General features: G+C 48.6%; 2 protein-coding genes across 2 annotated transcripts; both read right to left on the bottom strand.

Moving 5' to 3' along the window:
- Window positions 1-2,643: 2,643 nt before the first annotated feature.
- LOC140721784 (uncharacterized) lies at window positions 2,644-4,315 on the bottom strand. The gene is made up of 2 exons (XM_073036585.1): window positions 4,028-4,315; window positions 2,644-3,048 (listed from the first exon to the last, which is right to left on the bottom strand). Exons 1-2 carry the CDS (start codon window positions 4,313-4,315, stop codon window positions 2,644-2,646), a joined length of 693 nt encoding a protein of 230 aa, XP_072892686.1.
- Window positions 4,316-14,543: 10,228 nt separating this feature from the next.
- Window positions 14,544-60,111, bottom strand: cyp21a2 (cytochrome P450, family 21, subfamily A, polypeptide 2). The gene is made up of 10 exons (XM_073036575.1): window positions 59,886-60,111; window positions 56,963-57,052; window positions 51,183-51,337; window positions 44,012-44,107; window positions 42,183-42,293; window positions 33,414-33,500; window positions 31,471-31,674; window positions 18,139-18,308; window positions 17,211-17,314; window positions 14,544-14,803 (listed from the first exon to the last, which is right to left on the bottom strand). The coding sequence occupies exons 1-10, from the start codon at window positions 60,109-60,111 to the stop codon at window positions 14,544-14,546; spliced, it is 1,503 nt and encodes a 500-aa protein (XP_072892676.1).
- Between the last annotated feature and the right edge of the window lie 11,978 nt (window positions 60,112-72,089).

Genomic DNA, 72,089 nt, shown 5'->3' with positions numbered 1-72,089 from the left:
TCATTCTCCTGTGCATCTTCCACCTTCTCCAAAGGGATTCTGCCACTAAACATATCTTTACCTCCCCTCACTCTCCACTTCCAAAGGGAATTCTGCTTCTGGGTTTGCCTTGTCCATTTGTCCCTCCCCATTAATCTCCCCCCAGGTTCTTATCCCCTGCAGGCGGTCTAAGCGCCATACCTGCCCATACACTACGTCCCTCCACTCCATTCATGGCTACGAACTGTCCTTCCAGGCGAGGTAACACTTTATCTGTGAATCTGTTGGGGTTGTGTATTGCGAGCTGTGCTCCCGGTGTTCCCAGCATAAATTGGGAGACTGTTTCGTCCAGCCTCTCCACAACATCAGCCGCAAGCGGGACTTCTTGGTGGTCAAACATTTTAATCCCTGGACTCCTCCAGTGCAAAGAGGAGGCAATCATCATTATGGAGGAGCTCCACCGTACATTCCGCCTGGGAAGCCTGATGGCACTTACATCGATTTCTGCCCCGCCCCGCTTCCTCTATTCCCCACTTTTACTTCTTTTCACCTATTTCCCTCTCCACCCCCCCCCCCCCCCCCACTTCTCCTGTGGTCCACTCCCCACCTATCAGATTCTTCCTTCTCCGGCCATTACCACGTGGGTTTCCTCCCGCATAGCGAGCGCGCGCTTGAACTGGCCATTGGAGGTTTCCGTTGAGTTAAAGGGATGTGAGCGTGATTGGGTTACAAGGCTAAATGGGGGGGGGGGGTATATTGAAAGTCATCCTCCCTCCCGTGAGGGGGCACCACACTGACAGGTGAAAGATCACGCACTGACGAAGGGGCAGTAATGAGGGGTCGCCACACAGATGGAGGGTGAGTACCCAGGGACTGTCGCAGTGTCTCAGGAGCCACAGTGAGGGATCTCCTCGCTGTCCAAAGAGCGGCAATGAGGGATCTCCACGCTGTCAGGGGGCAGCGGTGAGGGATCTCCACGCTGTCAGGGGGCAGCGGTGAGGGATCTCCACGCTGTCAGGGGGCAGCGGTGAGGGATCTCCACGCTGTCAGGGGGCAGCGGTGAGGGATCTCCACGCTGTCAGGGGGGCAGCGGTGAGGGATCTCCACGCTGTCAGGGGGCAGCGGTGAGGGATCTCCACGCTGTCAGGGGGCAGCGGTGAGGGATCTCCACGCTGTCAGGGGGCAGCGGTGAGGGATCTCCACGCTGTCAGGGGGCAGCGGTGAGGGATCTCCACGCTGTCAGGGGGCAGCGGTGAGGGATCTCCACGCTGTCAGGGGGCAGCGGTGAGGGATCTCCACGCTGTCAGGGGGCAGCGGTGAGGGATCTCCACGCTGTCAGGGGACAGCGGTGAGGGATCTCCACGCTGTCAGGGGACAGCGGTGAGGGATCTCCACGCTGTCAGGGGACAGCGGTGAGGGATCTCCACGCTGTCAGGGGACAGCGGTGAGGGATCTCCACGCTGTCAGGGGACAGCGGTGAGGGATCTCCACGCTGTCAGGGGACAGCGGTGAGGGATCTCCACGCTGTCAGGGGACAGCGGTGAGGGATCTCCACGCTGTCAGGGGACACCGGTGAGGGATCTTCGCATGGCATTAGCGGCGGCAGTGAGGGATCTCCAAGCTGTCAGGGGGCAGCGGTGAGGGATCTCCACGCTGTCAGGGGCAGCGGTGAGGGATCTCCACGCTGTCAGGGGCAGCGGTGAGGGATCTCCACGCTGTCAGGGGCAGCGGTGAGGGATCTCCACGCTGTCAGGGGCAGCGGTGAGGGATCTCCACGCTGTCAGGGGCAGCGGTGAGGGATCTCCACGCTGTCAGGGGCAGCGGTGAGGGATCTCCACGCTGTCAGGGGACACCAGTGAGGGATCTTCGCCTGGCATTAGCGGCGGCAGTGAGGGATCTCCACGCTGTCAGGGGGCAGCGGTGAGGGATCTCAACATTGTTTTTCTGAAGTTGCGAGGGATCGCTGCACTCTCTGACAGACAGCACTAAGGATTTTCGTGCTGTCTTTGGGACACCAGTGAGGGATCTTCGCATGGCATTAGCGGCGGCAGTGAGGGATCTCCACACTACCTGCTTGAGCCGAATCCACGGGAGATGTCGCTACTTGCTCAGCTTCAGATTACTCAAGTTTCGATTTATTTATCGGGATATTACACCATTCCTTATATTTCCTTAACGTGAATACACTTAAAAGATGTATTAAAAGACCGAATGAGGGAAGGAGAGCCAAAAGAGAGAGAGGAGGGCAAGAGAGTAACGGTGGGAGAGAGGTAGTGACGGAGTGAGGGACGGAGGAAATAAGAGATTTGGAGAGAAGGTGTGGTGGGAGAGAGAGGGAGCGGGAGAAGGTAACGGAGGGTGGTAAAGAGAGGGGGAGGGGAGAGCGTGAGGAAGGAGACGGGGAGGGAGAGGAGGAAGTGAGTACATGGGAGAAAGGGTGCTGAACCGAGACGGGATGAGAGGGATGGAGAAGGGGTAAGAGAGAGGCGGGGAGAGTGAGACAGAAGAAGAGGGGAGATGGAGAAATTGGAGACAAGGTGAATGGGGACTGTGCGAGAGGGGAGAGAATGAGGAGGTAGATAGGGGAGGAAGAGGGAGAGTGAGGGGGGAGGCAGAGGGAAAGGGAGAGTGGGGAGAGAGAGGGGGATGGAGGAGGGTGACATTTCATTTTCCAAATCGAAACCTAAAACCTCCATGCTTGCGATAAGACTCCAGGCCGGTGACGAGGGAGGCGAGGACCTCTTCGTCAAAGCGTCTCGGACCCAGGACATCGGTGCAGGGATCCGCCTCGTCGTCCAGGGCTCTGTCGAGCAACACTGCCGCTGCGCCAGCCTCCCGACCTACGGCTGACCGGGCCAGGATCCACTGCCGGCCCGCTGTCCGGAGCTGCAGGCCCGCTCCCTCGTCTTCCGGTGAGGCCACCCCGGTCTGATCCCGGAAGTAGCACGGTTCTTCAGTGAGCTCGGGCGAGAAGCGGCGGGGTCTGGCGGAGGACGGGGTGGACAGCAGGGCGAGGCAGCAGAGCACTGCGATGGACACAGGGGTTGTCGGCAGCGGCCGCATCTCCATCTGAAAGGTGGAGGGACAAAGGCTGACAGAGAGACCCCGGGAGAGAACACCGCCCGACCTCGCCAACATCCCGGCAAACGGAAATGACCTCCTCTTGGAATCGCCCAATTAAACCCCAACCTCTTAACTCTTCCAAGGATCTATACATAAACCCTCCCGCAGCCTTCAGTTAGACCCCACCCTGTCCCCTACCCCTGGAGTCACTGTCTACTATCAAACTTCTAGACGAGATCCTAACCTGTAACCCATTCACATCCGCAAGGCCATGAGACATTCGACCCGCCGAGTCTGCTCCGCAATTCCATCAGGGCTGAACTATTTCCCTTCTTAACCCCAAAATCCTGCCTTCCCCCGGTAACCTTTGACGCCCTGATTAATCAAGGACATGTGGAGCTCCGTTTTAAATACGCCCAATGACTTGGCCCTGCACGATGAATTCAGTATGCTCTAGTTAAATAAATGTTTCCGCGACTCCGTTGCAAATGGACGGCACTCTGTCTCAGGCCCAGTCTACAGGAAACTTCCACTCCACTTACCAGGTTGTGTGCGGGATCTTTGGAACAGGATAACTTCTCCCGAGCTCCTGCGACCTTCTGCCCGGCGCCGATGCGTTTCCCACCTTATATACCACCAACTGGGTATTTAGTTGCATCCCAGGGATCTCCTGCAGAGACGTCAGGAATCTCCGGGCAATTTGAACCCTCACTGAATGAACATTCTTTCCCTAGGATACCTGACTGAAGGAGTCTCCCTCGCCCGGCACAGCGGTCATTATAATTAGCTTGAAATGAAGGCAACTGACTCACCCTTTGTGTCAATAGTGAATCATTTGGTAATAATGCATCACTGTGCAGTCCCTTCGGCCCTTTAACCTATTATAAGATCAATCTAACCCTTCCCTCCTACACAGCTCCGTCCTTCTCTCGTCCATGTGCCAAACTGTCTTAAATGTGCCCAATGTACGTGGAAGCGCGCTCACCACTCTGTTGAAAAGAACATCCACCTCCGTCATCTCCATATGCTGCTTTCCTCCGACCACGTTAGAATTATGGCCCCACATCTCCGCCCTGGGGATAAATCTCCGGCTGTCCTCTTGCCATCTTGTGCACCCGTCTCGGATGAAGGAGTGGAGACACGCCTCCATGAAAGGAGATGTAAGGCTATTTCTCCCTCCACTGGGCTGCAGGTCGGCCTTGGGCTGGGTGTAACCCCCGATCAGGGTCACGTGGGAGCAGGCGGTGGATGATCGCATGGGCATCTGATACATTTCACAAGGCCTGGTTATGCAACCGGGCAGACATGCCTGGCAAGAGTATTGATAATGGCTGGGGTCATCCGCCATGTAAAGACGCTGCCCAGAAGAAAGCAATGGAAAATTTGCCAAGAACAGTCATAGTCGTGGAAAGACCAGGTGATATGACGTGTAATAATGATGATCACCTTTGAACCTTCTAAGAAACGATGGCACACGTGCTGAAAGCTGCGGTTGTAATTGGTGTATTTCTCAATATGTCTGCATGACCAGGTTTGTAGGCAGGGGAGACCAGGCAGGTTTCTGGGAGCGGAGAGAGGATAGTTTCCCTGATCGGTCACGGAGTAACGAGCACCGGTGGCAAGACCAGCTTTTACCATACATTCCTATCTGTCCTGAGAAGGAGCTGGTGAACCCGTGAGAATGGTGTATGGTCGGAGCGACAGTACCGGGGAAGTGCTACACCATGGGAGGGGCAGTACCGTGGGAGCGCTGCACCCTGAGAGGGGCAGTACCGGGGAAGTGCTACACCATGGGAGCGCTGCACCCTGAGAGGGGCAGTGCTGAAGGGGTGCCGCTTTATGGAGGGGCAATACCAAAGAGCTGTTACACTGTGGGGACGGCCGGTATTGAGCGAGCTTCACACTATCGGGTGAGGGTGGGGGAGCGGTACCGAGGGAGTGTCTCACTTTTGGGGACTGTACGGTATCATGGACTGTGAGGCCGGAGCGCGTCCACAGTATGGTGAAAAGGGAGGGTGAGCAGACAGAAGTCGTGGTACCAACGACACGGGTAGAAAAGGGAGGAGCTCCTGAAAGCAGAATACAGGGAGTTAGGAAGGAAGCTGAGAAGCAGAACCTCAAGGGTAGTAATCTCGGGATTGCTGCCTGCGCCATGAGGATGGGAATAGATTGGGGGGGGGGGGGGCAGATAAATACGTGGCTGAAGAAATAGAACAGGGGCCAGGGATTCAGATTTTGGACCTTTGGGAATTCTTCTGGGGCAGGTGTGACCGGTTGCAGTTGAATCCGAGAGGGACAGATATCCTTGCGGGCAGGTTTGCCAGAGCTGTTGGGAGTGGCTTAAACTAACATGGCAGGGGGATGGGAACGAGTATTATGGCGCTGAGGATGAGCCGGCGGGTTTACAAGTAGATGATGGGTGTAACATGAATGCAAGGAAGAACAAGCCAATGACTGGGGATAAATGCAGACAGAGCAAAGAGTTAAATTGTACCGTAGAGGCAGAATTCAAAAGGTCTAAGAATGCAGGACTGAAGGTGCTGTATTTAAATGTGCTTACCATTAATAAGGTGGACGAACCCGTGGCGCAATGAGAATTTGGTCGATATGACGTTGTGGGCATCATTGAGTCATGGCTGGAAGAAGGCCACACTTGGGAGCTTAACATCAAAGGATATACTTTGTATCGAAAGGACAGGCCGGAAGGCAGGGGCGGTGGTGTGACTCTGGTGGAGTTATATCTTCAGAAAGAGGTGACGTAGGGTCAGAGAATGGTGAATCTTTGTGAGTGGAGTTAAGAAATTGCAAGGGAAAAAAAAACATTGTAGGAATCACATATAGACCTCCAAATTGTAGCCGAGGAGTGGGGCTGAGATTGCAAAGGGAGCTGAAAAGGGCATGTAGTTAGGGTAGTGACACAATTGTAATGGGGGACTTCAATATGCAGGGGTATTGGGAAAATCAGTTTGGTGTCGGAGAACAAGAGAGGGCATTTGTTGAATGCCTACGAGAAGACTTTTTAGAGCAGCTTCTGCTTGAGCCTACTCGGGAAAAGGCCATCTGAGACTGGGTGTTGTGTAATAATCCAGATCTTGTTAGGGAGCTTAATGTAAAGGAACCCTTAGGAGGCAGTGATCATAATATGATCGAATTCATACTGCAATTTGAGAGGGAGAAGCATAACACACATGTATCCGTATCACAATGGAATAAAGGGAATTACAGAGGCATGAGAGAGGAGCTTGCCCAGGTGGATTGGAGGAGGATACCGATGGGGATGTCGGCAGAGCAGAAATGGCTGAAGTTTCAAGAGATAGTTCACAAGGCACAGGAAGATATGTCCCATAGAGGAAAAAAAATCTCAAATTGCAGGGGTAGGCAACCATGGCTGACAAGGGAAGTTCATAAAACCAAGGAAAGGGCATATAAGGTCGCAAAAGTGAGTGGGAACTTGGATGTTTGGGAAGCTTTTAAAATCCAACAAAAGGCAAATAAAAAACTATAAGAAGGGAAAAGGCGAAATCTGAGGGCAAACTAGCCAATAATATAAAACAGAATACCAAGAGTTTTTTCCAGTTATATAAAGGGTAAAAGAGAAGAGAGAGTTAATGTTGATGCAGGAGAGGTAGTAATGAGGGACAAAGGTTTGCAGATGAACATATGGAACACACCAGCAGTGTGCCAGAGGTCCGTGAGTGTCCAAGAGCGAGTGCCATTGTGATTAGAAGGGGAAAAAGTGCTAGGCAAACTCAAAGACCTCGAAGCGGGTAAGTTACCTGGGCCAGGTGGACTACATGCCAGAGTCCTGAGAGAGGTTGCTGAGGAGTTAGCGGATGCATTGGTTATAAGCTTTCAGGAATCACTTGATTCTGGCATGGTTTTGGAGGACTGGAAGATTGCAAATGTTACTCCACTCTTTAACAAGTGAGGAAGGCAAAAGAATGGAAATGAAACGCCAGTCAGCATAACGTCCGTCGGTGGTTGGGAAAGTGTAGGAGTCTATTATGAAGGATGAGGTTTCGGGTTATTGGAGACTAATGGTAAAATAAGTCAAAGTCTCCGTGGTTTCTGTGAAGGGAACTCTTGCCTGACAAACCTTTTAGAACAGAGGTAAGAAGGTTTCTTTCAGCCAGAGTGTGGTGAAACTGGGGAATGCCCTGCTACAGACTGTAGCGTTGGCCAAGTCCGTGGGTTTACTTAAGGCGGAAGATGATTGTTCTCTGATTGGTCAGGGCATCAAAGGATATGGCGAGTACATGAGGCAGGTGTACGGGGTTGAATGGAATCCAGGATCAGACTCGATGTGGTGAATGGCTTGATTCTGCCCCGATGTCCTATGGACTTACGGTACTGAGGGAGCGTCGCACTGTGGGAGGGGGTTCGGGGGAAGGAGAGGGATTCCGGCTGCACCAGCACCCGATAGGATGGATTTGCTCGTCGGACTCAGATCTCGAGACAGCATGCTCCCGCATAACATAAGCCGTGTCTCGGTGACGCTCCAAAGAGTTTCTTGTGAGGGCAGTTCCTGCACACCTTTCACTTCCTTGCCTCCATCTACTCACCGGACTCGCCTTGGCCCATCCGGCGACACTGGAAATCTCTCTGTGCTGGGGGTTCTTCCCTGCACATTAGGGGGGGCCCGAGGTGGAGGGTATTACATACCGGGCAACAGAATTTTAAGCAGGTTTAATGACAGCCCGTCCACTTGTCCATTCTGAGGCCGGCAGGAGTCAGTGTTCCCTGCTGATATGGAGTGTGAGGGGTTGCAGCCCCTGTTTGAGTATCTGAAAGGGGCTGTTGATCAGGCCCGCGCTTCTTACAAACGAGGACGCAGTACAGAAAGGGGAGGCTCATTAGGTGGAACTAACGATGGGCTTTCTCCTGTGCCTGGCCGAGATGGCCATTCACAAGACTACGCGGCGGACAGTTCAGGGCCGACTGACTGCCCCTCTTCCGGGGGTTCGTTCGAGCCCGGCTGACCTTGGAGAAGGGGTATGCAGTCACCATGGGTATCGTGGGGATCCTCCGGGAGCGGTGGGCCCCCCCCCCAGGAAAAATACTGTTTAATAGACAGTAACATCTTAGTTTGTATTTATTCATTCTTGTAAGTACTTAATGCTTGCACTTTGTGTATTTTCAAAGTAAATAAACTTTGTTCAAAAAGGGGTATTCAGGGAGCGTCACGCTGTGGGATGGAGTGGTACCGAGAGAGCGTCTCACTGTGGGGTGCTGTACTGAGGGAGCGCCACACTGTGGGGTGGAGCTGTGCTGAGGGAGCGTCAAGCTGTGGGTGGAGCTGTACTGAGGGATCGTCTCACTGTGGGATGGAGCTGTACTGAGGGAGTGTCACACTGTGGGATGGAGCTGTACTGAGGGAGCGTCTCACTGTGGGGTGGGGCTGTACTGAGGGAGCGTCACACTGTGGGGTGGAGCTGTACTGAGGGAGCATCACACTGTGGATGGAGCTGTACTGAGGGTGTGTCACACTGTGGGATGGAGTGGTACTGAGGGAGCGTCACACTGTGGGTGGAGCTGTACTGAGGGAGTGTCACACTGTGGGTGGAGCAGTACTGAGGGAGCATCACACTGTGGGTGGAGCTGTACTGAGGGAGCATCACACTGTGGGTGGAGCTGTACTGAGGGAGTGTCACACTGTGGGTGGAGCTGTACTGAGGGAGTGTCACACTGTGGGGTGGAGTGGTACTGAGGGAGCGTCTCACTGTGGGTGGAGCTGTACTGAGGGAGTGTCACACTGTGGGGTGGAACTGTACTGAGGGAGTGTCACACTGTGGGATGGAGCTGTACTGAGGGTGTGTCACACTGTGGGTGGAGCTGTACTGAGGGAGTGTCACACTGTGGGATGGAGTGGTACTGAGGGAGTGTCACACTGTGGGATGGAGTGGTACTGAGGGAGTGTCACACTGTGGGTGGAGCTGTACTGAGGGAGCGTCACACTGTGGGATGGAGTGGTACTGAGGGAGCGTCACACTGTGGGTGGAGCAGTACTGAGGGAGTGTCACACTGTGGGATGGAGCTGTACTGAGGGAGTGTCACACTGTGGGATGGAGTGGTACTGAGGGAGCATCACACTGTGGGTGGAGCAGTACTGAGGGAGCATCACACTGTGGGTGGAGCAGTACTGAGGGAGTGTCACACTGTGGGTGGAGCTGTACTGAGGGAGTGTCACACTGTGGGATGGAGTGGTACTGAGGGAGCATCACACTGTGGGTGGAGCAGTACTGAGGGAGCGTCACACTGTGGGATGGAGTGGTACTGAGGGAGTGTCACACTGTGGGGTGGAGCTGTACTGAGGGAGTGTCACACTGTGGGTGGAGCTGTACTGAGGGAGTGTCACACTGTGGGTGGAGCTGTACTGAGGGAGCGTCTCACTGTGGTAGATATTTTCTTTCAGACGTGTAGTTATCAAATCATCAATCGGCACTCGCTGACCTGTTCCTGTAGGATCAGGAGAGGGGAATCTAATAAATGGACACGTGGTTAAAGCGAGCAGCTTTATCCGTGGATATAAACTATCCACTATGATTTACTAAAGCTGAAGAAATCCTGTGGACTTTAACCTCAGCCAATTACACTGCTCCAGAGACAGCGAGTCCATCTATGCCCGAGAGCGTTGCCGAGTCTAACACTTGACCCACACACCTCCAACACTCTCGCCGAGGGTCGTGATTCCCCCCACCCACACACGCACATTTGAGGGACCAAGGCTCAATCAGACCTGCAGCTAGGCCAGTAGGGTGTAAAAGAAGCCAAGCTGTGGTCCCACTTTTAGGGTAAGGCGTCATTATTTGGGCTGGCACCTGCACACCGATAACCCTTCAGTCATCTCCAATGGATGACTCATCAGTCAGAACACCCAAACGTGAGAGAACAATCTGGGGATATCGTCCTGCGGGGGAAATGAGCGATGTGGACAAATCCCGGAGATGATGGGAATGATGTTTTCCCCAGGGTGGAAATGGATAATGCGAAGGGACGTCTTTTTAAGGTGGCTGGGTAGAAGAAAGGGCAGAGGAATGTCGAGGCCACGTCCACACTAGACCGGATAAATCCGTAACTGAAACTTTTTCTCTTCGTTTTGACCCTCCGTCCACACTGAAATGGCGTTTTCCTCCCCCGAAAATGAAGCTTTTCTAAAACGTCCTCCAGAGTGTGTAAAGTTGAAAGCGCCGATTGGCCAGAGTAGTGTGGATGGGTTAACTAGAGATTTCTAAAAGCTCTGTCATGACGTGCCGGAACAGATGGTGGCGGCAGCGCGGCATTTCATTGTTATTTTGAACGCAACACCCCACACACAACCTAACAATTTCAGAACAGACGGCAACGAGACTGAAGTCAGAAGAGTTAGAAATGTACTCAGAAAATGCTTTGGCCCATAACTTACTGAATAAATAAGAATGCAGAGGAGAATTACAAGGATGTTGTCTGGATTGGAGAGCATGCCTCTTATGAGAGCAGGTTGAGTAAACTTGGCCTTTTCTCCTTGGAGCGATGGACGATGAGAGGTGACCTAATAGAGGTGTATAAGATGATGAGGGGCATTGATTGTATGAATAGCCAGTGGCTTTTTCCCAGGGCTGAAATGTGCACAATTTTAAGGTACTTGAAAATAGGTACCAAGGGAATGTCAGGGTAAGTTTTCACACAGAAAGTGTTGGGTACATGGAATGGACTGCCAGCGGTGGTGGTGGAAGAGACTCTTAGATAGGTACTTGGAGCTTAGAAAAATAGAAGGTTATGTGCTAGGGAAATTCTAGGCCATCTCTAGAGTAGGTTACATGGTCAGCACAACATTGTGAGCTGAAGGGCCTGTAATGTGCTGTAGATTTCTATGTTCTTTAGCAGATATTAATCCAAACAAGATCCAGTCATAAATTATGATTGTAAATGTAAATACGTTCAGGAAGCTTGCAATAAGCCTTCAGTTTCTTTTTGTGAAAATTGCAAGCAGTAAATTGAAGTTACAAGTACAGGCTGCTCTACAGAGCAATAAATTGAATATGCATCAGCCATACATTAAAACGGGGGTTCCCAATCTTTTTTATGCCATTAATGGAATAGTCCATAAAAGGCAAGTTGCGTTAAAACAACAGGCTTATGCTAAAGGCCCTGCATCAACTATGTGCTATTGTGTAAGTGTCCCAGTATCTGAGCATTTTCAGAGGTGTCTCCCACTGTCGAGATGCCATTCAAGGGAAGTAAAATGATGTCATTGTAACTATTGCAACCATATTGAATCTCCTTCTGTTACCATTGATCTTAAAGGTATAAAAATATGATGTAATTTAAATTTGTGAACCTCCACCAAGAGTGCTCCCAGAATTATGCCTGCTTGGTGTAACAAATAAAGACTTCTATATCACCATCTCCAGTGCTTCTCCAGTGACTTTGATCACAAACACAAAATGTAGGGGCTCACCCGGGATATGTCCGTGACCCACTGTGTGACCGATGATTTAAGCAATATAAAGGGGAGGGGCAAGTATATTTAAGAGTAGCGCCCACGCTTAGACCTTCAGGTGAATGATCACAAAATAACAAAGAACACAGTGGAGAGCTGAACTGTATGTATAAAGTGTGGTGCAGGTGAGTTTGCATGCAAGCTTGCGTAAGAGACTGGTTATAAGACAGTTCTATATGGCTTGGTGAAATGGCCACCAGTTGCAAAAGGTGGTTACTGACTGTTCAGGGTGACAGAGGGGTGCTTGTATACTCGTGCAGGAGATTGTAGAGTAACATACTTGTTTGTGAGTATGTTTGTGTTTTTTAGAATAAGTTTGAAACTTCGGTAAGATAAGTTATCAATGCAAGGGACCTCACCAGGCATCATGAGGTCAGCAGCGCATAAGTGGAAGATTGTAGCATATATACCATGTGGTTTTAAGTATTTCCTGTTAATTTTTATACATCCCTTAAATTTTGCTTAGTATGGAAATTAGTGTGGCGATAGTTGACTGAGAGGTTATACCCAGGTTTATCTGTGGGGAGGGCACCGATGGAGATCAGACAATGACAGGTTGAGAACCCTGATAACCCAAGACAACCCTTGACCCTGATCACTACCATTCACTTGGACTTTCAGAAGGCTTTAGACAAGGTACCCCATGAGAGGTTAATAATCAAATTCCAGGAGGTAGTGATTCAGGGTAATGTGTGCAAATGGGTGCAGAATTGGCCCACAGACAGAGAACAATGAGTTACGGTGAGAGGATCATTCTCACACCTAGAAGATGTTAAAAGTGGGGTTCAGTAGGGAGCAATTTTGGGGGCTACTGCTGTTTTTATTTTACATTAATAATTTGGATAAGCAAATAAAAGATAAACTAGTAAAGTTTGCCAATGACATGAAATTAGCAGGGTGGGCAGTCAGGCAGAAGAATCAATACAGTTAGATGCGGGCAGATCATCACTTACATAAATGTAGTTTTTTACTGAGGCAGTACAGTGCTAAACATAAAATTACTACAGTACTGTATATAATTGAATAAATGACTGATGAAATTTAATTTAAGTGTAATGTATTACATATAAGGAATAGAAATATTAGCTATAAATATACGATGGGTGGTCTAGAGTTAGAAGGTGAACTGCATGAGAAACGCTTGAGCAGATTGCAAGTAGGATGGCTGAAGGTGTTGCAGAGAGTGTTGCATACATGAAATTTGACAAGGTCTTTGTCAAATAAAAGTGCAGAAGGTCTTTGACAAGGTGCCACACCTTGACTGGTTGGCTGCCAGTGGACTACTTGTGTTCCACAGGGGTCGGTGTTGGGACCGCTTCATTTTATGCTGTATATCAATAATTTAGATGATGGAGTAGATGGCTTTTTGCCAAGTTTGCAGATGATACAAAGATTAGTGGAGGGGCAGGTAGTGTTGAGGAAACAGGTAGGATGCAGAAGGACTTAGACAGATTCGGAAAACGGGCAAGAAAATGGTAAATTAAATACAATGTTGGAAAATGCATGGTCATGAACTTTGGTAGTAGAAATAAATGTGAGGACTATTTTCTAAACAGGGAGAAAATCCAGGAATCTGAGCTGCAGCGGGACTTGGGAGTCCTTCTGCAGAACACCCTGAAGGTTAACTTGCTGACTGAGTCAGTGGTGAGGAAGGCAAATGCATGTTAGCATTCATTTCAAGGGGTCTAGAATACAAGAGCAGGGATGTGATGCTGAGGCTTTATAAGGTACTGGTGAGGTCTCACCTTGAGTACTGTGAACAATTTTGTGCTCCTTATCTTAGAAAAGATGTGCTGGCATTGGAGAGGGTCCCAGAGGAGGTTCACAAGGATGATTCCAGGAATGTTGGGTTATTGTACAAGGAACGTTTGATGGCTCTGGGTCTGTAGTCACTGGATTGGGGGGGGGGGGGGGTCTCATTGAAACCTTTCAAATGTTGAAAGGCCTAAGAGTAGATGTGGAAAGGATGTTTCCCATGGTGGGAGATTCTAGGAAAAGAGGGCACACCCTCAGGATAGAGGGGCGCCTTTCAAAACAGAGATGCGGAGAAATTTCTTCAGCCAAAGGGTGGTGAATTTGTGGAATTCGTTGCCACATGCAGCTGTGGAGGCCAGGTCATTGGGTGTATTTAAGGCAAAGATTTATAGGCTCTTTTTGACATGGCATCAAATGCTACGGGGAGAAGGCTGGGAACTGGGGTTGAGGAGGAGATAGAAATAAAGGACCAGCCATGATTGAATGGAAGAGCAGACTGAATGGGCCAAATTACACAATATTAGAGGGGTACAGAAAGGGCAAATGCAAGCAGGTTTTCCCACAGAGCTTGGGTGGGACTACAATCAGAGGTCAGGGGTTAAGGGTGAAATGTTTAAGTGGAACACAAGGGGAACTTCTTCATTCAGAGGGTGGTGAGAGTGTGGAGTAAGCTGCCAGCACACATGCTGGGTCTAAAAAAAATGTAACATTTAAGAGAATTTTGGATAGGTAGAGCAACGACAGGGGCATGGAGGGCTATGGATGACAATGCTTCCTTTGAATTGCATGTCAATGCCATGGTCCGGGTGCAGGTCAATGGGACTGGGCAGATTAACGGTTTAGCTCAGAATAACGGGCTGAATTGCGTAAGGTCATGTAGGTGACCCATCCGAGGTATCTGAACACGCAGAGGAGTTTCCCACTGTCGATATGCAGTTCAAAGGAAGCATTGTCAACCCAAAGTATTGAAGCAAATGATATCGTTGCAACTATTGAAACTGTATTGAATCACCTTCTGTTATGAATCGAAGTGAGATGTGATCTATTTTGTGTTTGTGAGCCTTTACCGAGAGTGTCTGCTTATTGTGATGAGTGAAGTCTTATGTATCACCAGCTTCAGTGTCTCTCCAGTGACCTTGAACGCACACAACAGGCACTGCAGCAAAGGGCCAATGCTGCCTTGTTCTGTGTTCCTGAGTTCTCTGTTCTGTGAACCTCAGGATGAGGTCCCACCTCCCACCCCTCCCTCTCACTCCATCCAAGGGTTTTAGTCGTGTTTGAGATTGGACCTGCGGATAATCGTCACTCGATAGTGTTTGATTCTCATTAGTTTCCTCTCCATGCACTGTAGATTGGGGAGTACCCCTCTCTCCTCTGGTAGGAACTTAAAGTCCTTCAGGAGGTACGCTAGGAAAAGGAAGAGCTCGATACGGGCGAAGGGTTCACCCAGGCATGACCTTGCGCCCATGCCGAAGGAGATCACGTTCTGTATTGCCTTCTCTGCCTCGGGCACATCCAAGAAACGGTCTGTACAAAAACAAAGATCAGAGCACACTCAACACGTTGTCCCTTGGCTGACTAATTCCCAACCTACTTGTTCCCTTGTTGGAAACTCAGCTTTGTAACTCGGGCTGAAATGGGTTGGTTTAATCAATGTGTGAAGATCAAATACAACTGCTAAAGAGATCAGTAGCATAGCATTCAGCGTGGCACTATTACAGTGTCAACGAGCCAGGTTCAATTCCCTCCATCGTCCGTAAGCAGTCTGTACATTCTCCCCATGACTGCATGAGTTTCTTCCAGGTGCTCCAGTCTCCTCCGGTTCCAAAGACGAACAGTTTTCGTTAGTAAGTTATAATCATCTATGTTGGTGCTGGAAGCATGGCAAACCTCGCAGGCTGCCCCCAGCAAATCCTCAGACTGCGCTGGTTGTTGATGCAAAACGCCACAATTCACTGTAAGTCTCAATCTGACAAATGAAGGTAAATTTTAAAATCTCTTTTAAAATGCAGGAATATGTGCCTAAATTTGATCATCTAAGGTAATATTAAACAGGAGAATGGGGATCTGCTCCAGCACAGATTTCTATGTTTCTGTCAGTTGGTCTGAAATCCATCTGTTCCATCCCAGTCCAGAGAGGGGCCAATACCTCATATTCCTTCAAGATAGCCTCTAACCTCAATTTATCCAACTTCTGGTAATCCACACACCCGCCCTCCCCCCACCACTTCCCTTCTTCAATACCCCACTCAGGCCTCTTACCTCCCCCTGGGGCCCTTCTTCCTTCCCTTTTTCTCATGGTCCACTCTCCTCTCCTATCAGATTCCTTCTTCTCCAGCCCTTTCCTGTAATGAGCTTTTTTGGGTTTGTGGTAGGAGACAGAAAGCATTGGGCTCTGAGGTTTTAAGATTGTCTGAATCGGTTATTTGGTGTTTAATGAAATATATTAATCATTTAGAGTTCCTTGTGTTTCTTCTCGAGCCACTTGCTCTTTGCATTGTGATTTCCTGGTGTTTTCAGTTTAAACTTGTTACGTTTATTTTGGTAGGCTCTGGGATTCTGTGTTACTTGTATTATTTAAGCAGATGCCCAGTGAGTGCTAATCGCGGAGTCCTAGTTTTGAGAATGTTATGTCTCATGGTATCGCTCATCTGAGCCACTGATGAAGTCTTTGGAATAAACTCTGGTTGCCGACTCTACAATAGAGTCTTTCTTCCTCCACACTTGGGTTCTGACATTGCTAATGCACCTCAAGACACTTCATATTTTTGCTCTATCACCTCCCAGATTCAAACCCATCCCATCCCATCCCATCCCCACCAACCTAGCTACAGTTATCACCTTCTAGCTCGTCCTCCATCTCCTCCTTTGCCTTCCCCCTTCCTTTCCAGTCCTGATGAATGGTCTTGGCCCGAAACATCGACTGTTTATTCCTCTCCATAGATGCTGCCTGTCCTGCTGAGTCCCTCCAGCATTTGAGTGTGTTGACATGGACAGACAATTGTTAATGCCACTGAATTCTATTGGGTAGTCTGCATCCATTGATCTGATCTGACTTCTATCCAGTCAGTTCCAAATCATCATTCAGGGAGTAACACAGGATGGAACAGAGCCCTTCTCCATTCTGTCCATCACTCAGCTCATCCCATTTGCCTAGTTTGGCCCATAGGGTTATTGTATGAAGAACGTCTGGCAGCTCTTGGGATGTATTCCCTGGAGTTCAGAAGAATGAAGGGCGATCTCATAGAAACATTCTGAATGCTAAAAGGCCTGAACAGATTAGATATGGCAAAGTTATTTCCCATGGTAGGGGAGTCTAGGACAAGGGGGCATGACTTTGGGATTGAAGGACATCCATTTACTTTAGTCAGTGGGTGGTAAATCTGTGGAATTTGTGGCCACAAGCAGCTGTGGAGGCCAAGTCACTGGGTGCATTTAAGGCAGAAATAGATAGGTTCTTGATTATCCAGGGTATGGGGAGAAGGCAGGTGAGTGGGGATGACTGGAAGAATTGGATCAGCCAATAATTGAATGGGGGAACAGACTCGATGGGCCGAATAGCCTACTTCTGCTCCTATACCTTATGGTCTGACTCAGACAACTCCAACATGGCCACTAGCCCATGGGGACACCTTCAATGGGTGAAGCCTCAGTAAGTTGGCATCTGTCATTAAGGACTTCCATTACCAGGATCTGCGACCATTAAGGTCCAGGAGCCTGAAGACTCTCATTCGACGTCTCAGGAAAAGCTTCTTCCCCACCACCATCAGATTGTTGAATGGACAATGAACCCCGTATTCTTTTTTTTTTGTTCTGTTGCACTATCTTTTGTTTAATTAACTAGTAGGAAGTTTTATGTCTTTGCACTGTATTGCTATCGCAAAGCAAATCTCACGTCATATACATGGATGATTCTGATTGTGATTGTGATTACCTGGTCTGAAGTGGGTCGGCTCACTCCATTTGCTCTCGTCGTAATTTGACCCGAACAGGTTTGTGATGACATGGGTCCCACTGGGGATGAAGTAACCCGCAACACTAGAAAGGCAGAAGTGGAAATACACTGAGCAATCACAGGTATTCAGCAAGAGGCAACGTTCACCAGCCACCCAGGCTTAGGACAATTTACCATTCAGTGAAACCATGAGGCAAGAAGATTGATTCATTGTGTCATGGAAGACTACAGCATAGAACAGGCCCTTCAGCCCATCTAGTCCATGTCCAACTGTTATTCTGTCTAGTCCCATCGACCTACCCTTAACTGTTACAATCAAATCCTCATCTTCCTCTGGCAGCTCGCTCCACACTCACACCACCCTCTGAGTGAAGCAATTCCTCCTCATGTTCCCCTTAAATATTTCACCTTTCACCTTTAACCCATGACCTCTAGTTCTAGTCTCACCCAAGCTGAATGGGTGCATTGCATTTACCCTATCTATACCCCTCATAATTTTGTGCACCTCTGCCAAATCTCCCCTATTCTGCTGTGCTCCAGGGAATTCAATATTCACCTACAACTCAGGCCTTAAATCCCAGCAATACCCATGTAGATTTTCTCCGTGCTTGTTCAAACTTGTTTACATCTTTTTTGTAGTTCGGTGACCACAATGATACACAATACATCAAATTATGTCTCACTAACATCTTTCGGACACTACGGGAGGATGGATTCACCAGAGGATAGAGTCCCAATTACTCTCCCCATATCAATCCATGGGAGTGTGTTCCAAGTCTGGGGCTTCCCCCTACCCTGGCGACTGAGCACCAGTGGGCTTGGAATGCCCTTCATAGGAGGCCAGGGTACCCCACAAATGAAGACGGGTGGGTGCGTTTGAGCTGTAGGTATGGGCCTGGGCCCCTACCTGCTGTTGCTGGTTGTTCGATGCGGCAGGGACAAAGGTACAATGGGTCGCAGACGCAGGACCTCAGCGATCGTGGCCATCAGGAGCGGCAGCTTCTTGCGGTCAGCATATTCGGGGTAACGGTCCTCACCGACTCTGGAACAGATCTCCTGGTAAATCTGGTCCTGGATCTGGGCAGGTAATGGAAAGGGAGCCTCATGAATGGCTCTGAGGTCGCTGAGAGATGTCGAGGACAGTGAACGAGGAGATGGCGCACTTGGAGAGTGGGGCGGAGACAGGCGCTGCTGCACGGAGGGGACAAAGGGAGAGAGTCCCAAAGATGGTGGGAACCAAATCCTCTTCTATCCCCCGGTCACCGGGGGGTGGGGGGGGGTGGTGGCGGAAGTGGGGATGGAAGTGAGATTGATGAAGATACACAGGGGGGTCAGGGAGAGACTAACACGGCTGAACGAGGATGAGGCATTTGGAGGGTTTTGAAGGAGGCTGAAGGGAGTGGTGGGGAGAGACTGATGCTTTCGGATGGGTGGGATGGGGGGAGAGACTGACACTGTTGGACGGGAGGGGTGGGGGAGAGGTAGCAATGGGAGACAAAGAAATGACAGATGAACTTAATGGGTACTTTGCATCTGTCTTCACTGTGGCAGACACTAGCCTTGTATCAGAGGTCTGTGAGTGTCAGGGAGCAGGAGTGAGTGCCATTGCTATTACAAAGGAAAAAGTGCTTGGCAAACTCAAGTGTCGGTGCGAGCAGCGGAGCGGGAGTAAGGAGTGCTCGTGATCGACATACGACTGGAGATCGGAGGATCAGCCGTTGTAGGTAGGCCGAGACCCTCGGACCTACCTGGAAAATACCTGAGGAGGAAGGTAAAGCTGCGCAAGTGCGGGTGACGTCAGTGACGAGCGCGAGCTTTAAAAAGCGACCCACTTTCAGGAGCGGGCAGCGGAGTGCGCAGGAGCAGAGTGCTGGGCTTTGGCTCAGCGGGCTTCGGCAAGAAGCCTGCTTTTCATTTATTCTGACTAATCTGGGATCAGGTAATGGGGGAGACAGTTAGAGCAGTGGTGTGCTCCGTATGCAGTGTGTGGGAGGTCAGGGTCAACACAGTTGTCCCTGATGACCACACCTGCAATAGGTGCATCCAGCTGCAGCTCCTATCAGACCGAGTTAGGGAATTGGAGCAGGAGCTGGATGAACTACGGATCATTCGGGAGGCAGAGGCAGAGATAGATAAGAGTTAACGGGAGGTAGTCACACCGAAAAGACAGGAGGTAGGCAAATGGGTGACAGTCAAGAGAGGCAGGGGGAGCAGACAGAGAGAGAAGAGCACCCCTGTGGCTGTTCCCATCAACAATAAGTATACCGTTTTGGATACTGTTGGTGGGGATGACCTACGAGGAACAAGCTGCAGTGGTCCTGTCTCTGGCACTGAGGTTGGACCCTCGACTAGGAAGGGGAGGAGGGAAGAGAAGAGAGCGGTAGTGATAGGGGATTCTATAGTCAGGGGGGCGGATAGGAGATTTTGTGGGGAAGATCGGGAGTCTCGGATGGTATGTTGCTTCCCTGGTGCCGGGGTCCGAGACATCTCAGATCGGGTCCAGGTTATTCTCAAGAGGGAGGGCAAGAATTCAGATGTTGTGGTCCATGTAGGGACCAATGACGTGGGTAGGATGTGAGGGGGTCCTGCGTAGGGAGTTCAGGGAGTTAGGTGCGAAGCTGAAGAGCAGGACCTCCAGGGTAACAATCTCAGGATTGCTACCTGTGCCACGTGCGAGTGAGGCAAGGAACAGGAGGATTATAAAGATTAATACGTGGCTGAGAGGATGGTGCAGGAGGGAGGGCTTCAGGTTTGTGGATAATTGGGCCTTGTTCCAGGGAAGGTGGGATCTGTTCCAAAGGGACGGTTTACACCTGAACTGGAGCGGTACTAACATTCTTGCAGGGAAGTTTGCTAGAGCTTCTTGGGGGGGTTTAAACTAAATTTGCAGGGGGCGGGGATCCAGAATGTGAGAGAGGATAGCGAGAGGATGAATAAAGGACAGGTGGGGACTACACGGTTCCGGAATATTAAGTGTGTAGTAGAGAAAGGTGAGGCAGAACAAGTGATAAGGAGGACTCGTGTACAGAGGGATGGTCTGATGGAACATGGAGTTAAATGTGTTGCAAGAATAAGTAAATGTAGGAAGGACAACAAAATTCTAGGGGCGTATAGCCCGATGGGAGTTCGGGGAGCTGGGTTAAGCACAAAAGGCAGCGATTCAAACAGAGATAGGAGAAATGCGTTAAAAATTCTATATCTGAATGCACGGTGTCAGAAATAAGGCGGATGAGCTTGAAGCTCAGGTGCGAATGGGTAACTATGATGTTGTTGGGATAACGGAGACATGGCTGCAGGGAGATCAGACCTGGGAAATGAATGTACAAGGGTATACGTGCTATCGTAGGGACAGAAATGTGGGCAGAGGGGGTGGGGTGGCCCTGTTGGTGAGGAATGAGATTCAGTCCTTTGCAAGGGGGGATATAGGGTCAGGAGAAGTAGAGTCTGTGTGGATAGAACTGAGGAACAGTAAGGGCAAAAGGACCCAAATGGGTGTTGTCTACAGGCCACCAAACAGTAGCATGGATATTGGGTGCAAGTTGAATAGGGAGTTAACATTGGCATGTGGCAAAGGTAACGTCGCAGTAGTTATGGGGGATTTCAACATGCAGGTGAACTGGGAGAATCAGGTTGGTGCTGGACCACAGAATAGGGAGTTTGTAGAGTGCCTACGGGATGCATTCTTGGAACAGCTTGTACGAGAGCCGACCAGGGACAAGACTATTCTGGATTTAGTGTTATGCAATGAACAGGATTTGATAAGCGATCTCGCAGTAAAGGAGCCATTAGGAGGTAGTGATCACAATATGATAAGCTTTTATCTGCAATTTGAGAAGGATAAGGGCAGCTCGGAGGTCTCAGTGTTGCAGATGAACAGGGGAAACTATGGAGCCATGAGGGAGGAGCTGGCCAAAGTTGACTGGACGGATAGCCTAGCAGAAAAGACAGTGGAACAGCAATGGCAGGTATTCTTGGGAATAACGCACAAGGTGCAAAATCAGTTCATCCCCCAGAGAAGGAAGGATTCAAAGGGGGGAAAGGGGCCTCAGTGGTTGACAAAGGAAGTCAGAGACTGCATAGCATTAAAAAAAAAGGAAATATGACAGAGCTAAGGTGAGTGGGAGGACAGATGATTGGGAAGTTTTTAAGGAACAACAGAACTTAACTAAAAAGACAATACGGGGAGAAAAAATGAGGTACAAACGCAAGCTAGCCAGGAATATAAAGGAAGATAGCAAAAGCTTTTTTAGGTATGTGAAGAGTAAGAAGATAGTTAAGAACAATGTTGGGCCCTTGAAGAATGAATTGGGTGAAATTGTTATGGGAAACAGAGAAATGGCAGAAGAATTTAATGAGTACTTTAGATCTGTTTTCACTAAGGAAGACACAAGCAATCTCCCAGATGTATGGATGGGCCAAGGACATAGGGTAACAGAGGAAATGAAACAGATTGACATTCGGAAGGAAACGGTGATGAGAAGACTGATGGGACTGAAGGCTGACAAATCCCCAGGTCCAGATGGTCTGCACCCTAGGATACTAAAGGAGGTGGCTCTGGAAATTGCGGATGCATTGGTAATCATTTTCCAATGTTCCTTAGATTCAGGATCAGTTCCTGAGGATTGGAGAATGGCTAATGTTATCCCACTTTTTAAGAAAGGAGGGAGGGAGAAAACAGAGCACTATCGACCTGTCAGCCTGACATCGGTGGTGGGGAAGATGCTAGAGTCCATTATTAAGGATGAAATAGTGGCATATCTAGATAGCAGTGATGGGATTGGGCCGAGCCAGCATGGATTTACCAAGGGTAAATCATGCTTGACTAATCTGTTGGAGTTTTTCGAGGATGTAACCAAGAAGTTGGACGGGGGAGATCCAGTGGATGTGGTGTACCTCGATTTTCAGAAGGCATTTGATAAGGTCCCACATAGAAGATTGGTGGGTAAAATCAAAGCTCAGGGCATCGGGGGGAAGGCATTGACATGGATAGAAAACTGGTTGGCAGATAGAAAACAAAGGGTAGCGGTGAATGGGTGTTTCTCGGAATGGCAGGTGGTGACTAGTGGGGTGCTACAGGGCTCGGTATTGGGACCACAGCTGTTTACCATTTACGTTAACGATTTGGATGAAGGCATAGAAAATAACATCAGCAAATTTGCTGATGATACTAAGCTGGGTGGCAGTGTGACATGATGAGGATGTTAGGAGAATTCAGGGTGACTTGGATAGGCTGGGTGAGTGGGCAGATACTTGGCAGATGGCGTTTAATGTGAATAAGTGTGAGGTTATCCACTTTGGGAGTAAGAACAGGAAGGCAGATTATTATCTGAACGGTGTAGAGTTGGGTAAGGGAGTAATACAAAGAGATCTCAGAGTCCTTGTTCATCAGTCACTGAAGGTGAATGAGCAAGTGCAGCAGGCAGTCAAGAAGGCTAATGGAATGTTGGCCTTTATTACAAAGGGAATTGAGTACAAGAGCAAGGAAATCCTCTTGCATTTGTACAGGGCCCTGGTGAGACCACACCTGGAGTATTGTGTACAGTTTTGGTCTCCAGGGTTAAGGAAGGACATCCTGGCTGTAGAGGAAGTGCAGCGTAGATTCACGAGGTTAATTCCTGGGATGTCTGGACTGTCTTACGCAGAGAGGTTAGAGAGACTGGGCTTGTACACGCTGGAATTAAGGAGATTGAGAGGGGATCTGATTGAAACATATAAGATTATTAAGGGATTGGACAAGATAGAGGCAGGAAATATGTTCCAGATGCTGGGAGAGTCCAGTACCAGAGGGCATGGTTTGAGAATAAGGGGTAGGTCATTTAGGACAGAGTTAAGGAAAAACTTCTTTTCCCAGAGGGTTGTGGGGGTGTGGAATGCACTGCCTCGGAAGGTAGTGGAGGCAAATTCTCTGGATGCTTTCAAGAAGGAGCTAGATAGGTATCTTATGGATAGGGGAATCAAGGGATATGGGGACAAGGCAGGAACCGGGTATTGATAAGGAATTGATCAGCCATGATCTCAAAATGGCGGTGCAGGTTCGAAGGGCCGAATGGTCTACTTCTGCACCTATTGTCTATTGTCTATTGTCTTGAAACCTGTTGGTCATGATCTTTCTGAAATCACTTGATTCTGGCACGGTCCCAGAGGACAGGAAGATTGCAAATGGCACTCCATCTTTAAGAAGGGAGGAAGGCAAAAGAAAGGAAATTATAGTCCAATTAGCCTAACTCAGTGGTTGGGAAAGTTTTGGAGTCTATTATGAAGGATGAGGTTTCCAGGTACTTGGAAACTTATGATAATATAAGTCAAAGTCAGCATGGTTTCCATAAAGGCAAAACTTGCCTAACAAATCTGTAAAGTTCTTTGAGGAAGTAGCAAACAGGGGCGGACAAAGGAGAGACAGTGCATGTCATTTTCTTGGACTTCCAGAAGTCATTTAATAAGATGCCACACATGAGACCGCTCAACAAGATAAAATCCTACAGTGTTACAGAAAAAATACTGGCGTGGATAGAGGAATGGCTGACAGGCAGGAGGCAGAGAGTGGGAATAAAAGGGGCCTTTTCTGGTTGGCTGCCAGTACCTAGTGGTGCTCCTCAAGGGTCAGTATTGGGACCACTGCTTTTCACATGGTTCGTCGGTGATTTAGATAATGGAATTGAGGGCTTTGTGGAAAAGTTTGCGGGTGATAGAAAGATAGATGGAGGTAGTAGTACTGAGGAAGCAATGTGATTGCAGCAGAACTTAGACAAATTGGAAGGATGGGTAAAAGAAGTGGCAGATGGAATACAGTGTTGGGAAATGTATTGACAATGCATTTTGGTAAAAGGAACAATAGTGCGGACTATTATCTAACTGGGGAAAAGTGTCAAACATCAGAGGTGCAAAGGGACTTAGGAGTCTTCGTGTAAGACTCCCAGAAGGTTAACTTACAGGTTGAGTCTATGGTAAAGAAGGCCAATGCAATATTGGCATCTATTTCAAGGGGAATAGAGTATAAAAACAAGCATTGAGCCTTTTTAAGACACTAGTCAGGCTACACGGAGTATTGTCAACAGCTCTGGGACACATCTCAGAAAGCATGTGTTGTCATTGGAGAGAGTCTAGAGGAGGTTACAAGGATGATTCTGGGAATGAAGGGGTTAACATATGAGTATTTAGCAGCTTTGGGCCTGTACTCACTGGGATTTAGAAGAATGCGGGGGATCTCATTGAAACCTACCAAATGTTGAACAGACTAGATAAGGTGGATGTGGAGAGAATGTTTCCTATGGTGGGGGGTTATCCAGAAATAGAGGGCACAGCCACAAAATTGAGGGGCGACCTTTCAGAACAGAGGCACTGAGGAATTTTTTTAGCCACTGAGTAGTAAATCTGTGGAATGCTCTGTCACTGACTTTGGTGGAGGCCAAGTCCATAGGTATACTTAATGCAGAAATTGATTGTTTCCTGATTGGTCAGGGCATCAAAGGATGTGGCAAGAAGCCAGGTGTACGAGGTTGAGTGAGATCCGGGATCAACCATGATGACTCGATGGGCTGAATGGCCTAATTCTGCTCCTATGTCTTATGGGTGGGGGGGATGAAGAGACTGATGTTCGGCAGGAGGAGTGGAGGCGAGACTGACAAGGTTAAGTGGGTCTGGTGGGGGAAGAGACAGGCTCGGCCGGGGGAGAGACTGCCATTTGACCAGAGGGGTAGGGGAGACACTGACACTTTTAGATAGGCGGGGTAGAGGAGAGACTGACAGGTTGGATGGGAGATAGTGAGGGAGAGACTGTCATTGGACAGGAGTGGTAGGGGGGAGCCTGATGCGGTTAGATGGGAGGGTGGAGCAGAGAGTGATTCTGTTGGATGGGAGATGTGGGGGAGAGACTAACATGTTTTGAAGGGAGGGCTGGAAGAGGGACTGACAAGATGGATGGGAGGATTGGGGAAGACACTAATGCAGTTTGATAGGGGTTAGAGACAGGCTGACACGGTTGGATGTTTGGAGAAATTGGCACAGTGGATGGGAGATGGGAGGGGTGGGGGGACTAATATTGTTGAATGTAGTATGGTGGTGTTGGAGAGACTGTCAATAATGGTTGATGGATGTTACTGGTGGTGACACGGTGGGATGGGAGGGTTTGGGAGACTGGTGCTGTTGGAGTAGGGATGGTGTAGGTTGGACTGACATGGTTGGATAAAGGGGTGGTGGTGTTGAGGAAACTGACAGTTGGATGAAGGGGTGTTGTTGCGGAGACAGACACTGTTGGATGAAGGGGTGGTGTTAGGGAGACTGACATGGTTGGGTGAAGGGGTGGTGTTGGGGAGACTAACACAGTTGGGTGAAGGGGTGGTGTTGGGGAGATTGACAAAGTTGGCTGAAGGTGTGGCGTTGGGGAGACTGACACTGTTGGGTGAAGGGGTGGTGTTGGGGAGACTGACACAGTTGGGTGAAGGGTGGTGGTGTTGGGGACACTGACACGGTTGGGTGAAGGGGTGGTGTTGGGGAGACTAACACAGTTGGGTGAAGGGGTGGTGTTGGGGAGATTGACAAAGTTGGCTGAAGGTGTGGCGTTGGGGAGACTGACACTGTTGGGTGAAGGGGTGGTGTTGGGGAGACTGACACTATTGCCTTGACGTCGCACGTGATGAAGACCATGGAGCGGCTGATAATACAGAATCTGAGGCCACAAACCAGGCACGCCCAGGATCCTCTTCAGTTTGCGTATAAGGAGAAGGTGGGAGTGGAGGATGCTATCACGTATTTGCTGCACGAATCACTCTCTCACCTAGATGGGGTCAGTTGTGCTGTGAGGATTACATTCCTTGACTTCTCTAGTGCCTTTAACACCATCCAGCCCAAGATCTTAAGGCACAAACTAAAGGAGATGGGAGTAGACTCTCACATGGTGGATTGGATAGTGGACTACTTGACAGATAGACCTCAGCATGTGCGGTTGGGAGACTGTAGGTCTGACACGGTGGTCAGCAGCACAGGGGCGCCGCAGGGAACCGTATTCTCTCCGGTCCTGTTCACCCTGTACACATCAGACTTCCAATATAACTCGGAGTCCTGCCATGTGCAGAAGTTCGCTGATGACACGGCCATAGTGGGGTGTGTCAGGAATGGACAGGAGGAGGAGTATAGGAAACTGATACAGGACTTTGTGATATGGTGCAACTCAAACTACCTGCGTCTCAATATCACCAAGACCAAGGAGATGGTGGTGGACTTTAGGAGATCTAGGCCTCATATGGAGCCAGTGATAATTAATGGAGAATGTGTGGAGCAGGTTAAGACCTACAAGTATCTGGGAGTACAGTTAGACGAGAAGCTAGACTGGACTGCCAACACAGATGCCTTGTGCAGGAAGGCACAGAGTCGACTGTACTTCCTTAGAAGGTTGGCGTCATTCAATGTCTGTAGTGAGATGCTGAAGATGTTCTATAGGTCAGTTGTGGAGAGCGCCCTCTTCTTTGTGGTGGCATGTTGGGGAGGAAGCATTAAGAAGAGGGACGCCTCACGTCTTAATAAGCTGGTAAGGAAGGCGGGCTCTGTCGTGGGCAAAGTACTGGAGAGTTTAACATCGGTAGCTGAGCGAAGGGCGCTGAGTAGGCTACGGTCAATTATGGATAACTCTGAACATCCTCTACATAGCACCATCCAGAGACAGAGAAGCAGTTTCAGCGACAGATTACTATCGATGCAATGCTCCTCAGACAGGATGATGAGGTCAATACTCCCCAATGCCATTAGGCTTTACAATTCTACCGCCAGGACTTAAGAACTTTTTAAAAGCTATTATTAATGCTTTTTGAGATAGTGATTTAGATGCATATCATATTTTTTACCGAGTTAAGTATTGTATGTAATTAGTTTTGCTACAACAAGTGTATGGGACATTGGAAAAAAAGTTGAATTTCCCCATGGGGATGAATAAAGTATCTATCTATCTATCTATCTATCTATTGGGTGAAGGTGTGGCGTTGGGGAAACTGACACTGTTGGATGAAGGGGTGGTGTTGGGGAGACTGACACAGTTGGGTAAAGGGATGGTGTTGGGGAGATTGACAAAGTTGGCGGAAGGTGTGGCGTTGGGGAGACTGACACTGTTGGATGAAGGGGTGGTGTTGGGGAGACTGACACAGTTGGGTGAAGGGTTGGTGTTGGGGAGACTGACACTGTTGGGTAAAGGGATGGCGTTGGGGAGACTGACACAGTTGGGTAAAGGGATGGTGTTGGGGAGATTGACAAAGTTGGCGGAAGGTGTGGTGTTGGGGAGACTGACACAGTTGGGTAAAGGGATGGTGTTGGGGAGATTGACAAAGTTGGCGGAAGGTGTGGTGTTGGGGAGACTGACACTGTTGGGTGAAGGGGTGGTGTTGGGGAGTCTGACACTGTTGGGTGAAGGGGTGGTGTTGGGGAGACTGACACAGTTGGGTAAAGGGGTGGTGTTGGGGAGACTGACATTGTTGGGTGAAGGTGTGGCGTTGGGGAGACTGACACTGTTGGATGAAGGGGTGGTGTTGGGGAGACTGACACTGTTGGATGAAGGGTTGGTGTTGTTGGGGAGACTGACGCTGTTGGGTGAAGGGGTGGTGTTGGGGAGACTGACACTGTTGGGTGAAGGTGTGGCGTTGGGGAGACTGACACAGTTGGGTAAAGGGATGGTGTTGGGGAGATTGACAAAGTTGGCTGAAGGTGTGGCGTTGGGGAGACTGACACTGTTGGGTGAAGGGGTGGTGTTGGGGAGACTGACACTGTTGGGTGAAGGGGTGGTGTTGGGGAGACTGACACTGTTGGATGAAGGGGTGATGTTGCGGAGACAAACACTGTTGGTTGAAGGGGTGGTGTTGAGGAGACTGACACTGTTGGGTGAAGGGTTGGTGTTGTTGGGGAGACTGACACAGTTGGGTAAAGGGGTGTTGTCGCGGAGACAGACTGTTGGATGAAGGACTGGTGTTGGGGAGACTGACACGGTTGGATGAAGGGATGGTGTTGGGGAGATTGACATAGTTGGGTGAAGGGGTGGTGTTGGGGAGACTGACACTGTTGGGTGAAGGTGTGGCGTTGGGGAGACTGACATAGTTGGGTGAAGGGGTGGTGTTGGGGAGACTGACACTGTTGGCTGAAGGTGTGGCGTTGGGGAGACTGACACTGTTGGGTGAAGGGGTGGTTTTGGGGAGACTGACACTGTTGGATGAAGGGTTGGTGTTGTTGGGGAGACTGACATAGTTGGGTGAAGGGGTGGTGTTGGGGAGACTGACACTGTTGGCTGAAGGTGTGGCGTTGGGGAGACTGACACTGTTGGGTGAAGGGGTGGTTTTGGGGAGACTGACACAGTTGGATGAAGGGGTGTTGTTGGGGAGACTGACACTGTTGGATGAAGGGTTGGTGTTGTTGGGGAGACTGACACTGTTGGATGAAGGGGTGGTGTTGGGGAGACTGACATTGTTGGATGAAGGGTTGGTGTTGTTAGGGAGACTGAAACTGTTGGATGAAGGGGTGGTGTTGGGGAGACTGACACGGTTGGGTAAAGGAGTGATGGTGTTGGGGAGACTGACACAGTTGGGTGAAGGGGTGGTGTTGGGCAGACTGACACTGTTGGATGAAGGGGTGGTGTTGGGGAGACTGACACTGTTGGATGAAGGGTTGGTGTTGTTGGGGAGACTGACACTGTTGGATGAAGGGTTGGTGTTGTTGGGGAGACTGACACTGTTGGATGAAGGGGTGGTGTTGGGGAGACTGACACTGTTGGATGAAGGGTTGGTGTTGTTGGGGAGACTGAAACTGTTGGATGAAGGGGTGGTGTTGGGGAGACTGACACGGTTGGGTAAAGGAGTGATGGTGTTGGGGAGACTGACACAGTTGGGTGAAGGGGTGGTGTTGGGCAGACTGACACTGTTGGATGAAGGGGTGGTGTTGGGGAGACTGACACTGTTGGGTGAAGGGTTGGTGTTGTTGGGGAGACTGACACTGTTGGATGAAGGGGTGGTGTTGGGGAGACTGACACGGTTGGGTAAAGGAGTGATGGTGTTGGGGAGATTGACAATATTGGGTGAAGGGGTGGTGTTGTTGGGGAGACTGACACAGTTGGGTGAAGGGGTGTTGTTGGGGAGACTGACACTGTTGGATGATGGGGTGGTGTTGGGGAGACTGACACGGTTGGGTAAAGGAGTGATGGTGTTGGGGAGATTGACAATATTGGGTGAAGGGGTGGTGTTGTTGGGGAGACTAACACAGTTGGGTGAAGGGATGTTGTTGGGGAGACTGACACTGTTGGATGAAGGGTGGTGGTGTTGGGGAGACTGACACGGTTGGGTAAAGGAGTGATGGTGTTGGGGAGATTGACAATATTGGATGAAGGGGTGGTGTTGTTGGGGAGACTGACACTGTTGGATGAAGGGGTGGTGTTGGGGAGACTGACACGGTTGGGTAAAGGAGTGATGGTGTTGGGGAGATTGACAATATTGGATGAAGGGGTGGTGTTGGGGAGACTGACACGGTTGGGTAAAGGAGTGATGGTGTTGGGGAGATTGACAATATTGGATGAAGGGGTGGTGTTGTTGGGGAGACTGACACTGTTGGATGAAGGGGTGGTGTTGGGGAGACTGACACGGTTGGGTAAAGGAGTGATGGTGTTGGGGAGATTGACAATATTGGATGAAGGGGTGGTGTTGTTGGGGAGACTGACACTGTTGGATGAAGGGGTGGTGTTGGGGAGATTGACACGGTTGGGTAAAGGAGTGATGTTGTTGGGGAGACTGACACTGTTGGATGAAGGGTGGTGGTGTTGGGGAGACTGACACGGTTGGGTAAAGGAGTGATGGTGTTGGGGAGATTGACAATATTGGATGAAGGGGTGGTGTTGTTGGGGAGACTGACACTGTTGGATGAAGGGGTGGTGTTGGGGAGATTGACACGGTTGGGTAAAGGAGTGATGTTGTTGGGGAGACTGACACTGTTGGATGAAGGGGTGGTGTTGGGGAGACTGACACGGTTGGGTAAAGGAGTGATGGTGTTGGGGAGATTGACAATATTGGGTGAAGGGGTGGTGTTGGGGAGATTGACAATATTGGATGAAGGGGTGGTGTTGGGGAGACTGACACGGTTGGGTAAAGGGTTGGTGTTGTTGGGGAGACTGACACTGTTGGGTGAAGGGTTGGTGTTGTTGGGGAGACTGACACTGTTGGATAATGGGGTGGTGTTGGGGAGACTGACACGGTTGGGTAAAGGAGTGATGGTGTTGGGGAGATTGACAATATTGGGTGAAGGGGTGGTGTTGGGGAGACTGACACGGTTGGGTGAAGGAGTGATGGTGTTGGGGAGATTGACAATATTGGGTGAAGGGGTGGTGTTGCTGGGGAGACTGAAACGGTTGGATGAAAAGGTGGTGGGGAGAATGTTGAGGAGAATGGTGTTGGATCGTGGTCGTTACTGGGCGGTGGCAGTGACATAGTTGGATGGTTCTGGGAAGCTCGCGGCTCTTGCATTGGACGGCGGGTGTAGTCTGACGCAGTTGGAACTTAGCCCGACCCTTTCGTTCGCCTTGGCAGGGCTGGCAAACAGGCCACGTGTCAGACTCGTTTACCACACCTGCCCGGGAACTGCTCTGACAGAAGACTGTAGGAACCGGGCAGAAGGCGATGCTGACAGCCCGACACCCATTCTCTCGCACGTGGTGCTGCAGTGAGAGGGTATCCATAGACTGTAGCCATCGATCACCCTACTGGCCGGGCCAGGGAGGAGAGGGTGGAAGCTGCAAGGCATCAGAATGCATAAGATAATAAAATACGGGGTCACCCGTATTTGTGACATGTATTGAGAGCATCGTGAACGAAGGACCATAAGGATCTTCCGCACTCATCCCACAATCGCTTTGACCCACGACCATCAGGAGCAACAGGACTAGGACTGCCAGACTGGGTAGCAGCTTCTTCCCTCAGGCTGTGAGACTAATGAATACCCTGCCACTACCAAGTTCACGTCACTAGGGCAGTGGGTTGTTTACTGTACCAATTACCTGTGCTGCACAATACACAGGCATTTTGAATGATATTTTATGAATTTATTTATGATAATATTTTGTTTTATGTGCAGTGTGCGATGTATGTTGTGGATGCACCATGATCCAGAGAGACGTTGTTTCGTTTGGTTGTCTATCGTACAGTCAGACGACAATAAACGAACTTGAATTTGAAGGGGTGCTCAGGGCAACTTGTTGCGACATATCCCCCTAAAGGTCCGTGCTCACCTCGGGCCAGTGAACCAAATACGCAATTGCCCAGCCGAGAGTGGATGAGGTGGTCTCCATCCCGCCAATAAACAGGTCCACGATGATCATGTGAATGTGTTCCTCCGTCACCTCACCCTGTTCCAAAGAGCCTTCCTTCCGATCCCAAATGGTCCTCATCAGCATATCGGTGATATCCCGAGTAACTCCCTTCTGGAATGTCACCTGGAATACAGAGTAGGGGTCATGATCTCACTACAAGACATAGGAGCAGCTAAAGACATTCGGCCCGTCGAGTCCGCTCTGCCATTCCATCATGGCTGATTTATTATCCCTCCCAAACCCATTCCTCCGTCTTTTCTCCGTGACCTTTGACACTGTTACTCATCTAGAACTAGCAACCTCCGATGACTTGACTCCTACAACCATCTGTGGCAACGAATTCCACAGATTCACTGTACTTTGGCTAAAGAAATTCCTCCCCATCTCTGTTCTAAATGGACGTCCCTCTACTCCGAGGCAGTGCCGTTTGGTCCAAGACTCCGCCGCTATAGGAAACATCCTCTCCTTGTCTACTACCTCCCAATCGTTTGATTAACTTTCTGGGTTCAATACTTTAACATCCCAAGTCACTGCAGAGTACCCGGAGCGATAGGGGCTTCACATTGACTTACAAAAAGGGGAGAGGATTTCTGGACCCAGGCAGCTGGAGATACGCTGCCAAATGGAAGGGGTTAAACTCGGGGATGATTGGGGAGGCCGGGCCTGGAGGAACCGGGCGTTGCAGGGATGTGGGGGGGGGGGGGGGGGGGGGGGGATAGGGGTGAGAGATAAGATTTGCAAAACACGACAATGATAAACTCAAGGCTCTGACTAGCGGGGATTGCGTGGGCAGAGGGGCAAAGAGTGTCCGGGGCAAGGCGAGACGGTTCAAGTGTCCTGTACGTTTCCAGGCTGCTCGGGGACCTCTGCAGCCGCAGTCCCGTGCTCGGGACGGTGGTCACTATCAAGATTGTGATCCCCATTGGTCGGGGTCGAGCATGGATATTGCGACTCCGCTGGATACACAGTCCAAGAAAATACGATATGGAGAGCAGTGTGTTGCGCATTCAGCGGACTCCGTGCAGCTAATAAATCCAAAGCAGCGGCAGAGGCCGACATAGTTGGACCAGCAGCGTCGCAGGAGTTATCGGGTCAGCGTTGATCAACGCGGGACTGCCTCTGCTCGGGATTCTTCCTCGGGGTTCACTCCCGAAGCCTTCCCCATGAGAGGGTAGAGCCGCCAGGCAGCGGGGGCTTGAAATCAGAGTCCTCCTCCACTTAGATGAGCTGCCAACCACGGCTGATGAGCCCCTTCTGCCCGAAGCCACTGGTTATAAGGTGCCCGTAACCGGCATTTGCCCTTTTCTCCTGTCAGTCCCGCCAGGCTTGGTAACTAAACCACGCGTGAAGGCCGGGAATTGGACGTTGTCAGAGGCCATTGGAAGCGTTTAATAGGAAGTGGGAGATGATCCCCGCTACACCCCACGCCCCAAAGCCCAGTCAGCTATGACAACCGTAGGGAAACTTTTTCCAAGATTCAGGATTGTTTATTGTCATTTTTCAGTACACGGGGACAAAATAATTGTTACTCTGGATGCGATACGGTAGTTCATCAAAAATCACTTGCATATATACACCTGTATTCGCAGCGCTTGCGTTGACAGAAATCCCCGATTAGAAAATCTGAAGCACTTTCTAAGCGCCATTATTGGGAGCCGGAGAACCCGCGGTCCCTCTACGAGCCGCCATTTTCTTCTCTCAGTGACAGTAAGTGACAACTCAACTTACACAAGAACACTCGCCACTACTAGAGCTGCCGGAAACCGGAACCGGTTTAGCCACAAGACTGAAGTCGGCGTGCTGAGTTCCTTCAGCATTTTGTGTATGTCGTCTGCAGATTTTCTCTTGTTAGACTGACTCACCTTGTGATTCTGAATATGTTGACGGACAAAGGCGTCCCGTTTCAGTACGGCCTTCTGAAGATCCCTCCAGGCGGAATTGGGGATATACTATGGTATGAACAACGGAACAGTGCGAGATGACAGAGTTAAACACAGTCACTTCAGCCCAGAGATAAATATAATCCCAGCAAGGTTCCCGCTATTTTCTTTTACAGTTGCACAGACCAACCATTGCTGTGAACAGGGATATTTTTACACGACCTGAAGGCTGCACGGCACTATAATGTAAAAATATAAAATAACATTCAGCAGCGCGGCGACAAAAGCTAATGTGCGACAGCGTTACAGTTACTGCGCGGCTTAGAGGGAGCAAAGAATCCCAGTGACAGGCAGACCAGAGTTAAATATAAACCCAGTAACAGGCAGACCAGAGTTAAATACAATCCCAATGACAGGCAGACCAGAGTTAAATACAATCCCAATGACAGGCAGACCAGAGTTAAACACAATCCCAGTGACAGGCAGACCGGAGTTAAATACAATCCCAGTGACAGGCAGACCAGAGTTAAATATAAACCCAGTAACAGGCAGACCAGAATTAAATACAATCCCAATGACAGGCAGACCAGAGTTAAACACAATCCCAGTGACAGGCAGACCGGAGTTAAATACAATCCCAGTGACAGGCAGACAGGAGTTGAAATCAATCCCAGTGACAGGCAGACCAGAGTTAAATACAATCCCAGTGACAGAAAGAACCGGAGTTAAATACAATCCCAGTGACAGGCAGACCAGAGTTAAATACAATCCCAGTAACAGGCAGACCGGAGTTAAATACAATCCCAGTGACAGGCAGACCGGAGTTAAATACAATCCCAGTGACAGGCAGACTGGAGTTAAACACAATCCCTGTGACAGGCAGACTAGAGTTAAATACAATCTCAATGACAGGCAGACCAGAGCTAAACACAATCCCAGTGACAGGCAGACCGGAGTTAAATACAATCCCAGTGACAGGCAGACAGGAGTTAAATACAATCCCAGTGACAGGCAGACTAGAGTTAAATACAATCTCAATGACCAGCAGACCAGAGCTAAACACAATCCCAGTGACAGGCAGACCGGAGTTAAATACAATCCCAGTGACAGGCAGACTGGAGTTAAATACAATCCCACTGACAGGCAGACCGGAGTTAAACACAATCCCTGTGACAGGCAAACTAGAGTTAAATACAATCTCAATGACAGGCAGACCAGAGCTAAACACAATCCCAGTGACAGGCAGACCGGAGTTAAACACAATCCCTGTGACAGGCAGACCGGAGTTAAATACAATCCCAGTGACAGGCAGACTAGAGTTAAATACAATCTCAATGACAGGCAGACCAGAGCTAAACACAATCCCAGTGACAGGCAGACCAGAGTTGAAATCAATCCCAGTGACAGGCAGACCAGAGTTAAATACAATCCCAGTAACAGAAAGAACCGGAGTTAAATACAATCCCAGTGACAGGCAGACCAGGGTTAAATACAATCCCAGTAACAGGCAGACCGGAGTTAAATACAATCCCAGTGACAGGCAGACTGGAGTTAAATACAATCCCAGTGACAGGCAGACCAGAGTTAAACACAATCCCACTGACAGGCAGACCGGAGTTAAACACAATCCCTGTGACAGGCAGACTAGAGTTAAATACAATCTCAATGACAGGCAGACCAGAGCTAAACACAATCCCAGTGACAGGCAGACCGGAGTTAAATACAATCCCAGTGACAGGCAGACAGGAGTTAAATACAATCCCAGTGACAGGCAGACTGGAGTTAAATACAATCCCAGTGACAGAAAGAACCGGAGTTAAATACAATCCCAGTGACAGGCAGACCAGAGTTAAATACAATCCCAGTAACAGGCAGACCGGAGTTAAATACAATCCCAGTGACAGGCAGACCAGAGTTAAACACAATCCCACTGACAGGCAGACCGGAGTTAAACACAATCCCTGTGACAGGCAGACTAGAGTTAAATACAATCTCAATGACAGGCAGACCAGAGCTAAACACAATCCCAGTGACAGGCAGACCGGAGTTAAATACAATCCCAGTGACAGGCAGACAGGAGTTAAATACAATCCCAGTGACAGGCAGACTAGAGTTAAATACAATCTCAATGACAGGCAGACCAGAGCTAAACACAATCCCAGTGACAGGCAAACCAGAGTTAAATACAATCCCACTGACAGGCAGACCGGAGTTAAACACAATCCCTGTGACAGGCAAACTAGAGTTAAATACAATCTCAATGACAGGCAGACCAGAGCTAAACACAATCTCAATGACAGGCAGACCAGAGCTAAACACAATCCCAGTGACAGGCAGACCGGAGTTAAACACAATCCCACTGACAGGCAGACCAGAGTTAAATACAATCTCAATGACAGGCAGACCAGAGCTAAACACAATCGCAGTGACAGGCAGACCAAAGTTAAATACAATCCCAGTGACAGGCAGACTAGAGTTAAATACAATCTCAATGACAGGCAGACCAGAGCTAAACACAATCCCAGTGACAGGCAAACCAGAGTTAAATACAATCCCACTGACAGGCAGACCGGAGTTAAACACAATCCCTGTGACAGGCAAACTAGAGTTAAATACAATCTCAATGACAGGCAGACCAGAGCTAAACACAATCCCAGTGACAGGCAGACCGGAGTTAAACACAATCCCACTGACAGGCAGACCAGAGTTAAATACAATCTCAATGACAGGCAGACCAGAGCTAAACACAATCGCAGTGACAGGCAGACCAAAGTTAAATACAATCCCAGTGACAGGCAGACCGGAGTTAAATACAATCCCAGTGACAGGCAGACAGGAGTTGAAATCAATCCCAGTGACAGGCAGACCAGAGTTAAACACACAGCCAGTGACAGGCAGACTGGAGTTAAATACAATCGCAGTGACAGGCAGACCAGAGTTAAACACAGTCCTTGTGACAGGCAGACTAGAGTTAAATACAATCCCAGTAACAGTCAGACCGGAGGAAAAACACACCACCAGTGACAGGCAGACCAGAGTTAAATACAATCCCAGTAACAGGCAGACCAGAGTAAAACACACCCCCAGTAACAGGCAGATCAGAGTTAAATACAATCCCAGTAACAGGCAGACCAGAGTTAAATACAATCCCAATGACAGGCAGACCAGAGTTAAACACAATCCCAGTAACAGGCAGACCGGAGTTAAATACAATCCCAGTGACAGGCAGACTGGAGTTGAAATCAATCCCAGTGACAGGCAGACCAGAGTTAAACACACAGCCAGTGACAGGCAGACCGGAGTTGAATACAATCCCAGTGACAGGAAGAGCGGAGTTCTGCCGCTGATAGTAATCCAGAGTAACACACAAATCCATATATAACCATATATGACCATATAACAATTACAGCATGAAAACAGGCCATCTCGGCCCTTCTAGTCCGTGCCGAACACTTACTTTCACTTAGTCCCACTGACCCGCACTCAGCCCATAACCCTCCATTCCCTTACTGTCCATATGCCTGTCCAATTTTACTTTAAATGACAATACCAAACCTGCCTCTACCACCTCTACTGGAAGCTCATTCCACACAGCTGCCACTGTCTGAGTAAAGAAATTCCCCCTCATGTTACCCTTAAACTTTTGCCCCCTAGCTCTCAACTCATTTCCTCTTGTTTGAATCTCCCCTACTCTCAATGGAAAAAGCCTATCCACGTCAAATCTATCTATCCCCCTCATAATTTTAAATAACTCTATCAAGTTCCCCCTCAACCTTCTATGCTCCAAAGAATAAAGACCAACTTGTTCAACCTTTCCCTGCAACTTAGGTGCTGAAACCCAGGTAACATTCTAGTAAATCTTCTCAGTCCTCTCTCTATTTTGTTGACATCTTTCCTATAATTCGGTGACCAGAACTGTATACAATACTCCAAATTTGGCCATACCAATGTCTTGTACAATTTTAACATTACAGCCCAACTCCTATACTCAATACTCTGATTTATAAAGGCCAGCATACCAAAAGCTTTCTTCACCACCCTATCCACATGAGATTCCACCTTTAGGGATCTATGCACCATTATTCCTAGATCACTCTGTTCTACTGCATTCCTCAATGCCCTACCATTTACCATGTATGTCCTATTTTGATTAGTCCTACCAAAATGTAGCACTTCACACTTATCAGCATTAAACTCCATCTGCCATCTTTCAGCCCACTATTCAAACTGGCCTAAATTTCTCTGCAAGCTTTGAAAACCTACTTCATTATCCACAACACCACCTACCTCAGTATCATCTGCATACTTACTAATCCAATTTACCACCCCATCATCCAGATCATTAATGTATATGACAAGCAACATTGGACCCAGAACAGATCCCTGAGGCACACCACTAGTCAACGGCCTCCAACCTGACAAACAGTTATCCACCACTACTCTCTGGCATCTCCCATCCAGCCACTGTTGAATCCATTTTACTACTTCAATATTAATACCTAATGATTGAACCTTTCTAACTAACCTTCCATGCAGAACCTTGTCATAGGCTTTACTGAAGTCCATAGAGACAACATCCACTGCTTTACCCTCATCAACTTTCCTCGTAACCTCTTCAAAAAATTCAATAAGATTTGGCAAACATGACCTTCCACACACAAATCCATGTTGACTGTTCCTAATCAGACCCTGTCTATCCAGATAATTATATATACCATCTCTAAGAATAATTTCCATTAATTTACCCACCACTGACGTCAAACTGACAGGCCTATAATTGCTAGGTTTACTCTTAGAACCCTTTTTAAACAATGGAACCACATGAGCAATATGCTAATCCTCCGGTACCATCCCTGTTTCTGACATTTGAAATATCTCTGTCAGAGTCCCTGCTATTTCTACACTAACCTCCCTCAAGGTCCTAGGGAATATCCTGTCAGTATCCAGAGATTTATCCACTTTTATATTCCTTAAAAGCGCCAGTACTTCCTCCTCTTTAATTGTCATAGTTTCCATGACTTCACTACTCGTTTCCCTTACCTTACACAATTCAATATCCTTAGTGAATACCGAAGAAAACAAATTGTTCAAAATCTCCCCAATCTCTTTCGGCTCCACACATAGCTGTCCACTCTGATTCTCTTAGGAACCAATTTTATCCCTCACTGTCCTTCTGCTATTAATATAACTGTAGAAACCCTTTGGATTTATTTTCACCTTATTTGCCAAAGGAACCTCATATCTTCTTTTAGCTTTTCTAGTTTATTTCTTAAGATTCTCCTTACATTCTTTATATTCCTCAAGCACCTCATTTACTCCATGCTGTCTATATTTATTGTAGATATCTCTCTCTTTCCTAACCAAGTTTTCAATTTCCCTTGAAAACCATGGCTCTCTCAAACTTTTAACCTTTCCTTTCAACCTAACAGGAACATAAAGATTCTGTACCCTCAAAATTTCACCTTTAAATGACTGCCATTTCTCTATTACATCCTTCCCATAAAACAAATTGTCCCAATCCACTAATTCTAAATCCTTTTGCATCTCCTCAAAGTTAGCATTTCTCCAATCAAAAATCTCAACCCTGGGTCCAGTCCTGTCCTTCTCCATAACTATATTGAAACTAATGGCATTGTGATCACTGGACAGGAAGTGCTCCCCAACACATACCTCTATCACCTGACCTATTTCATTCCCTAACAGAAGATCCAACACTGCCCCTTCTCTAGTCGGTACCTCTATGTATTGCTGCAAAAAACTATCCTGCATACATTTTACAAACTCCAAACCATCCAGCCCTTTTACAGTATGGGCTTCCCAGTCTATGTGTGGAAAATTAAAATCTCCCACAATCACATCCCTGTGCTTACTACAAATATCTGCTACCTCCTTGCAAATTTTCTTCTCCAATTCTCGCTCCCCATTAGGTGGTCTATAATACACCCCTATAAGTGTTACTACACCTTTCCCATTCCTCAATTCCACCCAAATAGACTCCCTAGATGATCCCTCTAATCTATCCTGTCACAGCACTGCTGTAATATTTTCTCTGACAAGCAACGCAACACCTCCCCCTCTTGTCCCTCCGATTCTATCTCACCTGAAGCAACGAAATCCAGGAATAATTAGTTGCCAATCACACCCCTCCTGCAACCATTTTGCACTAATAGCTACAACATCATATTTCCATGTATCAATCCATGCTCTAAGCTCATCCACCTTTCTTACAATGCTCCTAGCATTAAAATAAATGCATTTAAGAAATTCTCCACCTCTTCCTCTCTGTTTATCTCTAACAGTACAAAGAATTTTACTGTCTTCTTTTTCTTCCTTCTCCCATACATCTGTTCCTACACTCTGGTTCCACTCCCTCCTCATATCTAGTTTAAATCCACTGGAGCCCCTCTAGCAAACCTACCTGCAAGAATATTTGTCCCCCTCCAGTTCAGATGTAAACCGTCCCGCCGGAACAGGTCCCACCTTCCCTGGAAAACTGCCCAATTATCTATAAATCTGAAACCCTCCCTCCTGCACCATGTCTTCAGCCACGTGTGGATCTGCACTATCTTACTATTTCTAAACCCATCTGCACGTGGCACTGGTAGCAATCCTGAGATTGCTATCCTGGAGGTCCTTTCCTTTAACTTGGTGCCAAACTCCCTAAACTCACCTTTCAGGACCTCTTCACTCTTCCTACCCACGTCTTTGGTCCCGACATGGACCACGACATCCGGCTGCTCACCCTCCATCTTGAGAATACTGAGAAGTCGATCCGCGATATTGCAGACCCTGGCAGCAGGGAGACAACGGACCATCCGGGATTCTCGATCTCTTCCACAGAACCTCTTATCTGTCCTCCTAACTATCGAATCCCCTGTCACTACTGCTCTCCTCTTTTCCCTCCTTCCCTTCTGAGCTGAGGGTCCAGTCTCGGTGCCAGAGACGCAACCACTGCAACTTGTCCCTGGTAGATAATCCCCACCAACAGTATCCAAAACGGTATACTTATTGTTGATGGGAACGGCCACAGGGGTGCTCTGTTCTTCCTGTCTATTCCCCTTCCCTCTCCTGACAGTCACCCAACTACCTGTCTCCTGACTCCTAGGGGTGACTATCTCCCTGAAACTCCAGTCCCCTAACTCGGTTTGTCCGGAGCTGCAGCTGGATGCACCTTTTGCAGGTGTAGTCATCAGGGACAGCTGTGCTCGCCCTGACTTCCCACATACTGCAAACGGAGCACTCAACTGCCCTAACTGCTGCCTCCATTACCTACTCCTAAGCTAATTAGATTAATTAAAGGAGTTTACCTGGCCTTACCTCACCTGGAGTGAAGCTCGTCCTCAGCCTCTGCTCGCTTTTTAAATTCCCCCGCTGATCTCAGAGGCCGACTTTCACGCGTTTGCGCAGTCGTGCCCCATTCAAACCTCGCCTCTGCCTGTTCTCGCCGAAGCCTGATTGAGCAAAAGCCATCCCACTCCGCCTCAGTCCACTCCGACGATGGCCGCTGTATATGGCGGCCTTTCTTTTTAAACCTTTGGCGCGCTACGTCACGCGCCTGCGCAGTCTAGCCTCTTTGCCGCGATCGGTTAAAAAAAAAGCTTCTCTCCGAGCTTCTTTTACCTCTTCCCTCTCCGCTTCTTGCTGTGATTTAAAACATTCTGAAAGAACTCCAAACTCCCCTATGGAGGGGAATAATTTGTCGACATTTCAGGGCGGGACCCTGAATGAGGTCTCAGCTGAAATGTCGAATATTTATTCATTTCCATTTATGCTGCTGAATTCCTCCAGCATTTGGTGTGTGTAATTTTGCTATTGATCACACAGCTCCAATGACCGTAAGTCCCGTTTCCATCATCATGCCTGTAGCCTGTAGTGAGAGGTATTGGTGAGCCATACAGTATGGAAGCTGTCCCTTTAGCACATCGCCCCCATACTGACAACATTTACGCAATTTGTGACTGGTTACACCTCATGCTCAGTTGGGAGTCTGTTTCCTTCCCGCCCCCCCCCCCCCCCCCCCCCCGTCTCCTCTTGGTTAGAGGAGTTTAGAGTAAATTTAGAGTAGGGTTGACACAAAAGCACTGCACAGAGACAATCTTGCAGTGAGTGAAGACTTTAATAATCGACTGTGGCGACCCACTTCCCAGCGCACTCGAACCGGCTCACAAAGCGGCGCACGCCGGCATTGAGGCCGGTCCCAAAGAGGGCGCCAAGTCTGCTTCACCAGCGAGGGGTAAAGCCCGCGCGCGGGACGGGACTGGGAATACGCGCCCCCTACAGCATTCCCGCCCGGGGAGGGCGGGATCAGGAAGGCTTTAAAGCGAGGCCGCGAAGTTTGAATAAACCTCTTTTGCAACAGCGTAAGCACACCGCTACAAGACCACTAATACGCCACAAGTGACCACAGACCAAGAGGGAACAGAAACTAAGCACAACAGGCGATGAGATAAACTTTAGGCAGAGGCTCAGAGAAAGTGGTTGGGTCTGGTGGTTGGATTAGTGAACAAGGACTGTGATGAGAACTGGGATTAAATAGGCTGCAGGTGATGAGTGGCAGGTGAACCCTATTGGCTGAGTAGGAACTGGGAGCTGTCAGCAGGAGCAGGCCTCATATTACTGTGATCAGGCCGAATAAGGTCCAGCCAGAGTTCCTGCCGAGTTTGTGTGGGTGTACGATAAGTCTAGGGCCACGGGGCACCCCGCTCCCAGAGCCAGCGACAGCCATGTTGGATGTCCCTTCTTCCTCCTCACCTGCAGAACAGGAAACATGTCGATGAGGCCGACTGCGCAGGAGCCCCAGAGGGCAACCAGCTCTGTCAAGCAGTCGTGGATCTCCTGGAGTTGTGGGTCGCACCTCTCGTACTGGAATCGGTGACAAAGGGAAAGACAAAAACTGGTAACAAGCACATATCTAGGCAACCAATCACAACATCCTGCCCACCACGACACCATAAGACACAGGAGCAGAATCAGGCCATTCTGCCCATCAAGTCTGCTCTGCCATTCCATCACAGCTGATTATTCCTTCCAGCCCCTTTCTCCCATCTTCTCCCCGTAACCTTTGGTGCCCTGACTAATTAGGAACCTATCAACCTCCACTTTAAATAAACCCAATGATTTGGTCTCCACAGTTATCTGTGGCAATGAATTCCACAGATACACCACCCTCTAGCTAAAGAACCTCCTCTTCATCTCCATTCTAAAGGGCTGTTAATCTATTCTGAGGTTTCACCCGTTCATCCTAGACTCCCCATCTCCATATCCACTCTATTGAGGCCGTTCAATATTCAGTAGGTTTCAATGAGATCCCCCTCATTCATCTAAACTCCAGTGAGTACAGGTGTAGAGCTATAAAACATTCCTCGTACGTTAACTCTTTCATTCCTAGAGTCAATCTCGTGAACCTCCTCTGGACCCTCTCCGATGCCAGGGCATCCTTTCTTAGATATGGGATACAAAATTGCTCACAATGCTCCGGGTGTGTCTGAGCTTTGCCTTATGAAGCCTCAGCTTTACAGCCATTAACCCCTGACCCCTGTATGGAACTACAGACCACAGAGCCCTGTGTATATTCATTGACCATCGATCTCTATCATTGAACCTTTGACCGCTGACCTTCTACGTGAGTCCATTGGACACACTTTCTAATCCCCATCCATGGATCAATGTTACCAACACCACTCAGAAATTGCCATTTGAGCCAAAAGAAATCGGTGCAGCACAAAGCTTGCCACATTTTTGATGCCAACATATCATTCTCACAACTCACTAACCTTAACCTTAAGACATAGGACTAGAATTAGACTATTCAGCCCATTGAGTGGGCTTCACCATTCCATCATGGCTGATTTATTATCCCTCTCAATCACGTTCTTCTGCCTTCTCCCTGCAACCTTTGACACCCTGACGTTCCAAGAATCTATAAACCTCCTCTTTTAATATACCCAAATGGCGACCTCCACAGCCATCTGTGCCAATGGATTCCACAGATTTGCCAGTCTCTGGCTGAAGAACCTCCTGCTCATCTCTGCTTTCAGGAATGTCACTCTATGCTGAGACTGTGTCCTCTGGTCCTAGACTCCCCCACAACTTCCCTACGTCCTCCCTGTCTGAGCCTTTCAATATCCAACCTCCCCCCACCCTTCTTTCTAAACTGCAGCAAGTTCAGACCCAGAGTTGTGATCGTATTGGTAGCAGGATCATCTGACTGGATTAAATTAGACAAGGCCAGGTTAGGTTGTATTTATGTGACACCTGCTCATGACAACATTGAAATACAGAGAGAAATGCATCATTTGTGTCACATGAAATCATTGTGGATTGTACAGGGGGCAGCCTGAAAGCATCACCACGCTTTCCAGTGCCAATATAGCATGCCCACAATTTACTAACCCTAAGCCGTGTATCTCTGGAACATGGCAGGAAATGAGCATGGCTACGTATAGAACATACAAGTTCCTCCCTGCACTGTTAAGCATATGCTACCCGTACCATCCCTGGGAAGGAGGCATAGGGAGTCACAGAGGTCCACCACGTCTACGACAGAGAGAAACAACCAAAGGCAAGTCATCCATACTCACGTTGGTACTAAAGATCAGGGAGCTTATGGTGTTACAGGTGGATATGGAGAAATCCCTGTTGGGATCCACAGGACACCCTTCACAGATCCGGAAAACCTGGTAATGTCAATTAAGAGATAGTTTTTGAAAGGAATGTTCACAGACAAAGAACGTACAAGGTGGTGACATAAAGGGTCCGGGATGCAACAGCATTTGAAGACAATACAATCACAGTGTCCACTGACTGTACCCACACACAAACAGAACAATCACAATGTCCACTGACTGTACCCACACACAAACAGAACAATCACAGTGTCCACTGACTGTACCCACACATAGACAGTACAATGTCAGTGTCCACTGACTGTACCCACATACAGACAAAACGGTCTTAGTCCACTGACTGTACACACACAGACAGAACAATCACAATGACCACTGACTGTACCCACACACAAACAGAACAATCACAGTGTCCACTGACTGTACCCACACATAGACAGTACAATGTCAGTGTCCACTGACTGTACCCACATACAGACAAAACGGTCTTAGTCCACTGACTGTACACACACAGACAGAACAATCACAATGACCACTGACTGTACCCACATACAGATAGTACAATCTCAATGTCCACTGACTGTACCCACACAAAAACAGAAAACTTTAGATGTTTCAGAAAGGACAGGAAGGGGGGCAAAAGAGGTGGGGGTGTGGCATTGCTAATCAGGGATAGTATCACGGCTGCAGAAAGATGGCTGACATGGAAGGATTCTCTACTAGGTCCCTGTGGGTAGAGGTTAGAAACAGGAAGGGGTCAATAATTTCCCCAATATTGATTGGCATCTCCCTAGAGTGAGGCGTTTAGATGGGGTAGAGTTTGTTAGGTGTGTTCAGGAAGGTTTCCTGACACAATATGTAGATAAGCCTACAAGAGGAGAGTCTGTACTTGATCTGGAATTGGGAAATAAACATGGTCAGCTGTCAGATCTGTCAGTGGGAGAGCATTTTGGAGATATTGATCACAGTTCTGTCTCTTTTACCATAGACAGACAGACAGACATACTTTATTGATCCTGGGGGAAATTGGGTTTCGTTACAGCCGCACCAACCAAGTATAGTGTAGAAATATAGCAATATAAAACCATAAATAAATAAATAAATAAGTTAAGTTAGCACTGGAGAGGGATAGGAACAGACAAGTTAGGAAAATGTTTAATGTTTAATGGAGTAAGGGGAAATATGAAACTATCAAGCAGGAACTTGGAAGTATTAAATTGGTAGCAGATGTTCTTAGGGAAATGTACGGCGGAAATGTGACAAATGTTCAGGGGATATTTGTGTAGCATTCTGCATAGGTATGTCCCAATGAGACAGGGAAAGGATGGTAGGGTATAGGAACCGTGGTGTAAAAAGGCTGTTGTAAATCTAGTCAAGAAAAAAATGAAGAGCTTATGAAAGGTTCAAAAAACTAGGTAATGATAGAGATCCAGACGATTATAGGGCTGGCTGGAAGGAACTTAATAATGAAATTAGGAAAGCCAGAAGGGGTCATGAGAAGGCTTTGGTGAGCAGGATTAAGGAAAACCCCAAGGCATTCTACAAGTACGTGAAGAGCAAGAGGATAAGACGTGGGAGAATAGGACCAAACAAGTCTGACAGTGAAAAGTGTGTATAGATCCGGAGGGGGTAGCGGAGATTTTTAATGTATATTTTGCTTCAGTGTTCACTACGGAAATGGACCTTGGTGATTGTAGGGATGACTTACAGTGGACTGAAAAGCTTGAGCATATAGACATTAAGAAAGAAGATGTTCTGGAGCTTTTGGAAAGCATCAAGTTGGATAAGTCAGCAGGTCCAGATATGATATACCCCAGGCTACTCTGGGAGGTAAGGGAGGCGAATGCTGACGCTCTGGCAATGATCCTTGCATCATCAATGGGGTTGCGAGAGGATTGGAGGGTTACAAATGTTGTTCCCTTATTGAAGAAAGGGAGTAGGGATAACCCAGGAAATTATAGTCCAGTGAATCTTACTTCAGTGGTTGGTAAGTTGATGGAGAAGATCTTGAGAAGCAGGATTTATGAACATTTGGAGAGGTCTAATATGATTAGAGATAGTCAGCATGACTTTGTCAAAGGCAGGTCATGCCTTACGAGCCTGATTGAATTTGTTGAGGATGTGCTGCACGGAGCGACTGAGGAGAACCCAAGTGCAGGGCATCAGCACAGAGACTGAGTTGAGATGCTGGCGCAGAAGTGAACGATGAGCAGCAAACAGGAGGAATCTTGACTCGTAGCTTTGATATGAAGTCTTGACACAGAGATGGGGTTTTCCTGGAATATCTTGAAACTGGAGCTGAACTTAGAACTGATGGTTCTAATCAGTCGGAAAACGAAGTTATCACACGGGAATTGACCAATGAACTGGCGACCAGTGGTTGTGACGCCAGGGTTCTTATACTGCAGTTCTTGATGGAAACCAGGTGTGTTGTCATCAAGCAAATTAGCAGTAAATAGGAAATTAACAATTGGAAACAAGGCATAATCAAAGGAGATTCGGGGCAAGATAGGGGATTAACAATCGGGTCTATGACAGGATGTGACCAAACATATTGATGAAGGTATTGCAGTAGATGTAGTGTACATGGATTTCAGTAAGGTATTTGATAAGGTACCCATGCAAGGCTTATTGAGAAAGTAAGGAGGCATGGGATCCAAGGGCACCTTGCTTTGTGGATCCAGAACTGGCTTGCCCACAAAAGGGAAAGAGTGGTTGTAGAAGGGTCATTTTCTGCATGGAGTCCGGTGACCAGTGGTGTGCCTCAAGGATCTGTTCTGGGGCCCCTTCTCTGCATGATTTTTATGACCTGGATGAGGAAGTGGAGGGATGGGTTAGTAAATTTGCTGATGACACAAAGGTTGGGGGTGTTGTAGATAGCGTGGAGGGCTGTCAGAGGTCACAGCGGGACATCAATAGGATGCAAAACTGGGCTTGGAAGTAGCAGATGGAGTTCAACCCAGATAAATGTGAGGTGGTTCATTTTCGTAGGTCAAATACACTGACAGAATATAGCATTAATGGTAAGACTCTAGGTAGTGTGGAGGATCAGATAGACCTTGGGGTCCAAGTCCATAGGACACTCAAAGCTGCTACACAGGTTGACTATGTGTCTAAGAAGGCATACGGTATACTGGCCTTCATGAACCGTGGGATTAAGTTTAAGAGCCGAGATATAATGCTACATAGAACCCTGGTCAGAACCCACTTGAAATACTGTGCTCAGTTCCAGTCACCTCACTATATAAAGGGTGCAGAGGAGATTTACAAGGATGTTGCCTGGATTGGGGAGCGTGCCTTATGAGAATAGGTTGAGTGAACTCGGCCTTTTCTTCTTGAGCGACGGAGAATGAGAGGTGACCTGATAGAGGTGTATAAGATGATGAGAGGCATTGATCAAGTGGATAGTCAGAGGTTTTTTCCCAGAGCTGAAATGGCTAGCTCGAGAGGGCACAGTTTTAAGGTGCTTGAAATTAGGCACAGAGGAGTTGTCAGGGCCAAGTTTTTCCACACAGAGCGGTGGGTGCATGGATTGGGCTGCCAGCGATGGTGGGGAAGACAGACAGACATACTTTATTGATCCCGAGGGGAAATTGGCAGATACAATATGGTCTTTTAAGAGGCTCCTGTACCCACAGTTTAGAAAAATAGAGGGCTATGGGTAACCCTAGGTAATTTCTAAAGTAAGTACATGTTCGATACAGCATTGTGGGCTGTAGGGCCTGTATTGTGCTGTAGGTTTTCTGTTTCTATATTTCTAATATAACCTCAGTGTCCACAACCGTACTCACACACAGACAGCACAACCTCAATGTCCATCAACTGTACCTACACACGGAGTACAACCTCAGTATCCTGACTGTACCCACACACAGACAGAACAATCACTGTACCCACACAGAGACAGTACAATCGCGGAAGCCACTGACCATACCTACACACAGACAGTACAATCTCAATGTCCACTGACTGTACTCACACACAGACAGTACAATCTCAGTGCCCACTGACTGTACCCACACACACAGAGTACAATCACAGTGTCCACTGATCATTCCTGCACACAAACAATCTCAGTGCCTACCATATGTACCCAAACGCAGATAGTACAATTACAGTGTCCATAAAAACATAAGGCATAGGGGCAGAATTAGGCCATGCTCTGCCATTCCATCATGGCCAATCCTTTTTCCCCTCCTCAGCCCCACTCCTTGGCCTTCTCCCCATAACCTTTGATGTCATGTCCAACAAGAACCTATCAAGCTCTGCCTTAAATACACCCAATGATCTGGCCTCTACAGCTGCCTGTGGTAATAGATACCACAAATTCACTATCCTCTGGCTAAAGAAATTTCTCCACAACTCTGTTGTAAATGGACACCCCTCTATCCTGAGGTTGTGCCCTCTTGTCCTAGTCTCCACCACCATGGGAAACATCCTTTCCACATCTACTCTGTCTAGACCTTTCAATATTCAAAAGGTTTCAATAAGATCCCCCCCCCCCTTCATCTTTCTAAATTCCAGCAAGTCCAAACCCAGAGTACAAACGTCCCTCGTATGATAAGCCTTTTATTCCCAGAATCATCCTTGTGAACCTCCTCTGAACTCTCTCCAATGCCTTTTCTTAGATGAGGAGCCCAAACTGTTCATAATACTCAAGGTGAGGCCTCACCAATGCCTTATAACATCAGCATTACATCCCTGCTCTTGTATTCTAAACCTCTTGACATGAATGCTAACATTGCATCTACCTGCAAGTTAACTCTTAAGGCATTCTGCAAAGGGATTCCCAAGTCCCTTTGCGTATCAGGTTTTTGGATTGCCTCCCCATTTAGAAAATAGTCTGCACATTTATTTCTTTTACCAAAGTGCATGACCATGCATTTTCCAACCTTGTATTTCATTTGCCACTTTCTTGCCCATTCCCCGAATCTCTAAGTCCTTCTTCAGCCTACCTACTTCTACACCAACCCCTGTGGAAAACCAGTAGTCACTGGCAGCCAACCAGAAAAGGATCCTTTTATTCCCATTCGCTGCTTCCTACCAATCAGCCAAAGCTCTAACCATGCCAGTAATATTCTTGTAGTATCATGGGCTCTTAATTTGGTAAGCAACCTCATGGGTGGCTGTCAAAGACCTTCTGAAATTCCAAATTAGATTAGATTAGAGTCAACTTCATTCTCATTGTGCCGAGTACAGATGCAAAGCCAATGAAAGACAATTAGCATCTAACCAGAAATGCAAAGAATAGAAATGAATGTCGTATATTTACAAAGAAATGCAAATATACAACATCCACTGCATTCCCTTATCTATCCTATGTGTAATCTCCTCAGAGAATTCCAACAGGTTTGTCAGGCAAGATGTTCCCTTAAGGAAACCATGCTGACTTCGTCCTATCTTGTCCTATGATTCCAAGTACTCTATAACTTCATCTTTAACTATAGACTCCAACATCTTCGCAACCACTGAGGTCAGGCTAACTGGTCTATAATTTCCTTTCTGTTGTTTTCCTCCTTTCTTAAAGAGTGGAGTGACATTTGCAATTTTCCAGTCCTCTGGCACCATGTTAGAGTCCAGTGATTTTTAAAAGATAATTACTAACACCTCCACAATCTCTACCACTACACCTTTCAGAACCTTAGGGTGCAGTTCATCTGGTCCAGGTGATTTATGCCTCTTTAGATCTTTCAGCCTGATCTTTCAGCCTGAAGACTGATATAAAATGCTCATTAGGTTCATCTGCCATTTCCTTGGCCCCTGTTATTATTTCTCTGGCCTCATTTTCTAGCGGTTCTATATCCACTTTTCATGTTGTTTGCTAGCTTGCTTTCATATTTCATCTTTCCTTCCAACTTTTCCCTCCATCTTTCCCTTTTAGTTGCTCTCTGTAGGATTGTAAAAGGTTCCCAATCTTCTGTCTTCCCACTATTTTTTTTTTTGCATTGTATGCCCTCTCTTTTGCTGTTACGTTAGCTTTGACTTCCCTTGTCAGCCACGGTTGTACTATTTTGCCATTTGAGTATTTCTTTTCTTTTGTCCTGCGCCCTCCTCATTTTCCCCAGAAACGCACACCATTGCTGCTCTGCTGACATCCCTGCCAGCAGCTCCTTCCAATTTACTTTGGCCAACTCCTCTCTCATACCACTGTTATTTCCCTGACTCCACTGAAGTACTGCTATGTCAGACTTTCTCCCTATCAAATTCTAAGTTGAACTCAATCATATTGTGATCAAGGGGTTCTTTTATCTTAAGTTCCCAAATCACCTCTCACACAGCACATAACACCCAATCCAGTACAACTGACCCCTAGTAGGATGACCAACAAACTGCCCTAAAAAGCCATCACATAGACATTCAACAAGCTCACTCTCTTGCGATCCATTTCCAACTTAATTTTCCCAATCGACCTGCATGCTGAAATCTCCCGTGACTATCATAACATTGCCCTTTTGACACGCTTTTTCTATTTCCTCTTGTAATCCACATCCCAGTTACTGTGTCCACTGATTGTACCCACACACAAACAGAACAATCTCAGTACCTTCGACTGTACCCACACACAAAGTGCATTCAGTGTCTAATGACTGCACAGACACACAGAGACAATACAATCTCAGTACCCATCGACTGTACCAAATCACAGACAATACAATCAGTGTCCACTGACTGTATCCTCACCTGCACAGTATCCACTGACTGTACCCATACAAATAGCACAATCATAGTATCCAATGACTGTACCCACACACAGAGACAATTCAATCTCAGTACCCATCGACTGTACCAACTCACAGACACAACGATCAGTGTCCACTGACTGTACCCTCACCTGCACAGTATCCACTGACTGTACCCATACACACAGCACAATTATAGTGTCCAATGACTGTACCCACACACAGAGTACTGTATTTACAGCCCAGCAGCTAACTATGCATAGTCCCCACTTTTGTATGAACCTCGGTCAGAACTACAACCCCTCTACATGCAGTGCCAATAGCCTCAACAAAGGCACCTAGCCCACACAAAGTAACTGACGACAGCCGACATAGTGCCCACACTGGCTATACCAGTTCACCGTGTGCCTGTGCCCTGCCACTGTAAGAGATATCAACGGCCGTACCTCGCACAACCTCTCGGCCTCTCGCATCACGACCGGCTCGAGAGCCGACTTCCGACTCCAGTGTATTGCACTGTGCGCCAGTTTCTTCTGAACCTTCCACGTGTGGGAGTAATCCCCGAGAGACAGGTCCTTCCCCCCGAAGGATACGAAATCTCCTGCAGAAGATTAGTATGGCAGAAAACAATGGGCCACGGGCACCGAGAATGGCCAAGGCGGGAGTGAATGCCAGGGCCATCCCACTAACTGGAGGTTTGACTGCGATGCCAGCCCGGGAGACATTCTTTTTGAAACGCACTGATCGGTGCAAATCATGTCTTATGAAGATGGGATGAGTGAGCGAGGGCTTATCTCTCTGGAGTGAAGGAGGATGAGAGGTGACTTGACAGAGAACAAGGTGATAAGTGGCACAGATCGATTGGACAGCCAGAGACTTTTCTCCCCCACGGCAGAAATGGCTGATAGCTGAGGGTATAACTTTATAGAGGTTGGAGCAAAGTATAGGTGTGGGGATGTCAGAGATAAGTTTCTTACACAAAGCATGGTGACAGAGTGGAATGCCCTGCCAGGGCGAATGGTAGCCGGAGGTAGAGTCATAGAATCATGGAACACTACAGCACAAAAACAGGCCCCTCGACCCACCTAATCCATGCCGAACTATTAATCTGCCTCGTCCCCTTGACCTGCAATCCGAAACTTCTCCCATCTGTGTCCTTATCCAAATTTCTCTCACATGTTGAAACCAAACCCGAATCCACCGCTTCCACTGGCAGCTCGTTACACACTCTCCCCACCCTCTGAGTGAAGACGTTCCCCCTCGTGTTCCCCTTAAACATTTCACCTTTCACCTTTAACCCATGACCTCTAGTTCTAGTCTCATCCAACCTCAGTGGAAAAAACCTGCTTGCATCTACCCCATTTTCTCCCCTCATAATCTTGTATGCCTCTATCAAATCTCCCGTCATTCTCCTACACTCCAGGGAATAAATTGCTAACTTACTCAACCTTTCCCTATAACTCAGGTTCTGAAGACCTAATATATCTTTGCATTCTTTCAATCCTATTGACACCTTTCCTGTAGGTAGATGATCAGAACTGCACACAATACTCCCAATTAGCCTTATACAACATCAACATAACATCTCAACTCCTGTACTCAACTCTTTGATTTATGAAGCCCAATATGCCAAAAGTTCTCTTTATACCCCTATCTACTGGTGGTGCCTCTTTCAAGGAATTATATGTCTGTGTTCCAAGATCCCTCTGTTCAACCGCACTCCTCAGTGCCCTACCACTCACCGTGGAAGTCCTACCCTGGCTGGTCCTCCCAAAGTGCAATACCTCACACTTGTCTGCATTAAGTTCCATCTGCTATTTTGAAGACCATTTTTCCAGCTGGTCCAGATACTGCTGCAAACTTTGATATATTAGGGATATTTAAGAAACTGTTAGATAGGCTCGTAGATGATAGAAAAGTGGAGGGCTATGTGGAAGGGAATTGTTGGATTGATTTTAGAGTAGGTTGCAGGGCCAGCACAATATGGTGGGCAGAAGGACCTGAACTGTGCTGTACTGTTTTATGCTCTCAGACCAGGGGTTGGTTGTATCATGGCCTGCTGTGAAAACGCCAATGCCCATGAAGGGAAAATCCTACGGATAGTGGTGGATACGGAACCACCATTGAACACATCTACAAGGAGTGTATCTCAGGAAAACAGCGTCCATCATTAGTGACCCCACCACCCAGGCCATGCTCTCTTCTCACTGCTGCCATCAGGAGCCTTAGGACTCACACCACCAGGTTCAGGAACAGTTATTAGCCCACAACCATCAGGACGGAGGTACTGGAGCCTTGGGACAAACACCTCGAGGTTCAGGAAGTTATTACCCCTTAACCATCATGCTCTTGAACCAGAGGGGATAACCTCACTTGCCTCATCATTGAAATGTTGGCACAACCTATTGATTCACTTTTGAGGTCTCTTCATCTCGTGCTCTTGATACTTATTGTTTATTTATTTATTATTTCGCATTGGCAGTTTGTTGTTGTTTACACGTTGGTTGTTTGTTCTGCTGGCTGCGGTCTTTCATTGATTCTATTGTGTTTCTTGGATTTACTGTGAATGCCCGCAAGAAAATGGATCTCAGGTTTGTATATGGTGAGATATATGTAATTTGATAATAACGAGACGCGCTGAAGGTCGCCGTGGAAAAAGGCATTCCGACTGCGTCACGAAGGTACAATGTGTACTGGAATTAAAAGCGGGGGGCGGAACCAAGACTCTGCGAGAGGCACCGGGAGACGGACAACCAGAATCTGAAAGACAAAGGCACTAATACGGGGTTAACAATGTATAGTTCAGCTACAAAACACGCGGCGGAAGGCCTTCAGCGCGAGGAGATCGTGCGGCTTTCGACCGGATACCCGCGAATTTGGAGGAAGTGAAGAGCGACCGAATGGCATGAACATAGATTTCTCCCTCCCCTTTTTTCCCTCTTCTCCACACTGGTGTCTGACCTGCTCCTCACTCTCCAATCTCCACCCTCTCTTCTCCCATGGCCCACTCTCCTCTGCTCTCCGATTCCATCTACTTCAGCCCTTTACCTCTTCCACCTTTCACCTCTTTCTTCAACCTCCCTCCCCCTCCTACACCCACCCACCTGATACACCATCAATAACTCTCGGAGACGCGAGGCGAACGATAGGCTTTTATTAGCTGCAAGAGACCACCACACAACATCCTGGAGACTGAGGGAGGAGCAGTGCCTCCAATCGCCTTTATACCGGGGTCTGTGGGTGGAGCCACAGGAGCAGTCAGCAGAGGGGCGTGTCCAGACAGGTATATGTAGTTCACCACACCACCTTCCACATCACCCGGTGTCACTTATCACCCGCCACACTGTACACCTTCCCCGCGTCCCACCTCCTTCCCCTCTCCTTTCCAGTCCTGATGAAAGGTCTCCCACCCCCCACCCCAAAAACATAAGCTGTCCATTCATTTCCACAGATGCTGCCTAACCTGCTGAGTTCCCCCAGCATTTCGTGTGTGTTGCTTTGGATTTCCAGTAAACTCCGTTCTTCTGTTGATGAACGGAATCGAATGCGTGCAAGCACCCCGGCTCCCAGTGTGTTGATGGAAAGAAGGACGTGTCAGAGCTGAAGGCGGTTGAGCGCAGTGGTCCTACGGGCGATATTTTCATTTGGTATGTATTCTGTTTAGAGATACGGCGCTGAACAGGCCCTGCGAGGTGCACAGCCCAGCAACGCGCCTATCTAACCCCAGCCACCAATTAGCTTACTCACAGGTCTGTCTTTGGACCGTGGGGGGAACTGCTTGGTCTGTGATAACAACCAGCACAGTCCAAAGCTGTGCTGGGGGCAGCCCACAAGCTTTGCCACACATTCCGGCGTCAACACAACACGTCCACAATGTTTAGCCGAACAACACAAGCAGCGGCAACAACAACAGGACAAAACAAGACAACGTTTGAAAAAAAGAAATATTTTCTCGCCCTCCCGCACAGACAGTCCTCCAACCCCAGGCCAGGCCGCCTCCATGCCTCCGGTCCGTGGCCTCAGACGCCGGCTCGCAGACATCGGGCCTCCAACCTCTTGTCTCTGGCCCGGCCTCGTAGAATCAACTTTCGGGCCCGTACCGCGGGAGTCGCCGAGTGCCTGGACTTTGACCTTCGGTTTTGGACTCCTGACTTCACCGTCCTCAGGATAGCGACCCCATGGCGACCCCAGGGCTCGCTGATCACGGGTTTGACCTTCTGGCCTCGGCTGGACAGTCCTCTCACCTCGTCACAGTCCCGCGTTTTCTTTGCTGTTCACTTTCCTGGGTTGTAGGGTCCACCAAAGGATGTCTCGGTCACCCTTGGGCAAGGTGTAGCCCTTGCGTAGCCCCCACGCCCACGGCGGATCAGGGGTATATGAAGCCGTGGGAGCAGGCAGTGGATGACGTTACACGGATGTCCTAGGGGCATCTGATGCACATCACAAGTCCTGATTATGTGACCACTGACACCAGGCTGACAAGATAATGGCTGGGGTGTCCTGTCTTGTAAACACACTGCCCAGGAGGCAATGGCAAACCACTTCCGTGGAACAATCCTGGTCAAAGACTATGATCGCCTACGTCATCGACTCGGCCCGCAGCGATGATGATGACGGTTCTGCTGCCGGCTCTCATCTCTACGCCTTTTCCCGGCAGGTTTTCACCATTAGATCTCGGTTCCATTATCTTGTCTTCACCCTATCACCGACCTTGCTCCCGCCCACCTAACCCCATCTCTGCAAGTTCAGGCACACCTCTCTCCCGAGGTTTCCCGGGTCTTGGAAAGAGCATCCAGCTCTTTCGGCGGTCCAGAAGAAGCGTTAAGTTCCTCCAGCGGCTCGAGTGTAGGATTAAATATTAACTCTATTGCCCCCTCCCACACACACACACCCTCCCCTTCCAGCCTGACCTGTTCAGCATCTCTAACACTTACAGCTGTTACGTCAGATCTTCGGCATCTGCGGGTTTTTATTTTGTGTTTGTGTCAATACCTCCCCGTCAAAGAAAGCCCCGAAACTGCTGGAAGAACTCAGCAGAACTCGCTCCACGAACGCCCCTCTTTACGTCGGTGGCACAGCAGTTTCACAATCCTGGGAGTGTACATCTCGCACAAACTCTCGTGGTCCCAGAACACGTTGTCCACAATCAGGAGAGCTCACCGACACCTCCGCTCTGAGGAGGCGGAAGCGAGCTGGACTTGGCACATCCATGCTGACGTCATTGTACGATGCACATCCTGACCAACTGCATCACTGCCCGGCAACGGGTCCATCACATTACCGACACCAGCCTACTCGCCATATATCCAGAAAGGTGCCAGTAACATCATGGAGGATCCCACCCACCCTGCTCATGGACCGTCTAATCCACTCCCATCAGGGAGGAGGCTACGTAGCATCCACGCCAGGACCACCAGACCCAAAACCAGTTACTTTCCCCAAGCAGTAAAACTGATCATCACCTCCACCCACTAACACAATAGGCTGAGTGAACTTGGCCTTTTCTCCTTAGACTGACGGAGGATGATAGAGGTGTATAAGATGATGAGAGGCATTGATCATGCGGATATCAGAGGCCTTTTCTCAGGGCTGAAATGGCTAACACGAGTCGGCACAGTTTTCAGGTGTTCAGAAGTAGTTACAAGGGGGATGTCAGGGGTAAGTTTTTCACACAGAGATAGTGGGTGCGTGGAATGTACTGCCAGTGAAGTTGGTAAAGGCGAATACAATGGGGTCTTTTAAGAGACTCTTAGATAGGTTCATGGAGCTTAGAGAAATAGAGGGCTGTGCACTAGGGAAATTCTAGGCAGCTTCTAGAGTAGATTATATGGTCGGCACAGCATTGTGGGCCGAAGGGTCTGTAATGTGCTGTAAATTTCCATGTTTATGTAACCCACCCCTCCACTACTTTATCATTTCCTGTCAGTCACCTTATGTACAGACACTCCTGGGCTTAGCGTCACTTTATGGTCATACAATCAATCAAATATATATCACACACACAGATATATCTGTGTGTGTGTGTGTGTGTGTGTGTGTGTGTGTGTGTGTGTGTGTGTGTGTGTGTGTGTGTGTGTGTGTTTGTGTGTGGGTGTGTGTGCGCGCGCGCATCGGATCCGGAGTAACAATTACTTCATTCTCCTTTACTGTTGTGTACTGGAAATGACATTGAACAACCTGGAATCTCCGCGCGGTCGCTGGATCACACCGGGTGACGGTCGCTTACCTACAAATGACTTCGGACGCCCAGCGAACTCTGACGACCTCTTCACCAGAGCTTCTTTGATCACATCCAAGGAGTTTAAGACAATGATATCTGGATTTCAGAAGAAATGTGTTCACGTCAAGACGGATTTATACCCCAGGTAGATGACCCGATAAAGTCAGGTCAGAATCTCGGCTCACTGCCGATTTAACACCATATAACCATATAACGATTATAGCACAGAAACAGGCCATCTCGGCCCTTCTAGTCTGTGCCGAACGCTTACTCTCACCTAGTCCCACCGACCTGCACTCAGCCCATAATCCTCCATTCCTTTCGTGTCCATATACCTATCCAATTTTACTTTAAATGACAAAATCGGACTGTTTTACCGAACCTGACCTATCTCATTCCCTAACAGGAGATCCAACACTGCCCCTTCTCTATGTATTGCTGCAAAAAACTATCCTGCACAAACTTTACAAACTCCAAACCATCCAGCCCTTTTACAGTATGGGCTTCCCAGTCTATGTGTGGAAAATTAAAATCTCCCACAATCACAACCCTGTGCTTACTACAAATATCTACTATCTCCTTGCAAATTTGCTCCTCCAATTCTCGCTCCCCATTAGGTGGTCTATAATACACCCCTATAAGTGTTACTACCCCTTTCCCATTCCTCAATTCCACCCAAATAGTCTCCCTAGACGAGCTCTCTAAGCGGTGCTCCTGTCAGATTCCAGTAATATTTTCTCGGACAAGCAACGCAACACCTCCCCCTCTTGTCCCTCCGATTCTATCTCACCTGAAGCAACGAAATCCAGGAGTAATTAGTTGCCAATCACACCCCTCCTGCAACCATGTTTCACTAATAGATACAACATCATATTTCCAGGTATCAATCCAGGTACCTTAAAACTATGCCCCCTCGTGTTCGCCATTTCAGTCCTGGGAAATGAAAAGAGATCCACGACATGTTAAAAATACTCCCAATAGTGTCCGTCTCAAAAAGTCTCTGGCAACCAAGTCCAGCCCCTGGCCTTAGGGTGCAGCACAGCTATTGATTCCGGTGGACAGGAGAGGGGGCAAAAGCGGGTTACTGGCGCCTTAAAGCCATTCCTTCGTGCAGATGGGGCGTGTCCCCCGTGGCTGACAGCTCATCTTGGAGAAGGAAAACTCTGATTTCAAACCTCCGCTGCCTTGCGGCCGTACCCACTCATGGGGTAGTCTCCGGGAGTAAACTCCGAGGAAAACTCCGGAACTGGACTCCCTAAGGCAGTACGTACTACGTTGAGTTCAACGCTGTCTGGCAGCTGGTGCCGAACTGTATCGGTTTCTGCCGTTCCATTGGACTCATCAACTGTGTAGAGAGGGGGAGCTTGCAACAGCTTTCCCTCCATATCGTGCCGCCCTGGCTAGCCCGTCGCGTAGAGTCAGGTCGAACCCTGACCAATGGAGGGGATCAGCCGCCGAATGTGGGAGACGAGATGCGATGTGTGGGCCGGGGCTACAGAGAATGTGGGAGACGAGATGCGATGTGTGGACCGGGGCTACAGAGAATGTGGGAGACGAGATGCGATGTGTGGGCCGGGGCTACAGAGAATGTGGGAGACGAGATGCGATGTATGGACCGGGGCTACAGAGAATGTGGGAGACGAGATGCGATGTGTGGACCGGGGCTACAGAGAATGTGGGAGACGAGATGCGATGTGTGGACCGGGGCTACAGAGAATGTGGGAGACGAGATGCGATGTATGGACCGGGGCTACAGAGAATGTGGGAGACGAGATGCGATGTGTGGACCGGGGCTACAGAGAATGTGGGAGACGAGATGCGATGTGTGGACCGGGGCTACAGAGAATGTGGGAGACGAGATGCGATGTGTGGACCGGGGCTACAGAGAATGTGGGAGACGAGATGCGATGTGTGGGCCGGGGCTACAGAGAATGTGGGAGACGAGATGCGATGTATGGACCGGGGCTACAGAGAATGTGGGAGACGAGATGCGATGTGTGGACCGGGGCTACAGAGAATGTGGGAGACGAGATGCGATGTGTGGACCGGGGCTACAGAGAATGTGGGAGACGAGATGCGATGTGTGGACCGGGGCTACAGAGAATGTGGGAGACGAGATGCGATGTGTGGACCGGGGCTACAGAGAATGTGGGAGACGAGATGCGATGTGTGGACCGGGGCTACAGAGAATGTGGGAGACGAGATGCGATGTGTGGGACCGGGGCTACAGAGAATGTGGGAGACGAGATGCGATGTGTGGGCCGGGGCTACAGAGAATGACGGGCGCCTCAGTGCGTGACCTTCCAGAAGTGCTGGTAATTTTGTCTGGACGGCACCATAATAGGAATCTGTTGGTGGCCCTCCGTTGGTCGCGGTCGACCATGGATGTTACGTAAACTTGTCATACGTTATGGAGAGCAAGCTGTTAACCACGCCGCAGGATCCCCCTCTCAGAACGCCGATGACTCCAAAGGAAAGGCAGAGACTGATACAGTTCGGCAGGAGCTGGAGGAACTCAGTAGATCCGGCAGTATCGATGGGTCTGGTCCTAAACGTAGATCATCCATTGATGCTGCCTGGCCTGCTGAGATCCTCCAGCATTTTGTGTGCGTTGCTCTGGATTTTCAACATCTGCAGAACCCCATGTATTTATGGTTTACACAAAGTACACTGCGGATGCTGTTGTCACATCAACACGTACAAACAAGCTGGATGAACTCAGCAGATCGGGCAGCATCCGCTGAAATGGCAGTCAACGTTTCTGGCCGAGACCCTTCGTCAGGACTGGGCTGAAACGTTGACTGCTCATTTCAGCGGATGCCGCCCGACCTGCTGAGTTCATCCAGCTTGTGTGTTTATGGTTTGCCGGCTTGCAGATCACTGAAGCCGTAGAATTACTGAACCCTCCCTCTGGGTACTGTGGCCTTACCTTGGCCCCACAGCCGGAGTCTGTAAATCGGCCCGAAGGTCTTGGCCAGTTCGCTGAGGCGGATGTGGAGGTGCCTGTGGGTGAATTCGGCCAGGTTCCCGACGAGCGGCAGCGCCGAGGGCCCGGGGATGTCTCGGAGGCTCCGCTCTCCCGGGTCTCTCCTGTTCCCGCAGATCCCGAGGGCCAGGAGGAGAGCGATGGCAGCGAACAGCAGTAGCGTGATCATGGCTAACATCAGGGCTGCGCTCAGAGGGACGACTCGTCTGGCAGTGCCAACTTCCTCCGCACTGGCAGCTAAGAGCGAATTCAGAACTAATACAGGCAGCACAGCCCTTGAGGAGGATTCTACCCGCCCTCCGGCTCCTCCTCCCCTCCCCTCCTGTCAGGAAGATCAGTCCTTGGCAGCGGCCTTCTCCGATCCCAGCCCGTCAATCCTGCCGTTATAGCGGTGGCTTGGCCGTAAACAAGGCCCGGGAGGTCATTCAACCCGTCTCGCCACTTGTTGCCCCAACCCCGCTCTCGCTCTCCTATCCTAGTCCGGCCACCGATCTAACGCGGGGGAATTAAAGGGACGGGCGGGAGGAGAGAAAGAGTTTGGGAGGACCAGGAGAGCGAGACAACCAGGATTGTGAAATCCGAGCGAGGTCACTCGATCCATCGTCCGTGATAGCCCTTTGAAAAAGCTCCCCAAGTAGTTTCTACCCCTCTACCATCAGATTTCTGAATGGACACTGAACCCGTGAACACGATATAGAACATAGAACATAGAATAGTACAGCACATTACAGGCCCTTCGGCCCACAATGTTGTGCCGACCCTCAAACCCTGCCTCCCATATAACCCCCCCACCTTAAATTCCTCCATATACCTGTCTAGTAGTCTCTTAAACTTCACTAGTGTATCTGCCTCCACCACTGACTCAGGCAGTGCATTCCACGCACCAACCACTCTCTGAGTGAAAAACCTTCCTCTAATATCCCCCTTGAACTTCTCTCCCCTTACCTTAATGCCATGTCCTCTTGTACCGAGCAGTGGTGCCCTGGGGAAGAGGCGCTGGCTGTCTATTCCTCTTAATATCTTGTACACCTCTATCATGTCTCCTCACATCCTCCTTCTCTCCAAGGAGTAAAGCCCTAGCTCCCTTAATCTCTGATCATAATCCATACTCTCTAAACCAGGCAGCGTCCTGGTAAATCTCCTATGTACCCTTTCCAATGCTTCCACATCCTTCCTATAGTGAGGCGACCAGAACTGGACACAGTACTCCAAGTGTGGCCTAACTAGAGTTTTATAGAGCTGCATCATTACATCGCATCTCTTAAACTCTATCCCCCGACTTATGAAAGCTAACACCCCATAAGCTTTCTTAACTACCCTATCTACCTGTGAGGAAACTTTCAGGGATCTGTGGACATGTACCCCCAGATCCCTCTGCTCCTCCACACTACCAAGTATCCTGCCATTTACTTTGTACTCTGCCTTGGAGTTTGTCCTTCCAAAGTGTACCACCTCACACTTCTCCGGGTTGAACTCCATCTGCCACTTCTCAGCCCACTTCTGCATCCTATCAATGTCTCTCTGCAATCTTCCACAATCCTCTACACTATCTACAACACCACCAACCTTTGTGTCGTCTGCAAACTTGCCAACCCACCCTTCTACCCCCACATCGAGGTCGTTAATAAAAATCACGAAAAGTAGGGGTCCCAGGACAGATCCTTGTGGGACACCACTTCTCACAACCCTCCAATCTGAATGTACTCCCTCCACCCCACCACGGCCTTCTTCCTTCTGCAGGCAAGCCAATTCTGAATCCACCTGGCCAAACTTCCCTGGATCCCATGCCTTCTGACTTTCTGAATAAACCTACCATGTGGAACCTTGTCAAATGCCTTACTAAAATCCATGTAGATCACATCCATTGCACTACCCCCATCTATATGCCTGGTCACCTCCTCAAAGAACTCTATCAGGCTTGTTAGGCACGACCTGCCCTTCACAAAGCCATGCTGACTGTCCCTGATCAGACCATGATTCTCTATATGCCCATAGATCCCATCTCTAAGAATCTTTTCCAACAGCTTTCCCACCACAGACGTTAGGCTCACTGGTCTATAATTACCCGGACTATCCCTGCTACCTTTTTTGAACAAGGGGACAACATTCGCCTCCCTCCAATCCTCCAGTACCATTCTCGTGGACAACGAGGACATAAAGATCCTAGCAAGAGGCTCTGCAATCTCTTCACTTGCCTTGTGAAGCAGCCTGGGGAATATTCCGTCAGGCCCCGGGGACTTATCCTTCCTAATGTATTTTAACAACTCCAACACCTCCTCTCCCTTAATATTAACATGCTCCAGAACATCAACCTCACTCATATTGTCCTCACTGTCTTCAAGTTCCCTCTCATATACCGAAGAGAAGTATTCATTGAGGAGTTCGCTCACTTCCACAGCCTCCAGGCACATCTTCCCACTTTTATCTCTAATTGGTCCTACCTTCACTCCTGTCATCCTTTTGTACTTCACATAATTGAAGAATGCCTTGGGGTTTTCCTTTACCCTACTCGCCAAGGCCTTCTCATGCCCCCTTCTTGCTCTTCTCAGCCCCTTCTTAAGCTCCTTTCTTGCTACCCTATATTCCTCAATAGACCCATCTGATCCTTGCTTTCTAAACCTCGTGTATGCTGCCTTCTTCCACCTGACTAGATTTTCCACTTCACTTGTCACGAATGGTTCCCTCACCCTACCATTCTTTATCTTCCTCACTGGGACAAATTTATCCCTAACATCCTGCAAGATATCCCTAAACATCGACCACATGTCCATTGTACATTTCCCTGCAAAAACATCATCCCAATTCACACCCGCAAGTTCTAGCCTTATAGCTTCATAATCTGCCTTTCCCCAATTAAAAATTTCCCTGTCCTCTCTGATTCTATCCTTTTCCATGATAATGCTAAAGGTCAGGGAGCGGTGATCACTGTCCCCCAGATGCTCACCCACTGACAGATCTGTGACCTGACCCGGTTCGTTACCTAATACTAGATCTAGTATTCCCTCTAGTCGGCCTGTCAACATACTGTGACAGGAATCCGTCCTGGACACACTTAACAAACTCTGCCCCATCTAAACCCTTGGAACTAATCAAGTGCCAATCAGTATTAGGGAAGTTAAAGTCACCCATGATAACAACCCTGTTATTTTTGCACCTTTCCAAAACCTGACTCCCAATCTGCTCCTCGGTATCTCTGCTGCTACCAGGGGGCCTATAGAATACCCCCAGTAGAGTGACTGCTCCCTTCCTGTTCCTGACTTCCACCCATACTGACTCAAAAGAGGATCCTGCTACATTATCCACCCTTTCTGTAGCTGTAATAGTAATCCTGACCAGTAATGCCACCCCTCCTCCCCTCCCCCCCCCCCCCCACATTCCTTTTAAAGCACTGAAACAACCTCAGCACTTTCCCTCTCTCTTTGCACTGCTTGGATTAATTGCATATCTCGCAGGGTTTGAAAGAGCAGATAAAAGGATATGGAAAGTTAAAGCCAGGGCAGTCCGGTGGTGATAGGAGCTGTGACGCCTGGACCGAGATCGTGGCTCCAACAAATCCCGGGAACAACATCTGAGAACTCGGTCCAGAAGAGCGCAAGACTAGGAACGGCAAGGACACTGCGCCAAACCCTCAAGCTCCCAGGCCTCCGGTAGAGGACAGGATATTAAATGTGGAAAATACACATAGCAGTGGTGAGAAAATATATATATATTGTAGTGTTTCCGTAAGGTTACAATAGGCGGATAGGCATGGGAGGTAGTGGAGATAAGATCCTTCTACCTATTAAAGGTTCCGATTGGCGTGAGACTCAAATGGCCTCTGACAGTAAGTCCATGTGTGGTTTAGCTAGTAAAACCGACGGAAAGGTTTCTACTGACTTAATCGGCCTTGTGGACAACCCGATTCCTCGCCGATGTTGCCAACTGCAGCGTCGCGGGTGATCGGAACATGGAGACAGCGGGCGCCAAATCGGAGGCCTCAGCACGTGTGTATGTGTGTGTGTGTGTGTGTGTGTGTGTGTGTGTGTGTGTGTGTGTGTGAGTGTGTGTGTGTGTGTGTGTGTGTGTGTGTGTGTGTGTGTGTGAGTGTGTGTGTGTGTGTGTGTGTGTGTGTGTGTGTGTGTGTGAGTGTGTGTGTGTGTGTGTGTGTGTGTGTGAGTGTGTGTGTGTGTGTGTGTGTGTGTGTGTGTGTGTGTGTCTGTCTGTCTGTCTGTGTGTGTGTCTGTCTGTCTCTGTTTGCTCTCTCTCCTGTTTGCTACTGACTCTCGAGTCGGCGTAGCTCGAAATACGCGACGTTGCCGACTGTAGCATCGAAACAGCTAGCTCGCTCTGCGCCTCCTCTCCCGCTGTGGCGGGAAGGGTGTCTCTCTGTCCCTCGTTAGTGAGAGAGACGGCCTGCTGAGATGTTGAGGTGTTAGGACGAACAACCGGTTTTGATGCTATATAGGTGATCGTTGACGGCTTGCTAAGTGGGGCTGATGCTCTCTGCTGGAACAAGTGGGTAGGGTTAATGCTTTGCTGCTGCTAGTGCGTGGGAGAAGGAGGGGGATTTGGCGCTCTAATGTTTTCTGTCGTTCTTTCCCTAGCTGTTTTTCTGTTTCGTGGATGTCTGTGAAGAGTAGGAATTTCGGGTGGTATACTGTATATTCTCTAATATGGAATGGAAACTCTGATCTCAAACCGCGCATGGGGAAGGCTTTGGGAGTAAACCCCAAGGGAAAATCTGGAAAAGGAGTCTCTGAGGCAGTGCTACATGGAATTCAACGCTGACTGGCAACTTCTGTGACGCCGCTGGTGCCAGACTGTGCCAGTCTCTGTCGGTGGTAAGACTGGGCTCCCTTACCTCCGTCCCTCAATACAGGCTGCGTCCTCTGAGCTGCGTCCTGAGCCCCTTCCTTTACTCTCTATGCACCCATGACAGTGACATTCCTCTCACAGCTCCAATCTGCTAATTAAATTTGCTGACGATACTACATTGATTGGCTATACATCAAATAATAACGAGGAAGCCTACAGGGAAGAAGTCATCTTTCTGACACAGTGGTGTCAAGAAAACCACCTCTCCCTCAATGTCACAAAAACAAAGGAGCTGGTCGTGGAATACAGGAGGAATGGAGACAGGCTAACCCCCATTGATATCAATGGATCAGCTTTAAGTTCCTCAGCATCCACATCACCGAGGATCTCACGTGGTCTGTACACACCAGTTGTGTGGTGAAAAAGGCACAAAAGCGTCTCTTTCACCTCAGACGGTTGAAGAAGATTGGCGTGTCCCCAAATCCTAAGAACTGTCTACAGGGGCACAATGGAGAGCATCCTGACTGGCTGCATCACTGCCTGGTATGGGAGCTGTACCTCCCTCAATCGCAGGACTCTGCAGAGAGTGGTGTGGACAGCCCAGCGCATCTGTAGATGTGAACTTCCCATGATTCAGGACATTGACAGAGGCAGGTGCATAAATAGGGACGAAAGGATCAATGGGGACCCGAGTCACCCCAGCCACAAACCGTTCCAGCTGCTACCATCCGGGAAACGGTACCACAGCATAAAAGCCAGGACCAATAGGCTCCGGGACAGCTTCTTCCATCAGGCCATCAGACTAATTAATTCACGCTGATACAACTGTATTTCTATGTTATATTGACTGTCCTGTTGTACATACTGCTTATTACAAATTACAATAAATTTCACATTGCACATTCAGACAGAGACGTAACATAAAGATTTTCACTCCTCATATACGTGAAGGATGTAAGAATTCAATTCCTTTGGAATCATCAGCTGCTCTCCATATCACGTAGAGCAACAGCAATATCCACTGTCGAAACCGACCAACGGAGGGCCTCAAATTTATATATACAGTGGCATGCAAAAGTTCGGGCACCCCGGTCAAAATTTCTGTTAGTGTGAATATCTAAGCGAGTAAAAGATGACCTGATTTCCAAAAGGCATAAAGTTAAAGATGACACATTTCTTTAATATTTTAAGCAAGATTACTTTTTTATTTCCATCTTTTACAGTTTCAAAATAACAAAAAAGGAAAAGGGCCCGAAGCAAATGTTTGGGCACCCTGCATGGTCAGTGCTTAGTAACACCCCTTTGGCAAGTATCACAGCTTGTAAACACTTTCTGTAGCCAGCTAAGAGTCTTTCAATTCTTGTTTGGGGGATTTTCACCCAATCTTCCTTGCAAAAGGCTTCTAGATCTGTGAGATTCTTGGGCCGTTTTGCATGCACTGATCTGTTGAGGCCTTTCCACAGAGTTTCGATGATGTTTAGGTCAGGGAACTGTGAGGGCCATGGCAAAACCTTCAGCTTGCGCCTCTTGAGGTAGTCCAGGGGGATGTTGTAGAAGCCATCCTCGTTTCATCTTCGGCTTTTTTACAGACAGTGTGATGTTTGCTTCCAGAATTTGCTGGTATTTAATTGAATTCGTTCTTCCCCCTACCAGTGAAATGTTCCCCGTGCCACTGGCTGCAACACAAGCCCAAAGCATGATCGATCCACCCCCCGTGCTGAACAGTTGGAGAGGTGTTCTTTTCATGAAATTCTGCACCCTTTTTTCTCCAAACATGTCCTTGCTCATTGCGGCCAAAAAGTTCTATTTTAACTTAATCAGTCCACAGGACTTGTTTCCAAAATGTATTAGGCTTGTTTAGCTGTTCCTTTGCAAACTTCTGACGCTGAATTTTGTGGTGAGGACACGGGAAGGACAAGGTTTTCTTCTGATGACTCTTCTATGAAGGTCATATTTGTGCAGGAGTTGCTGCACAGTAGAACAGTGCACCACCACTCCAGAGTCTGCTAAACCCTCCTGAAGGTCTTTTGCAGTCAAACGGGGGTTTTGATTTGCCTTTCTAGCAATCCTACGAGCAGTTCTCTCAGAAAGTTTTCTTGGTCTTCCAGACCTCAACTTGACCTCCACCATTCCCGTTAACTGCCATTTCTTAATTACATTACGAACTGAGGAAACGGCTACCTGAAAACGCTTTGCTATCTTCTGATAGCTTTCTCCTGCTTTGTGGGCTTCATTTATTTTAATTTTCAGAGTGCTAGGCAGCTGCTTAGAGGAGCCCATGGCTGCTGATTGTTGGGACAAGGTTTGAGGTGTCAGGATATTTATAAAGCTTTGAAATTTGCATCACATGGCTTTCCCTAACAACGACTGTGAACAAGCCATAGCCCTAACAAGCTAATTAAGGTCTGACACCTTAGTAAAAGTTATTTGAGAGCTCAAATTTCTTGGGGTGCCCAAACTTTTGCATGGTGCTTTTTTCCTTTTTTTTCACTCCAAAATTGTACAAAACAAAAATAACACACTAATTTTGCTTAAAATGTTGAAAAAGAATGTTTAATCTTTAACTTTATGACTTTTGGAGATCTGTTCATCTTCTACTCCATACATGTCAAACTCAAGGCCCGCGGGCCAAATCCGGCCCGCGGTGGAATTATCTTTGGCCCGCGAGATAATATCTAATTACTATTAAAGCTGGCCCCAGTAATCGAAGCGCCTATGGCGTATGATATGGCTAATGCTGAGTTTATTCAGGTACCAGGTTTTCAGGGTTTTTAGTGTTTATTCGGCAGTCTTCTTCATAAGAAACGGAATTTGTAAAGTGAAACACTTTGTAGTTATAGCAGAGACTGAGACACATGAGAGCAGGCTGAAAAAACAGAGGCAACGAAAGCTGCGTTCGCACGCGTCCGACTGATCCGGCCCGCATGAAGCTGCATTTTGCTCAATCCGGCCCGTGACCTAAAATGAGTTTGACACCCCTGTATCTACTCACTTAACTATTCACAGTAACAGAAATTTTGATCAGGGGTGCCCAAACTTTTGCATGCCACTGTATATGCTTAATTATTATGAATTGCAATGTACTGCTATCGTAAAAGCAACAAATTTCACGACATATGCCAGTGACACTTAACGTGATTCTGATTCCATCTGGAGAAGCCTTCCCCCTCTCTACCCCTCCGTTCTATCCCACGTTCGTGCGGTATTCCTCCGACTTCCTTGCTCAAAAGCTTTCTTCATAACTCACCGCTTGAATGCCCCCGCTCCCCTCCCAATCTTCCCATTCCATGAACAATGTCTCCGTATCCTGCCAAGGGCAGCACCGTCTTCCTAACAAAATACGGTCAACAGACCCGACTCCAAAGAAAACAATCGCGCGTATTTTGTTTGAACGTACCGGTGCAGCGCCTGCAGTGACAAAGCCGCGTACCCACGAGATGGGCAGGGTGAATGGACGGCTTAACGCTGCCTTTAACAATGGTGGTTACATTAGATTAATTTATAAATCACCGGTTCATCGAAACATACAGTGAAACTTGCGTTAACACCACCACGATCCGAGGATTGTGCTGGGGGCAGCCCGCAAGTGTCGACACACGTTCCAGCGCCAGAAATATGAACGCTGATGAGGTGGGGGTGGGGGGGGGGGAACAGAACTGAGAAAGCAGTACTGGTCAGAGGTAACCTTCAAACTGATTGATCAATTTCTCCAGCTTCCTGTAATTTCTCCCTCTCCTCTTTCCATCTTCAATTGCCCACTCTGTTCTCTTACCTCTTCCTTGCCTGCCTATCACCTCCCCCTGGTGTCCCTTCTCTTTCCATGGTCCACTCTCCTCTCCTATCTGATTCCCTGTCCAGCATTTTACCTTTTCCACCAATCACCTCCCAGCTTTCCCCTCCCCACCCACCTTTTCCACCAATCACCTCTCAGCTTTCCCCTCCCACCCACCTGACCTCACCTATCACCTCCAGCTTTCCCCTCCCCACCCACCTGACCTCACCTATCACCTTATAGCTTGTCCTCCTCCCCCACCCCACCCCAACTTCTTATTCTGGCTTCTCCACCCCTTACTTTCCAGTCCCGATGAAGGGCCTTGGTCCGAAACGTCGACTGTATATTTCTCTCCTTCGATGCTGCCCGGCCCGCTGAGTCCTCCATCATTCTGTGTGTGTTGCAGTGGAATATGCAAATCTGGCCGACCCCAAACACGGAATGGGGCGGGGTGGGGTGGGAATAGTGGAGATGAGTATCACACCACACCACACCACACCTCAGAAACCCTCCACGGACTCTTGTCTATACATTTCACTGGCACAGTAAACAGTCAAAGACAACACCCATCCCGGGCTTTCCCTCTTAGAGTCCCAGAGCGCTGCAGCAAAGAAACGGTTCCTTCGGCTCATCGAGTTCGTGACGAACTGTTATTCAGCCTAGTTCCATCGATATCGATGGTTCCATCCTAATTCCTCCATACCCTTCTCATCCTTCATCATGGCCGACGCTCCTCTCGTACTGGCAACGGTGACAGACAAAAGACAACAACAGGGAACGAGCAAAGAATCGCAACGTCCTACCCACCACAGCACCGAAGCAGGATCAGGCCGTTCTGCTAATCAATCATGGCTAATTGCTTTTCCCTCTCAGTCCCACCTTTGATGCCCTGACTAATCAAGAATCAATCAACTCCGGCTTTAAACATACCCTGTCCTCCATAATGAATTCCACAGATTTACCATTCTCTGGCTAAGGAAATTCTTTCTCATCTCTGTTCTAAACGCACGTCTTCTATTGTGATACTGTGTCCTCTGATCTTCGTCTCTCCCACTATAGGAAACATCCTCTATACGTCTACTCTACATTGGCCTTTCAATATTCGATAGGTTCCGGTAAGAAGCACCTCATTCTCCTGAACTGCAGCGAGTGCAGGCCCAGAGCCATCCGTTAACCCTTACATTTCCGGAATCATTCTCAGCGAGTGCAGGCCCAGAGCCATCCGTTAACCCTTACATTTCCGGAGTCATTCTCGTGAACGTCCACAGGACCCCTGCAAGGCCAGTACGTCTTTCCTTAGATAAGAGACTCAAAACTGCGCACAATACTCCCAGTACTCCTAATACCTTATAAAGCCTTCCAACTGACTGCGCCGACCGACCTTGACGGCCACTACCGCGATTTATGGCAGGCGCCGAGAGTTGGTCCTTGAATGTGAAACAACCTTCAACTTTTCACACTTATTTGGGAGTCTTCATAAGACTGCGACTGCGGTGACGGAGGTGAGGCCCGAGAAAGGAAAGGCGCAGTCGAGTTGTGCGAGCGGGGACACGAAAGTCCGTCCCCGAACCTGACATCGGCTCCGACCATCGCATCTGAAGGAGGATCAGAGAAAAAATATGTACAGGCCAGCCACACAAATGAATTGGAACTGCATTTATGGCCGGCAAGTTCACGATTAACCGGACGGCATTTCCCTTCGTGCCCGCATTTCCTCTGATGCTCTTTAAGTGCTCAATCCAGTGTTTTCTAAATGGGTTTTGCCCCTCCTGTGAGTGACTCCTGCCACGTCCATGCCTATTCTGTCTTATAGCGAGCCAGGGAGCGAAGGAGGATGAAAGGTGACGATAGAGATCTACAAGATGGTGAGGGGTATAGACGGAGATTTTTTCCAGGGCGTCGATGATAGGGCATCGTTTTAGGGTGATTAACGGAAGGTACAGGGGCTATATCAGATGCATTGATTCCTGGTGGGTGCGTGGAACACACTGCTAGGGGTGGTGGTAGAGGCAGATATATTTGGGACATTTAAGGGACTCTTAGAAAAGCGCATGGATGATAGAAAAGTAGAGAAGAGTGTAGGAGGGAAGAGATAGATTTTATTAGCGATAGCGCGAGGAGTAGGCCCCTTGAGCCTCACCGCCTCAGCAACCCCGATAACCCGATTAACTCTAACCTAATCTCGGAAAATTTTGCAATAGCCAGCTAACTTACCCAGTACGTCTTTGAATTGTGAGAGGAAACCGAAGGACGCGGGGGAACTCACGCATTCCCGAGCAGGACGACGGAAAGCCCTTACAGGATTAAGCTCCGAACAGTAACAGCGTCGCGGTGAGCGCTGCGCTACCGTGGAGCCCACAACGTGTCACTCGGTGGGTGTGGAATGCGCTGCCGGGGTGGCGGTAGCGGCAGGGACAACAGGGGTATTTAAAAGACTCTCGGATAGACACATGATGCGGGGCTCTGTAGGAGGCAAGGGTTATAATATCTCATTAGGGGTTTGAGCAGACTTTTGATTACATCATCGCCTGGTATGGAGGGGCTATTGGACAGGATCGGGAAAACCTCAGAAAGCTGTGAACTCGATCAACTCCATCATGGGTACCACCCTCTCCAGCATCCGGGATACCTTCAAAAGGCGAGGCCTCAAAAAGGAGGCACCCATCAGTAAGGACCCCCCCCCCCACCCATCAGTAAGGACCCCCCCCCCCACCCATCAGTAAGGACCCCCCCCCCCACCCCTTCCCCACCATCACCCAGGGCATGCCGCCTTCTCAGTGCTACCATCACGGAGAAGGTACGAGAGTCGAAGGCAGCCGAGTGACAGCGCTGGGAAAGATGGATGTACGGACTGGTGAAAGGGGCTGAGAAATCAGCGGGTAGGAACTGGGGAGAGAGCAGAACCTGGACACCATAAAGAACGGGGTTCTGCCTGCGAAACGTTGTTTCCCACATAATATAAACTGATCAAACTTGTATGAAGCTGAATCAGAATCAGGTTTAATATACATACACACACACACACACACACACACACACACACACACACACACACACACACACACACACACACACACACACACACACACACACACACACACACACATTATAAAATGGATCCCAAGGTAATATATGGTCTCTCTCTCTCACTCACACACACGCACACGCACACGCGCGTTTGATGGCTCTGGGCCCGTACTCACTGGAGTTGAGCAGAATAAGGAGGAATCTCATTGAAACCTATCGAATATTGAAAGGCTTTGGTAGAGTCGATGTGCAGAGGATATTTCCTACAATGGGGGAGTCTAGGGCCACAGGGCACAGTCTCAGAATAGAGGGACGTCCGGTTAGAAGAGGGAAGAGGTGGAATTTGTTTAGCCAGAGGTGGTGAATCTTTGGAATTCTTTGCCATGGTCGGCTGTGGGAGCAAGTCATTGAGTGTATTTAAGGCGGAGGTTGATAGGTTCTTGGTTAGGGAGAAGGCATGAGGATGGGGTTGAGAGGGATAATAAATCTGCCATGATGGAATGGCAGAACAGACTCGATGGACCGAATGGCCTAATTCTGCTCCTATGTCTTAT

Source organism: Hemitrygon akajei, chromosome 2, assembly GCF_048418815.1.
Source record: "Hemitrygon akajei chromosome 2, sHemAka1.3, whole genome shotgun sequence".
Lineage (NCBI taxonomy): Eukaryota > Metazoa > Chordata > Chondrichthyes > Myliobatiformes > Dasyatidae > Hemitrygon > Hemitrygon akajei.
This window is presented reverse-complemented; position numbering and strand designations above follow the sequence as displayed.

Excerpts from the sequence above, each read along its gene's own strand:
- LOC140721784 (XM_073036585.1), bottom strand. The coding sequence starts at position 4,315 with ATGTATCAGATGCCCATGCGATCATCCACCGCCTGCTCCCACGTGACC. Across the intron at positions 3,049-4,027 it reads ATGTTCTTTTCAACAGAGTG|ATGGAGATGCGGCCGCTGCC; the intron begins GTGAGCGCGCTT and ends TCCACCTTTCAG.
- cyp21a2 (XM_073036575.1), bottom strand. The coding sequence starts at position 60,111 with ATGATCACGCTACTGCTGTTCGCTGCCATCGCTCTCCTCCTGGCCCTC. Across the intron at positions 51,338-56,962 it reads GCGTCCGAAGTCATTTGTAG|GAGATTTCGTATCCTTCGGG; the intron begins GTAAGCGACCGT and ends AATCTTCTGCAG. Across the intron at positions 17,315-18,138 it reads CGAACAACCAGCAACAGCAG|TGTTGCGGGTTACTTCATCC; the intron begins GTAGGGGCCCAG and ends CTGCCTTTCTAG.